Here is a 61737-nt window from a genome sequence, read left to right as displayed (position 1 = left end):
CGTTTAGAAACTGTGGCTTGTTTGCCTGCTAGCTATGTTCCTTTGGAATCACCGTTCTTTTTACACTTTTTCTTTTCAATCATTCAAAGTTATGGTTTCCAATCTTATTTCTTTTTCACCATCAAAAGAGCAAGTATGAATATGTGGAGCTATTCAACTAAGTATACAGAAATAGTCGATTGCTCGTAAATAATGCGCAATGAGTGCACCGTAAACTGTATGAGAGTTTTAAATCAATCTTCTTCTCTACCAATCTTTTATGATCTTGATACATTTTATTTCACCTTTGTTAGATTATACGACACAGTGAAGTATCGTGTCAGTAGCTTTGCAGAATTTTATTCATAAGAAATTCCAGTGTTTGATGCATGATGCATCAGAATCGATTTGACTTACGTTAGCATGTGATTTAGATGCTGAGATGCAGCCAGTAGATCACATGGATATTCTGGATATGATATATCATACAACTAAACAAGTGACATAATATATGCGATTTTATATTTCCGTCCTACGGACTGAAAGTACGAAATCAAATTTTTTATAATGCACGAAACTTGAAAGCATAATGCATAAACAGAATCAAAGTTGAAAAATTGTACAAAATCAGAAATCTCCAACTTCGTTAGATTGATGATTAGAGAAAAATTTCATACTGAATCGTTAGTTTGATATATTGAAGGTGATAATTGCGTCGTGAAGAAATTGAATTAGAGTGTTAGAAGTAATTAGCTCACATACATGTAATTCCTACCACGTTGATTCATTGCTGAGTTCGTAAATCATCCGTTTTAATGAGTATTAGAGCTATGTAAAGTATAGGCATAAAATTTATTTATTTTGACTTGAGGTAACGAGTGGTTTGCTCTGAAGATGATTGAATATGTAATTCACCATTAGTTAATTGATTTCTAGCTTGAAGTTTGACGAATTGGAATGAATATAATGCTGCAGTTACTGCCCTGAGGAAATTCACCGGTGGTTTAACAATTAATTGATTATGACGTTGACCGGACGAGAACTTGCCATTAAATGAATTTTGAGGCCGGTTAATTGTGACAAGTACTGCGTGCACGAGCTAAAAAGGATTTATGGCAACTAAAAATTGAAATGTAGGAATTTGGAGTTGAAGCGATAAGGTTGGATCTTATGTTCTGTCCTCTACATGTTGTTGGAAAATAGACGTGGGAGAGTCGGTAATAATTAACGGTTAAAACGAGTAACGCATGAACTACAAGTTGGGACGTAAAAAATATCAAGCCCATTCGTAAAAACTGTTTGCGATATTAAATTTACAAATTTTCACATTTATTAAGGATATTAATTTTCTAATTTCTCATTTTTACCTGAACTGACCTATAATTTGGATTGAATATCGAGATAAAGTTTGAACGGAGGAAAGCTTTGAGGTGTGAAATAGATCTCAAAGTTATAGTTTTAATTTACTTTGTATCTGGTTATCGGTACCATCAGTTCTGTATCCTATATCTACTTGATCTATTCATTTGATCTAATTTCTCTACAGTTTACAGTGAGAAAAATTTCATTTGTTATAGTAACTATAAAAGATCAGTAAAACAGGTATCGTTAAAAAAACTGTTTAAATATTGTTGGAATTACGAAGAACGAGGTACACGTAACCATTTTGCGCTATTGTCAATCCTTTTTTGGTAACTGCAACGCAAAATCAGTTTGTGAAGTTTACTTTACTTTTTCAGTTAAATGAGGCTTTAACATCAATTTATTGTTGCACAAGCATTAAATTTTCGCAACAGTTACAAGAAAATATAGTAACGGTGATCGTAATGAGAAAGAATGGTAACGGATACTAGACTTTCTGGTAACAGCTAGAAAACTAACTTTCATTTTCTACCCAGAACTATATTTTTCGATTGTGGTAAAAAATGAAAATAGTATATCGGAACTCAACGTACACTATATGGGAATACATATTCTACCTATAGTCTGTTAGTCTGTCTATTTCGAAAACGGAGTTGGATTTTGGCGTATTTTGGTTGATTTATAAATGGTGATTTATCATGAGATGCTTTAAACTCTTTGGTTCCGGACAGTTGGCACATACAGCGCATCTTGGAGTACAGGTAGAGTGAGATATGCGTTAAATTCTGAATTTTTTCTGCGGTTACAAGGGTAATTAATTTCTACAACATAGCTCTGATTATGAGTTAGTGTTTCAGTACAAGAGTGCTCCTCGAAATGATTTCCGCACACTTAAAACGATCAGTGGATGTTGTGACCGACTCTTAAAAAATGCAATTATCTTACATCATGTACAGTAACGAGTCGTTCAACTTAATGTAAAATGACAGACGGAGCGAATCACGGACTTATGGACGGAGCGCAAAGTGGTATTGTAGGCATGGGGGCTATCCCAAAAGACGGAAGGGGAATCGGAACGTCAGCCATATTGATAGGAGCCATTTGCGCGCGACTTTCAAACCAGTTCATTATTGAATAAATGCCAAAGGATGTAGATGCAGTGAAACGCATCACGGACTTGGTATTCATACGTACTGCTTATGCCGCTTGTACGCTTAAGAGCAACGCAAAGAGCAAAAGCAAGGCCGTGATATTGACTAAGTGGTATAGTAGTGAATGTAATATGTTAATATAAATCTATGTACTTTGTAAGTATATGTATTTATATAGAAATCTATTGCAACAGATAGTTCTTAAAATTTTATAGGTCACGATGTCCGATACATTTGTATCTCAATGCAATACTTACTCCAATTATAAACTTTTTATCTCAATTTTTAGCCCTGGACACCACATGCCTCGCTGTCTGGTAATAGGTTGCATTAATACATCCAACAGAAAAAGCAGGGCCCGGTTAAAGCTTGGAAAACACAATAAAATTACATTCAACTGTGTCCTACGGGGATACAGAATTGTGATCCCAGAAAAAATGATTGATAAAATATTAAATGTACTGTATAAAACACAATTGGGATTTGTGAAAATGAAAGCAGTTGCGAAATCGTTCTTCTGGTGGCTTGGAATTGATAAGGACTGGCTCATGGTCATAATTTTTACTAATAATCGATGTCGGATCTGAATGGCCGTGAATTTTTGAAATAGAACGAATTGATTGTGAAAGCTCAATAAAAGTGTTTCGACAAGTTTTGCACAATTCGACTTGCCAAAATGTTCGATTACTGATAACGGGTGACAATACACAGGCACCGAATTCAAACTGTTCGTCAAAAAGCTAGGAATAAAACGCATTTTCTCTTCTGTCAAGCACCCGGAAACTAACGGGGCAGCGGAAAATCTAATGAGAACATTAAAAAAATTTTACAAAAAATTAATAAGGCAGAGTCTAAATATTCAAAAAGCTATTGATACATTTTTGTTTGACGATAGAACTTCAAAGCATCGTACGACAGGAGAGACTCTTGCTAATTAATATTACGGATAGAGATAAGAACCCGATTCACACCCTTACTTCCGAGCACGGAGCAGCGAGTAACGGGTAAACAGAACAGTCAAATTTTAAACAGAAGGGGGAAGCGAATGTCCGAATTCAAAGTGGGAGAATGAGTATGAGTATTTCTCCGTTCACTGAAGCAGAAAAAATGGCTGTTGCTTCATTACATCTTAGAGAATTGAAATGACCAAGATCTTGCCTTGGTTTTCAATGCAACGGATAAATCTAATTCGAGTAATGTTATTACTACGGCTCATTTTGTCAAGTAATTGTATCGTTTCTGTATCAAGTTCTGAATTATTCCGCAAGCGATGATCTAAGGATTCTCGATTGTCTGTGATAAAAAATTGACCGTAAATTGGGTTTTCGTTACCAACTGGATTTAATGATGTATTTATTCGATAATATATCTGCCCCTGTATTTTAAAATAATACCAGCCAGATCGCTGTTCTCGCGAATTTACTGAATCAGCATTTAAAGTCGTAAGAGATAAGGATTTTTTGGAATATCTAATATGTTTGAAAAAATCATGGGACTTGGGATGTTCACTACTGAATAATTTTTTCAATTCACGAGGAGGACTTGGTAAATTTTTTAAATATACAACTCCATGAGCACAGAGTAGTTTCCAAGTGATAGTTTGTCGGATACTTTATCTCCTTTGAAATGTTTAGCACCACAAATAGTGCATAAAAATTTCACTAGCCCTGCGTAATATTGATTATTATTATTACAATTCATCTTGTTTCTCGCTCCAATTCCATAGTTCACATTCTAATTTCTCACAGGTTTATCTTGTGATGTAATTAATTTTTTTAAATTTGTATTTGAAACAGGCTTGACACTATCCGTTTGAATATTTATCATGTTTTCTAAGGACTCTATACATCTATAATTCTTTTGTATAACTACAGACCTTGCTTTTACTTATTGAGATTCTGTTTTTTTTTCCGTTTCAGCGAATGGAATTTTTTCTCTGTTATTTGCTTACTTTCTTTTTATTCATATTTGAACTCGTAGTAGTACCTTCTGATGAACCTATTTTTATATGCTCTGTACTACTTAAAAATGATTCTTTTTCTACCTGGATTTTCAACAATGTGTGAGTAATCTATTTTTTTATGCATTTTTAATTATTACCACCTTCAAAACCCTCTCTCGATGAAGCGCGCTCGAGGTCGGATGCCTAGTATGGCTGGTTTTTGTGCTCGCTTACTCGTTGTCAGTGTTTTACCAGATGACATGAGATTTACCGGATACCTCACGCCCTTGCTGCTTGATGATTGTTCAATGGGTGTTAAATGTTAATCAATACATTATCACAACATATGTGCTAATACACAATTCAAGATGTGCTTATGTGTTCATGGCAATCATTAACTCAGTTTTTTTCACTTTCACTTCAACATACGATCATTACCTCTGTTGAGAAAGCTGCTATAAGGTTGGGATGCCTAGTACGGCTAATTTTTGAGCTCGTTTGGATAAAGCGTTACTGCCATTACTTTAGCGTGCATTCCTAGAATGTTAAAACATAATTCACTACCTGATAGTTCCGCTCGTATGTATCGTAATATACATACACAATAATTTACATGATAAATCTCGACGGCCAGGTAATACCGTTGTTAGTGGATATTGAATGTACAACAACAATTCCACCGAAATGTAACTACGGACCGCTGGTCCTGGAGGTAAAAATCCACAAGGTATAGAACCTGGAAGCCAAAACTATGGAGCGCGAGTATTGTAGGTCAAGATCAACCAGGTAGAGGACCTGGAGCGCAGGAACCACGAAAAATTACTCGTGAAGGTTAAAAGTCACCAGGTCAAGGACCTGGACAGCCAAAACTACGGAGTGCTTGTCCTGGAGGTCGATTTTCACCAGGTAGCGGACTTGGAGCGCAGAAACTACGGAGCGCTTGCGCTGGAGGTCAAGTTTCACTAGGTAGCGGACCTGGAGCGCAGGAACTACGGAGCACTTGTTCTGGAGGTCGAGTTTCATCAGGTAGCGGATCTGAAATGCAGGAACTACGGAGCACTTGTCCTGGAGGTCAAGTTTCACCAGGTAGTGGACCTGAAGCGCAGAAGCTACGGAACACTTGTCCTGGAGGTCGAGATCCACCAGGTGGAGGACCTAAAAAGCGAGAGCTACGGAAAATTATTCCTGAAGTTCAAAACTCACCAGATCAAAGACCTGGGTAGCCAGAACTACGGAGCGCTTGTCCTGGAGGTCGAGTTTTATCAAGTAGCGGACCTGGTGCGTAGGAACTACGGAGCGCTTGTTCTGGAGGTCGAGTTTCACCAGGCAGCGGATCTGGAGTGCAGAAATTACGGAGTGCTTGTCCTGGTAGTCAAGTTTCACCAGGTAGCGGACCTGGAGCGCAGAAACTACGGAGCACTTGTTCTGGAGGTCGAGATCCACCAGGTGGAGGACCTGAACAGCCAGAACTACGGAAAATTATTCCTGAAGTTCAAAACTCACCAGATCAAAGACCTGGGCAGCCAGAACTACGGAGCGCTTGCCTGGAGGTCAAGTTTCATTAGGTAGCGGACCTGGAGCGCAGAAACTACGGAGCGCTTGCCCTGGAGGACAAGTTTCACTAGGTAGCGGACCTGGAGCGCAGGAACTACGGAGCACTTGTTCTGGAGGTCGATTTTCACCAGGTAGTGGACCTGGAGCGCAGAAACTACGGAGCGCTTGCCCTGGAGGTCAAGTTTCACTAGGTAGCGGACCTGGAACGCAGGAACTGCGGAGCACTTGTCCTGGAGGTCGAGATCCACTAGGTGGAGGACCTGAACAGCCAGAACTACGGAAAATTATTTCTGAAGGTCAAAACTTACCAGATCAAATACCTGGACAGCCAGAACTACGGAGCGCTTGTCCTGGAGGTCAAGTTTTATCAAGTAGCGGACCTGCAGCGTAGGATCCAGGAGGTAGAAAACCCGGTACTCGAAATCTGCGGAACGCGATTCTCATACGTCGTCTCTACTGCGCGGGTGTTTCTGGACTGAGGAATTCGGCTAGCTGATTTTCATCGTCGACGATTACTACAGATCGATGACTTCAAAAGAAAAAAAATTTCGGGTGACGTCACTTTCTGAATATCCGAACATCCGAACATCGAAAATTTGGTTTCGAACTTCAATCCCAAGTATATATAATGTATGATGATGATTTGTAGTCGGATAAGTTTAATGTCAGTCTCACCCCAGTGTGGCAGCACTGGGATTCCTGAGAGATGTGCACGCTAACGGTCAAATTTCATTCATGTTTTTATAGCGAATTAACAGGAATGTACTTGGCAGTATGATGTGATTAGAATCTTATTTTTCAATAAAATATTTATTAGTAATCCATCATTTTAATTCGAGGATTTTGCTCATTAATTTATTCATTATTCGTTATTCAATCATAACTGTGTGTAACACAAATCACTAATGTAGCATCATTTTGTTAGAAGGTAATTATTAATCATTGATTGTAATTAGTAATCATTCCTTGTTCCAACGATTCAGCAACAACATCTGATGAATGATTTGATTTATGATAAATTGATTCCAAGTCAAACCTGACATTATAGTTAATAAATTTTGTCAAACGATTGACTTCAATCATCTCCCGTACCTGGTCTAATTTTCCTACAACTTCACTTATTCACCAGATTAACTAATTTTTTAATGACGTGCCCAATATCGAAATTACAGTGATTGATGTTCAATAAATATTTGCAGAATAATTTCTGCACACGAGCAAATTAATTCTTTGTAGGTTTGTTCTGTCCACCAAAATCGTTATACAGGGCTCAACTGAAAGCTCTAAAAATCCTTAAACGTATGAAACTTGCTTAAATTCACCGTAAGAGGGGAGAGATGGGATAATATTTCTGCCGGGTAGGCCAAAAGTTGCCATTTGCGATAAAAGATGGTGCGTCGGCATCACGCGCTTTCACGTTTCTTTTTAATAAACTTGGTGCGATCGGCGACCGCCGATCTTGATGAAAGTCAATTTGCGGCCGACGTACAAGTGCGTTTTTTCGTGTCAAAATAAACTTATAAATTTCCTCGAAATTTTCTCGTCGACGCCGATCTTAGAAAAATGAAACCTTTTTTCATAGGTTCTTTACAGATGTTCTAAATTTGTTCCAGAATTTTTATTAACATAAATATCAACTAGTCTTATTATATTTATATCAAGTAGTCCTCACCTAAACTCTGTGTAATCTTTCTACATGAGTGTAACAACTATTGTATCTTATTAGAAATGACTAAATCAGTCTATTTTGATTTTTATATCCAGCAACACTACACTCTTATTAATCTATACTGAGACGCTTCGGCTAGATTCTGTGTTTCTTTTTCATTTAATATTACCGAATTCAGGGTTCTTATAAGGTAAAAGATGATGTACCTAATTAATCGTCGATTTTCTTTCGTGTTGAAAGTGATTTGGTATTTATTATTTATCTGCCTGCGATTTTCTGAAACCTGAATCGTACTTCTTTCTTGTCCAATAATCCTCTATTCAATTACGAATCTAATCTATTTTGGAAATATCGCTTCGTGCACACTTGATTGCAGGGGTGGCTGAAAGGGGACACATGGGGAGACCTAGGTACAACCTAAACTGCTCGGAAATAAATACTTTTTACAGAATAGAACAGGCTTGAGAACTATCGTATTACAAGCGATGCTTATCTGCAAAACGAGTATAAAGAAACAGCCTGAATAATCGAAGTACAAACAGATCTGCTCTTTGAATTTAAAGAAACAGTCAGAATAACCGAAGTACAAACTGATTTGCTCTATGAAGTGATTGCACATGTATACCTTTTTGCTGCACCTGTGCATTGTTACGTGCATCGTGTATCGCCCGGCGTCAAGCATGCATGATCCCTGCTTGTTTATCACTACGCGTATCTACGTCAGCTCTCCGTGCATAAAATAGTCCCTTATATAATGTATAATACTACCTTGATAAATTATAATCTTTTGAACTTAATAAATATCTATCAACCCTTTCGCTTATTTTAATACCCCATTTTGTAAGGGTATATTCTGACACGATGCAGTATTAAAATGTGTTTGTTTTCGCGGTGAATGTTAAAACGTGCTAGCATGGAGTAGAAGGAGACAAAACTGTAGGAATAAAAACGGGACCAGAGTATAGGTGGCGCTATTAACAGTGCGGAACCGCTTACTTCCAGTTGACTATAGTCACGTAGTCATTACATTCTACAGTCATTACGTACTCTATCTATCTCGGGGCAACATAACCGCACTAAAGAAGGCTGCATTGTACTTTGGTTCTTCAGTCATATGAAGTGTTGATGAAATGAATGAAACTTTTGGTCAGTAAAATAAACAATGGGTAGAACGTGCGTAATTGCCCGATGCTATTTTAATACTCTTAATAACAAAAAAGGAAAAGCTAGGCCGCTGCGAAAACAGTCTAGTCTCATTTAATATAAAAATATAAAGTGAAGCCTGTTGCACACTTCAATAAAGTATTTTTTTTCCCAAGTATATTTTATATAAGTATATTTTTATTTAGCAAGGTTGAAGTTAGTAACGTTATCGTAACGAAACATTGGGGAAGAAATCACTATTTTTTTTTAATTCAAATGATTTTTAAGGAACTAAGATTTTAGAATATGATTGTGTTTTGTTTTATTATAGTTGACTAAATTTCATTTCCTAGGAATTTCAAAAATCGTGAAAAAACGGTTTTTCCTCGGTATGAATCGTTACGATAACGTTACTAACTTAAGTATGATTTTATTTTCGATAGTAAATTAAATTAATTTTTCTGATAAACACAAGTTTATGTTCATTGGTTCTCATTTTCACAGAGCATTACCAAAAAAAAATCCACATTGCAGCTAGCTCCTAATTTACATTGACAGCTGTAGCATTTTACATAAATTATAATAAGTTTTACGATATTCATGTGTTAAGCTGTATATTTTGTAGGAAGGAACTTTTTTTTTACAATCATCGGAAAAATGGGTAAAAGAGAAGTTCATATATTTGTCAAATTATAAGATCGTACGTAATAGAGTTGCATACTATACACCAATTGCGTTCTAAACTACTTTCTTTCATACATTTTATGAGTTCTCTATTGCAAATTTAATCCATTCGAATGTTTCAGCTGGCCGAATACAACGGTTTCACACTGCTAACAGCGCCACCTTTCTTCCTGAAAAATGGTACCACTTTCTGTTAGCTTAATGTGGGGGAGATTTGTCTCCTTCTACTCCACGCGTGATAATTTTCGCGGTAAAAACCACAACATGCTAGTTCACGTAAAGAAATTTGTAATGTGCCATTTTTCGTAAGAGGTGTCGAAATAGTCTATCATAATGCACAAATAAAAAAAAAAAAAAAAACACAACAAACTACTCTTTCAACTCCAAGAAACCGCGGCAATCCGAAGATGCTCAAAAGAGGTATACTCGAGCACAAACTGCAGAAAAGATCTACAAATTGTAGCAAAATGCCAATAACAGAATTTTCCACGAAGTGAGCAACAGGTATCAAAACATGGCCATCTACTGTTTAACATAGGAGAACATGTTCAGTTATTTTCGTAAACTGCTGAATAATGATGATCAATGAATCACTGTTTTCAAGTGAATGTTATAAATATATATTTAATCTGTTTCAACTACGGAATATTTTTCCTCGTGAAAACAAATCTTGATTAAATTTTGTAGGTTAATAAATCTAAATACTGTTTCAAAAAGTTACAGGTACCCAGTAAACAGCTTAAATTTAAATATTACGTCGTTGAATCAAATCCTGAAATACAATGTAGTTCTGCTTTTACATCGAACTGTTAATTTAGCTGTCAAAGGGACTTATGATGTATTTGAAAATTTAGTTTTTCAGCTTTTGAGGAATTCCCGGAATTTTTCACACCCCCTGGAATTCCCTGACAGTTCCAGTTTCTTACGTTGTCCAAGTCGCTTAAACATCTTGTATCGGTTGACCGCACGGAAATTATTTGACTTTGAAATTTTGGTTCTTACAGAAAGGATGCAACAGGTCCAAATGTTATTCTTCTATCTTCTCAAGTAAGGGTATTTGAAAATTTACAAGCTGTGCAGTTTTTACATTTTCATAGTATGCAAATTGAATTGGATCACACATATTCGAGGAGATTTTCAAACGTTCTATTTTCAATTTTGTCAGATTTATATCAGGGCTGAATTATTCGACTTAACTCCCTTATTCAAATATATGCTTATCAATTGTGAAGCCATGCAATAAAGTTATGCATACGCCAAACACGTGCGTAACTGATTATAAGAGAATGGATGATCGGAGAATGAACATTTTACATGGAAACGCTAGCCTTAAGTTCAAAGTAACGTATAGAAACACTAGTATATGCACGCTGCGTTGCTTTTCTGTAACTTAAATTGCCTGTACGGCAGGCGAAGAGGAATTTGAACACACTGCACATCATTGCAGATATAAAAAAATCGTCAAGTATGGAGTAGCCATTGGATTGGGCAGAAAATGAAATAGAAACTCATCGCAGATTTTCCACGGTGAAATACGAAAATAAAGCCAAGTTCCATGTCATAATATTGATAGAAAGAGCGCTGGCATGAAACTCTCAGCAGAACTCTTCTACAAGAAAAGGATAACTTTAATAACTTTAATCGGTGTTTATTAGATCGTCAGAATAAAATTTAAGTTTTGACTAGATCTCCGTGTTTTGAAGTTTAGAGAATTACCTTCACTCATTTTCAGATGGACGTCTGTGTGTGTGCGCGCACGTGATTAATTTTTTTGTACGACGATATCTCGAGAACGAGTTACCGGATTTTAATGATTTTGGTCTTAATCGACATAACTTTTCGGAACTGAGAACTTGTTAGATTTTGACCTTGATCTGTTTTGTACTTTTTCAATTATTCAAATAATCAAATTCCAAGAAATCACACAAAAATGATATCATGAGAATGGATGAGTAGACTTGAATGACAATTCGTACCGTGAGGTTTTTTGGGTCGTTAATCACGAATCTGAACTCAGATTGCAAATACAAAATGGTCATCCAATATGTTTGAAAAAAATCTAAAAAGATTCCGACTTTTGTAGAAATTACTAGGTGGAGAATTTTTGGGTCACCGACACCGATTCGAAGGTCAGACTTCAAAAATTTGCAATGATGAATCCATTATAATGGTTCAAAAAAAAAAAAAAACTTCATATTTTTATGTAATCTGGTATCCGAGGGCTTCAAAATCGTTAATCACTAATCTGAATTTGTAGTTCGAAATTCGAATTTGATATAATTCTTTTTGATTCTCTATGAACTTGGATCCTGCAGTGTGAGAACGGCAAGTTCGAGGGCTGACTCATGGCCAGTCTCGAGCCTATTGTTTTATTTCGTAGGTACTTGACGTACTAATTTGTCCATTAATCTCTTTAATTACTGGATTCATATATAAAACTCGACTTCAAGCTAGTTTCGCTCGAAGTTCTTAATAATTAGTACGCGTCATTGTTTGAGAATTGGTGTTTACGTAGATCAGATAAAAGGGTTGCCAAAACGTACAATTAAAAGAACGAAATGCGTTCACGAAGCACGTAGATTTTGGAACGATATTTTGCCATTGCTACACGTAACAGCGAGGTTCGACTTCACGATGTATACGCGTTGAAAGACCGTAGCGCTTAGCATTCTTTCCTGATTTCGCGACGGAGATTGACGATATGTTTTTCGTATCTTTTCATTGTTAATTTTAGTACTTGATGGCCTGTTTTATATTTCAAATCTTTTTTTATTTGGATTTAATTACTTTTTGCAAGTCTTCGACATTAATCCTTTCATACGGCTACGTACACTACGCCATGTCAAGTATATATGATGAGTTATCGTTGCCACAAGTGCTGTAAGAATTGGATTTCACCATCAAAAGTGATGTTGGAAAAAATTTGGTTGCGCCCTTTTACCCGAAATGAAATTAGAAAAAATTATAAACCTCGAATCGCATAATTTTTCAAATACCTTTATTGATGTGTTTATGGAATGGTTTGCGCCCCCCTTCACCCTCCTCGTATAATGCGTTTGAATTTGCGACTTACGAAGCTCCAACGTTAAAATTGCAGATACACTCTTATGGCAGCATAGTTGTCTTCGGTTGAAAAAACAGTGATTATGCCTGTCTGGTTCTTAGCCCTCGATATAGGTTTATGTTTCATTATTTTATGTAGAGGGTCAATATTTAATTAATCGAATTATCGATTGTGTGTCTCCATCGTGGTGTAATCCTTCGGACATATCCAAAGTGGTAAGAATATTTTTACCTTTGCATTTTAGCGCAACGTCTTCTAATTTATATGGTACCATTGGTCTTCGTGTAATAATTTTAATAAGGGACCTAAGCACAATTTTAATTTCTTATCGGGATTCTCTGTGATCACAATTCTATTGATGCAAGCTTTTTTGTCCATAACATCTACTTTTTCATTGGCACCTCTAACCTCTAAGCTTTGAAGTTCAGCTTTGAATGGTTTTGTGAGCGCATATGGCACTCTGGATGGGGGATGGACTATTTCTCCAACCTGTTCTTTAACCATTATGATTCATCTATCCGAATATTGTCCGTATCCTTGGAAAATTTCTTTATTTATCGACAAAAATTGTCTTTGATTCAAGTTATTTGAGTTGATACTTTGCACTTGCATTGTATTAGTTAATCTCTTTGTAGGATTAAGTCTACGTACCAGATACAGTCTTTGACAACCAGGCGTTCCTAGCAAAATTTGACAATTCCATTCTACTATCAGAAAGTTTGAATAGGTCTCGTTATCTGCAGTTCTGCAGTATAAATTTACAATACCTTTTGGCTTACTTTTCGAAGAGTTAAAACCTTTGAATTGCCCATTTGTTGGCCTCGTCTGGAATTGCTGGTCCACTTTTTTGAAAAAACTTTGTGGCATAATATCAAGTTCTGATCTCGGATCCAGTTTCATTTTTATACGTTTGTCCTCTACCTGCATTAATTTAAACCATTTAGATTCGAAATAAGCATTATTTTTCTTATCTTTATCACCTATTAATACTTTACTATGTTTTTCAGGGTAAACATAACCACGAATTGTTTAACGTTATCAATGGTATTACAGTACAGTACGGATGAATCGGAATCATTTCCGTTATGTTCCTCTACATTTGACACAACTTTTTTTGCTTTTACACGATAAGCAATAGCAAAATGATTCATATTATTACATTTTGAACGTCTTTTACCAAACCCTGGGCATTATCTAATGGCATGTTGTGTCTGGCATCGGGTGCACTCGAATGTTTTTGGCTTCTGTTGGGAATTCTTGAAGTTTTGGGGCTTTCCTTCACGTTTTCTGACTGCATCTGTCTGTTGACTGGATTTGGATCCTGCTGCTGCGTGGTCATCAAAGGTCTCCGTCTGCTTAGCTTGGTGTCTACTCTGCTCTGCCATTAGACAGTAATTTTCCGCCTTGATAAGTGTCAGGTTGTCGATGCGTAGCAAGCTGTCTTGTAGTGACTTGTCTTTTACGCCGTTGACAACTTTATCTCGTGAAGCCTTTTCTTCATGTGTTTCTGTGGCTGCATTTGATTCATTAAAATTACAATTTTTACTCAATTTTCTATAGGCTGTTGAAAAATGATCGAAGGATTCGCCTTCAGCTTGTTTCCTTCCCCAGAACAAACTCCTCTCAAAACTGACCCTGGGTTTTACATATTCATTAAGTTTTTTTCATAACTGATGCATGCACCTTGGGTTCTTCGTCACTCATTGGAATTGTGATTAGGACACTGCATGCTTCTTCGACCATGATGTTGCGAAGTAAGGAGAGTTTGATTTTATCGCTAGCTTCGTCGTGTCCAATTGTGGCCAGATAGTCATCAAATGTTTCTTACCATGACTGAAACTTTGTAGCTGCATTCTGACTCTAAAGGTCAAGGTCTGGAGGAAGTTTAACAGAATATACGAGTATTGTATCCATTTTTGTGGCGTTTAACCTTACAAATTTCACTATATACTTTTTCGGTACTGTGTTTACTCGCTCTCAAAACTATCGCGTTCACTAACTGCACAACTGCGCCAAGTTTCATTATTTTATGTGGAGGGTTGATATTTAATTAATTGAATTGTCGATTAATTTCGATAACAAATAACGACACAGTTTTACTCGTACGTATTTTTATTGCATTGCCTTCTAGACAAGACTAGGGGTACAGCCAGGTACTACGAACCTGACAATAAGACCTACATGTGACTAACATCGCACAGTTTAAGATATTAATAATATACCGATGCCAGGAGTTTCCTGTTAAATTTCCCGCTGAGCGATAGCATTTAAGCATCTGAAGCTACGTTTCAGGTTTGTACCAAAAATTTTTACACTATAATCGCACTGCCTAACATTTTCATAAATAAATTTTTGTGTCAAATATTTCATGCTTTCGGATCATAAGTATGCACCGCTGGATTTTTTAAACAATCAATAGGACCCGATAGGGGTCAAGATTTCCGTAAGACGAATCCACCTGCTGAATTTCAATGACTTACGTCTGTGCGTTAGACTGAAATTGTAATTGACACCATTCTTATAATATAATCAATAATTTTATCGTTAACCGTCAGATTTTGTTCAAAACTAACAGAGGTTGAAATTTCAATTCGAATCCACTCGTAAACCGGTTCAACTGTAATCGTGGTTCTTAGGTCAACCTTTTGTGACGAAGAAGAAGGAGAAAAGAAAGAAGAATCCCTTTCCTTCATCTTTTACACTTGACTTAAAAGCGGGTAGTTCCATTTCGTTCGAATTTCAGGTCTAGAAGACACTTTAAGTTATTGGTTACATGAATTCTGAATAAATTTTATGAAAAACTAGTAAATGGCTCTAGGAATATACGATGTATCGTTTGCATACGTAAAGTATGGTAACGACTTCATGCAAGCAATTGAGTCTAATGCTCGCTGGCCTACGCGTACATACTTTCGGACGATTCATTACCACGAATCTTGATTTTATTCTATCGGCACGAATTGGTAAAAATAATACCCTCATTTAAAGAGATTATAGTGCAGCCTCATGTAACGCTGTTACAAAGTGTGATAAGGCTGCGAGAGTTACACATTTTCGGCTGTATTCTGCGACCGTTAACGTATTTTTTGACCTCAATCCTAATGAATACGATGTCACAATTTCAGCATTATGATATTTGCATTCGTGGTAGAAAGTCATGCGTATGAGAAATTTCTTCGTTCGACAGTTTTTGTGCGCAAAAAGAAGCAACTTGTGGTATAATTTAGGCAAAAGATTTGATGCCACATTCGTCAAAGAAAATATATGATTCCTCCAAATTGCGATGGGAGGATAATTCTTCGAGTCGGAGAATGCGAAAGTTGTATAAAAATGTCTCTTATTTGGTATAATTTTTAAAAAAACATTTGACGAAAAATCTGGGTACATTTAATCGTGTTTATTGTTCGTTTAAGACAGCTTATCGAAGATAACGTAAACTTTTTCAATGATGAGTGCAAAAAATGCAGCGATGAGTTTGTGATATTATAACATGTATCAAAAAATATCAGTGACATTGGAATTTCGAGATGGGGCAACTTTGTGATAGGTTTCAAATGTTCTTGTCAATTGAAATGGATAAAAGGATTGGGTGTGAAAAAAACGTCCCTATCAGTTACGAATTTTTTCATATTCAATGCTTTTCATTCTCGTGTGAAACAGTTTTCGTTACGACTCCTTGAGGGAGATGACCGATTGAAACGGGTCAATAAGTGGAGATTCAGACACGAAAACTGATTGCGTATTCGACAACTGATAAGTTTTAGGTTCCAGAGAGCTAATCCAGAAAAATGGTTCTTTTTTCGAACGGCATTACTCACAATCCATCAGATTACATAGTACTTGAGAAAACTTCGCAGATGTTATCTATGCACTAGCTTGTGCGAAATCTATTCGAAGGAGGAAAAAAAATAAAGAAATCGTTTCGCCTGTAAATAAATGTTTTTATTTTTGTTTTTGCCTATATTCTGATTTATGACGTGGGAGGTCAAAAACATATGTCAATAAGGGGACGGTGAAGAATTTGAGTCTGTTGTCAACATAAAAGAAAAAATATGAAATCAATGGACAGGCTTACAAAGAAAAAAAAAAAATTACGAGTACGGTAATAAATATGACATGGACTACAAATGGAAAAAATAACTATAAATAAAATATAAATGAAATATAAATAACATATAAATAAAACGTGAATGAAAAATAAATAAAATATAAGGGGAATATAAATAAAATGTAGATGAAATATAACTAAAATATGAATACCATATAAAAACTCTTTGAATCCTGTCCATTGTTCTAACGATTAAAATTACACATTTTTTCCAAACATTCACAAATAAATTAAGATAATATACGCCGGAATTCACACTGGGATATAAAATTGTCTATAGTGATGATGTAAAAAGTTGGTCAGTCATAAATGTATTAAAAATCACTTATCCCTTGACTTAATACTCGGCAGCAGCTTCGTCGTGTAATTGTCCATGTGATTTTGCGAATCTTTTGATAAAATTTGGAATCCACGGTCTTCTTGAGTTTTCTTAACGGCGATTCCGTAATGCGAAGAAGTTTGTAAAAATTGTTGATTCCTTGGATCTCGTAACTTAGCTTTGTTTTTTATTTTTGACTGACACGTTAAGATTCGTACGGATTACGTTTACTGGCGAGGTAGATGTGTTAAGTGAATTTTAATTATAGTTTACAATGATTGAACAATCACTACGGGGAATTATAAACCGATTGGTTGGGCATCTTCCCGTAGACTCTTTCAAATGCTAAGCCGTTTCTCCCGCCTGACGCCTGAATCGAGATGGCTGTGCTAAGCAAAATTTCGCGGGAACTTTTGAATTTATAATATCGTCACACGCCTAATGCTTTAGAACCATAAAAACTTCCATTCAAATACATTCTTGTAGACTTGAATTGTGATCGAAATTTATAGTCGCGATGCTTAAATTAAAAATATTCTTCCTATAAAACAATTGCAATTTTGAGAGTAATACTATTTGGTGCATCTGCATGTAAACAGATTATTAGTTGCTGGAGTTTAACCCTTTCAGAACCTTTGTCCATTTCAGTGGACACACATTTGGAAAATTTGTAACCAAAGTTTCACTCATCACATTTTTCTCTTCAGGTATAGGACTGTCAATAGTTCCAAGACCTATTTGAAAGAAAATTTATACTGAAGACTGTCCGTTCACTTGAATATGTTTTCTATTCGAAAAAGTGCAGATGAAGTGGTTTAAAAAAGACTCGTGTAATTTTAGTCCTCATATCTAATTTTATGGGCTATTTGACACTAAATTTTTTTCTGGAACGAAATGTTCTATTTCTATAATAGTCCTGAATGCCATGAAAAATCGGATAAGCTTGGCACCTATTATTGCAAAGTTGTTTACTCAAAAAAAAAAAAAAAAAATTACTTGTCCACTGTAATGGACATCCGTTGCACGTGCTAACGTCAAAAATTGCTTTTTCATTTTCCACCCTGCGTAATTGGAACAATTTCTTTTTCATGAATTCTTCTAACACTTATTTCAAATTTTTTATATTGTGAAGAATAAAATACTATAATTTTATTGTGACAAAAAAAAAAGAAGTATTGCATATGTTTATCTGTACATTAGGGTGTTTCAGAAAAAATTAATTTATAATTTTCCACCATGGCATCCTCCAAAACGTTTATTCAGATTAAAATAGAAATTCTGTGAAAAGATGAGCGTTCTGCGTTATGTGGAATATCGCGCTCATTTGATTTTTCACTATTTTCACATTTTTTGAATCTACGAAAAAACACGCTGTAGCACTTCCATTATTATTTCTTTCCTGACATTTATATTCAACCCAAAGATCACGATCCATAACATAACAATATATCAACCGGTAATCTGATTGTCCTTATCCTATCAAATAAGAACTATTTTATAAGATTGAATTAATAATGGAAAAGTTGTCAGATACACTAATTAAACGTCAAACGAAGACTTAATATTACTAATGTGGCTCTTATTTGTAACGTAATTTGATATTACGATTGATGTAAGTAATAAGAAAAAGATTATTGACGATACTTCACAGATTAAAAAAAAAAAAAGGGAACAAAAAACGAAAAATCAACTAAGAGCAATACTTTTTACGGGGTGCCGTCATGGCACAGATTTGCACTACTATGGTGGCAAATCACAAATTATTTTTCTCTGAAACACTCTAACGTACGTGTATGAAAAATATATATATTTGTTTAATATGTACAACATATTTGCAAAAAAAGGAATGTATTCAAAGAATATAATTGAAAGGAGTAAGCTCTCGTGTTAGAAATGTTATTCCCACAAACTGTCAAATATTTTTCCTATTTCAATATTTTTTGTGAATGACTAATATGTTTTGGGATTATCTAATACTTTAATTAAGGTCTCTAGCTTGATAAATTATATTATTCAATACGGACGGTAATAAGAATATCAAAGGGCATAACCGAGTAGGCATTCCAAAAGTGCTCTTTGTCGAAACGGATTCTGCAAGTGACCGCCTATTTTGTATTAATAAATAGCTAATCCATGGCAAATTTCAGCCTTCTAACTAAATTTTTTCTCGAAGTTATCGCAAAAAACGTGACTTTCGGTTTTTTTTGCGATAACTCTGTTGTTTCTCCCCAAAAAAAATTGAAAAAAGTCATAAATGGAGCAGATCCTTGTGCAGATATTGAAGATTTTTTAAAGATTTTTTGATATCAACCTCGATCCGATGAAAAAATTTTAAGATTTGGATCACCGGTTTTAGACGGATTTTTAAAAGTTAGCACCTTCTTTTTTTCAGAGTATGAACATCTGCTTTTATGTGATTTTCCGTAATGTGTTCAGATTTTTTCAAATGGTGCGTCGTTCTCAAAAAAAAAAAATCAAAAACTGACCTGTCAAAAGTCCCCTTTCACCAAATGATTCGCGGACGTCGCTTCGTTCCGAAACAAGTGATATACATGTCGAAGCCAATGGAGACTCGTTCATCCCATCGTTCGTGACACCGTCCATCTCATTTCCGGAATCAACGAAATCACAGTGTCCATGATCAAGACCGATTTGTCTGGAGGCTCGGCTTCGACTGCCGTTTCTCTCCGCTGCCATAATCGGTACCCGTCTTGTTTATCAACAAGTTTCCCTTAATCCCGTGACTGCGACTACGTTTGGTGCTTATCCCGTAACACCCAATTCTGTGTATAGCCCTGCTCACAATAAATCAACTCTCAACGGATAAATCAAACTCGTTTATTATCGATCACAAACAATATAGCGCTGCGTAACGTCAAAGAAGCAGGTACAGCTTTTACTTCGACATACATATTTTTGCTCGTATTTTGATCACCGCCTCTTTTGAGAATTTTTTTGAGGCCATGGCTCAATCGTTAATATGGGAAAAATATATCAAACTTTTTTCGTTCGTTGATTTTTCAATTGTTTTATTTGGATTATCAATTATTTCAGCTTAAATTACGATACGAATATAACATATTACTTGCTTTTGATCAATCACGCCGCAGAAAGTGCCAGCTCCGTGTATGTCGTAATACTCATAACGATGCTTTTCAATCCTCATCGCTACATTCATTTATACTCACTACTGCATTATCGTTGATGAACAGTTTCGATAGAATTCCTACTAGCCGTATCATTTTTTAGCAGTATCGTGCGTCCGAAAGAAAACAAATTATTGTTGTGACGTGAGCGCAACAACCGACCGTAATTTAAGGTTAACAGTGGTGTAGTCACAGCAATAGAGCAGCATGCTAGAATACTCGATTGCATGTGGTTCATACCAAATAAAGCGTTCAGAAATGCGTCTTACTATTTATATGACGCGATTAAACTAGTGCTTTGATGATATTCTTACATGCATCTCTAGGTATCACTTTTGATATAGGTTTAGGAAAAATTGAAAAAACTAATATAACTTTCAATTAGTTTAAAGATACAGAATTGAAATATGTTTAAAAATTTTTTACACCGCTAGATTTAATTCAGTTCGGGCGGGGTGAATCGGAGAAAACATGTAAGGTACGTGATTTTCGTCCAATTTATTGATTCATAAAGTTCAACAATATTTATTCAAATAATAATAGTTAGGTAACCATTAATGAATTTGATACAATTTCACAAATGGATTGACCCAAAAAATCTGTTGCGGTTTTTTACTTGACGCGTATGTGACCAATCATTCATAGTTTTAACTAGTTCTTATGTCAGTATTTACGTCTAGACAAAATTACGATGTAAGTGTTGGAGGTTATAGATAGTTGTGTTGACGTGGACTGCCCTCTGTATTTGATATTATGAGTACAGTGATTTTTTAAACGTACAACTTGACTGATTCTCGTGTGATATTTACTCGTGTAGCGTATAACATTGTAATATAGATGAAATTTCACGTTATACTTTTTTACAATGTAAAATTTTAATCAAAGAAATGTCGAATACTGTTTGAAATGCGTCAAATAAGTAATAAAGAGAAAGAGAACACTATTTCCTGTCTTGCCTTGCGCTGTGTGCATACCTATAACAGGAAGAACCTACTCGCTTCGTCTTGCATGTCACATACCGTGTATGTACAATGTGTGCGTAGTCTCTGAATTGCCGAGAGTCCTCAATCAGAGGAACCCATTCTGTTAATTCATACAAAGCCTTGGAATTCCGAGCTGTACTATCCTGTTAGATCTATACATTTCACGTTCACTGACGCATCTGCTAAAATATCTGACCTGGTAACCATTTTTGAGAAGATCGTCTACAGTCTTAGTAACATTCGAATGCCATGACGTGTTCCACTTTAGTCACAATCGCTTGAAATTGGAAATTGGTGAATTAAACGGTATAATCACTACATGAATAACCATGCGCGCACACAATTTGTCGGATAATATTCTCTGACATGGTTCTCCTCAGATCGATTGCACTCTTGAAAGTCGATGATCGACTAATTCAATTTTCAGACCAACTGCGGTCACAAATAACCGATCCATTCATCATGAATACTCATCGTTGGATCTTCTTGGGGAACCGTCCACACAGTAGACATCACAGACAACGGCCATTTCTCTAACCGGTAACGACGAGCCGGAACACTTATAGGTCAAGGTCATTCTGTGGAGTCGATCGTTCGCTGGTCTCTAACTCGGTTGACCTACTAACAGATTCGACCGGCTGTCAGTCCCACTGAAAACGGTGTGGTCATTCGTGTTTTTCTATTGTACGCATATCCGCACCTGCGCCGGTGATTGCGTGCATGAGTGAACTTTGCCGATGCAAAAAACAGTTATCGGTCCAACCCGTCCATCGATCCATCGATTCAATATTGTTACCTATAGACTGCAGTTTACCCTGATTTCCCCCAATGGATTGGGCACATTTGGTGATATGGTGCTGACCATCGTGTCGTATTTCGACTCGGTGCGGACTGAAGAGTACTTTATTACCCTCCACTGACTACAGGTACGGATAATAAAAATTATAATTTGCTCGCATATATATGCCGAGGAATTGCTGGACATTGATGTAATAACTAGCACTCATAAACTTTCTCAACCGTATCAATTGCAGCGGAGGAGGAGGAGGAGCAGACCGACAGACAAGCGGAATTATCATAACGGATTTGAATGTACTTGATACGAATAATGAATAAAACCTAGTCGATTGTTTCAAGGATCTATTTCTCTCGACCCTTTAAAATAGCTAAATACCGCAATGACTAAGGGCCTGACCGAGCCACGTAAGGGGTCGTATCATTCAACCATAAACCGTTTTTGCGGGTAATCAGTTGTATTTTTCGAGCGAATACTTTCGCACCAACTTACCCACGGTGTGTTTGACTGGTGTTAATTATTTTATTTTGTACTGTTTTCACGATTCACGCTCGCGATAAGTGAGCCCAAATCTCGTCACCGCATCTTCTTGAACAATGGACATTTTTATGAAGACGTTACAAGAGAGTCGACCACAGTTCCTTTATTTATATCGAGCTGCATCGGGACTAGAATTATTTTAATTATACATCATATGCGCGGAGAACAGGTCAGGCTAAAAAATACAGTGGAAATTACTGTACAATATTATGTTTGACATTTTGTAATTCATGAAACGTTGTAACCGAGTTGCATGAAGCGGGATACACGCGAAGCTTCAGCATCTCTGTCAAAAGCTATTGTTATAATACCAGCGCCTTTATTCTAAAAACTTGGAAATTCAATTTTAGTTAATCGAAGCTTCTCTTCGTCTTCAATGAAATAGAATTATTCGCTTGGTTAGAATTGTCCTCAGGATACGGTGGCGTGACATCATTCCAAGCAATCTCCGATTCACTCTTCGTCGTATAGTTTGATGAGGTCATTGATCAGTCGAAGTTATCCTGCAACTTAACAGGAGAGGATGACGACGTTAGAGAACCAGTTTTCCACCACTACTCGGCAGGATACTACAAGGTTGCAGTGCTGGGATATTTGACGCGCTTAATATATTTTCTTAGTCCATAACATCGTCGCCTTCTCACGAAGCAATATATAATTTCGTAATAGTCTGTGGATAGAATTTTTTTCTATAAATTTATGGTTTTTGCTGTACACTTGGTACTTTATCATACATAACATACGGATCGATATAATTGCAGCCTATTCACAATGTAGAATAAGTTGTATTTATGTTAGGTATGGGCGGTGTAAAGAAGAAATTCAAGGTCAAGTTGACATTCTTTCCATGTCCTTTTTAGAGCTCATGTCACGGTTGTGGACAAATGGGATTCTTCAAATTATGACGCTTCCTTGAAATCTATTGAAGTATTTTGTATACTCCAAATAGGTTATATTTGACCCTACACTGGTGTTCCGTTAGGGATTACAATGAATTATGTACTATGATTAGGGAAGACTCAGGCTATTAACATTGTTATATTGTTAGAGGACTGACTCTAGAATGATTACGATGTAATGCCAGTTACGAAATACACAGTTAATTGCATTTCCAGCCATCAATCTATATAATTGGATAGACAGGTAAGAAGGAAAGTGGAAACGCTTGCCATGTTACACGGCTTTGGTGGGAGTGTAGGTGAACGATGAGTGTCCTTTTTGTTTTCGATACTAATACACGTGAATAGTGGATAACACGATAAGTATATAAAAACACGGGTAGCAATGCAGGAACGAGTCTGTTACAACGCTAATTACCTACAACTTGGACATTGCTGGATCAGGAGGTTTCCAAAATGTGTGCACTTGGGTTCACGCTCATTTCCTTCCATCTCCTCTTACGTTTTAAAGATATCTCTTGAGTTTGGGAGATCTTGAGTCAGGCAACGCCCGAGACACGAATTAACGACGAGTTTGAGATACCTAGGACCTCTTTTCGGGGTTCTCTATTTGGAGGGACAATTATGCGCGTGTGTATGAGCACCCGAGGAACACCGGTGCGCCGGAACAAGTGGAGAACAAACTTGTAGATCCAGCGCTGATGGTGGCTGGCCGGGTAACCCAGATCGGACGTACCGAAGCGTCCAATCCAGTCAATTCCCTGACGCCACTCGCCAGTGCCGCGTCGTCCGCCGAGCATAATCAGCCGATTTTCCAAGCCTTTCGAATCTCAACCGACGACAAAACGTGATCATACGGATTTTTATCAGCTAGCAATAATAACTTAGTTATTATTACTGTTACCGGACTCGCGTGTCATCGAGAAAACCTCACTGACCGGTTGACGGTGCGAGGCATGCACGGTGGAAAAGTGTTCCGTTGCTGCTGAGAGTTCTTCATAAAAACATCATTGGTAAGTACAACATCACGTTAATTCCAAGAAATATGTTTGATTAGCTGAATGATCGGTCTCGCGATTGTCTGATCGGTGTTTAGTCAAAGATCAATTATGTCCACCATGGTTACGTTCGCGGTGTGGTTTCTTTTTATCAACATGTTTGGGCATACTATGCAAGGTGGGTAATTCAGTAGCCAGGTCAGCTTTACCATTTTTTTTTCTTTCAACCAATTACTATCCGCATAATATTGCATAGGTACGTGAAAACTATTTGAAGCACCTATTCTAGTCGGGATTATAACGACCTAGAAATACCCAGAAGTTAACAAATGTATCTAATACAGTTCGGTTATTCGGCGGAACAGAAATGAGAATACTCATAATTAATGGTAATTTCGAAAGAATCAAGTGAGAGGTGGTTTGGGCGAGTGCCCCAGAAATAATGCGACCGGTGTTACCGACGTCAAATCGCTGGAGGGCTTGCGGATTCTAGCCTTAACCTCGCCATTGCTTATTTATTAATCGAATTCCGTTTACCACAGGCAATTCAAATTCTGTACGCATTTCTTTTCGTAGCATTCTGAAAAAAAAAAAATAAGTAAATAAAAACATCTGGCACGAATAACGGCAGTATAAAATGTTTCGTTAATTCAGCGATCACGGTTTGTATAAAGATCGTAAAAATGATCAAAGGGTTAAATATATATTTTGAAGCTGCAGTCTCATTGCTCTAGCGTTTTACGGTTCAATGGACTCATACACCGTGGCTGGAACATAAAGAGCACGGTAAAAGTAGTAAACGATTGTCGGGTTGAGCTGCATCAAAATAAAAATGATACATGCAATTGGAAAGCTGATCTATTCACTTGCTAATTATACACGTGAACTTTGAGACTTTCGGTTACCTTTATTGCTGCCACGTTCAGACGCGAATAATTTTCCACGTCTCTTCTTGCGGCATCATGAACCCTATAATAATCCCCCACTTGACGCGAAAGAAGCTTACTCGCGTTTTTAACCGTCCCCGTCAAATAGTTTGACCGTCAGTTCTTTCCGGTCTTGTGGTTTCCGCTCATTCTTACCAGTACGAAGCTTCCAGTTTATATCATAAGCTATTCCTCGCTAGAATCAAAACGTGTCGCGGAAGTTAACGACCCACGAGGAAGCATCGCCTATACAACATACCAGCCACCATACACTTACTGGTGAAGTCGCTCTTTTGTTTTTTCGGGTTTCTGGGTCGAGCCAGACCGGTTCGCAAGTCCCCCAATTCGATCAGACCTGTTGTTTTTCATTTGGTTTGTTATTTTTCAACCGATTTCAGACAGAGCTCCCTGATACAGAGAACGGTTCCATCAGTTTGGCATTAAATTGCCTGGAGGTGAGCAAGGAATTCCCCACAGCACGAGGTTGAGAGGTAAGCAAGAAGCCACTAGTATTCAATCGACAAAAATTTCTCTCGTATCTCTGCAAAATATCTCGTTTATCACGATGTGTATATTTTACTTTTTACCCCATTCAAGATACTGCAGAAGATCTGCCGATCGTAGTTATGCTACAACGCAATTTGGAGGAAAATTAGCTGTTAGTTAATTCGTCAAGGGCGAAATAAAGGGAGGCATGGCATTTCGACTAAGCGTGAGTGTTGTGCTGACAGTGGTAGCCCTTCTTGTGAGCGGCCAAGATGCGACCTTGCGCGATTCGAAGGCTTCAATAGAGAGCAGTGTGAAAATTCCAAAGAGCATTAGTTACCAGGATAAACTGGAACAAAACGTAATTCACAATGATCAGTATTTTGCTAATCACAGAGCTGAGGAGACGCCGTCGCCAGAAGATTCTCTTGATGGTGCTTCAGATCACAACGAGTCAGATTTTCATTCCTTACCGTGGAAGCCTTCGAAGTTTGACAGAGATGTATCGGATCTTATTCTTACCGATGTCAAGTCACTGCATGAAAGTGAGGCCACGAGGCTGGGAGCTGAACGTCAGAAGGAGAAGAGCAACATTATGGAAAAAAGTGAATTGGGTGGAGCAGAAACGATCGGTTTATCTGATGATCTTCGGAATTCCCTCCGACGGACGGACAGTTATTTAGGCAAAGAAGAGACAACGGTTCAGGATAAAAGTGACAAAAATAATCAGCGCTGCAATAAGACGCTATCAATAGCTTGCCTAGAGGCGGACTTTGGACACTTGATTGAGAAGATGTCCAACTTTGAAGTTTACAACGTCACAGATTTCATTCAGATCGTAAGAAATCCGAGGTCCGTCGAGACGAGTGATGTCCGTGGCAATGAAAACTCGGTCGTCGACAAGGTTTCACGGTATGCCAGGCAGCATGTGTTGAAATTCAAAATGCCGTCCGACGTGTCGTTAGCAAGAGCTTCGCGAACATTTTTTGGTGGTAAGTGTAACACTATAGCAATGGTTGTGGCCGTTGCAAACTTTTGTCAGCCTTAGCCACGCAATATATGTGCAACCTACTCTGTTCCGTGTCTCTGTATATTATTTGTGCATTTGCAACGACCATCCTTGCATGGTGTATAATTAAGTCGTATAAGGCCGGAAACGGAGGTGGTATAATTAAGATTCATGTAAAAACTTAAGATTCCTGGTTTTGGATGTAACGCGAATGAATCTGATTCATCTTTAACTGGCTCACATATTGGACATCAGGTGTGCACTTGTTAAATAATGAATATTATTATCAAAAAGTAACACATGCCCGCATTCATTCGCACATAACTAAGTAATGTTGTATTGAATCTTGATGGACTTGATGACAAAGCATTGTGTAGCGTTATCAGAAGTTGGTAATATTATCACAATTGGCAAATAGCTTGGATCCGTACGCCTTAGACTATGGTTACAGGGTTTGAGGTTAAATGGAAATTATGCATTCACACAACATTTTTGACACAATCACATGGACATCTCAAAAACCTCATCAATTTTTGGCGGAATCATTAAAATTTACCCCATGGCTGCACCGCTATAGCTTATCATACGCAAAACCCGGAAAAACTCATACAACGTTGATCCAAGTACAGGGACAAAGGGAGTGATGGTATGGCGAAACGAATGAATATCGACCTACCTCACGCGGCGCATGGCTTATGGACTAACAGCGGCTATAATTGGCTGGTGTTTCTGCTTTCAGCTTTTTTTCAGGAAAAGAGTTCGTTTTTAACAGGGTTCGGGCTTGGTTTTTTAGCATTTGGCCTCAAAAAGCTCATGATGCCGCTATTCATTGGGATGCAGATCGTTAAGAGCGTTCTCATCGCAATGTTTTTACCCAGCATCATTGGAGCGATCGGGAAGTTCGTCGGCAAAGGCAAGTTCACAACTTTTACACTTATATACTATTAAGTATAATTTGCTAATATTACCTTATTTCGAATGTCTTTTCCATAATTACAAAAATGTTTTAGTGCGGTTATAATTGTTGATACTACATTTTTTTGTCGTTGCAATATTAAATGCGTTTGTTTAGTTTTTCTACATTTCATCAGTTAGATCCTCAGCATCAATTTATTATTAGGTACACTACCATCAAATTATCGCGAAAGTGAGAGGAAATATCGTATGACTGATTAGAATCAAAAAGAATAGTGACACACATTAGGTTTCTGGTTACAGCAACAAACTTCATTCTTATTTTGTACCCGGTACCTTATTTTTTATCAATAGAAACCGTACATAAATTTTAATCAGAAATTTCTCTTGTATAACCAAATATAGTGTATGCAGTTACGAATGATTTGAGCACTCGAGCTCCCAGAGGTTACAAAAGTTTTTAACCTTTTTTTCGGGAGCGTGACATTCAGCTGCAACCCGTTGTACCAGTAAAAGTTTAGAATTCGATCAGTATCGACGAAGTACTGGGATTTAAAATTCTTCTAACGGTAAAAATATGCTCTCACTTGAATAGTGTCACTGAGACTTAACGAGTTGCTATTCAATTGATTATTCAACAGGTTCTAGAGAATTTACATAAATGCGAAATTCAAAATACACCTTGGAAATTGATTGATCTCAAGCCTTTCTAATCTCTTGCATTATTACAATTATAATAGCATCATAACATTTCATGCAAATAAATGTTGCATCGATTCGTTAGAACGTATGTGAAATAAACTTCCATCCATCGAATGGTCGATCCAATCAAGCGATTGTTTTCCAGAAATCTAAAATATCTCTGCTCTGTTCTAGGCGTGTCAACCTTCTCGCAGGTATCACAGACACCCACAAATCAACCAGAAGAGAGCTTCGAGTTCAAGGATAATGCGGACATCTACAATGCTGACTACATGAACAATCAGCCGATAGGGACATTGCCAGCATCGGCGATGTACAGTCATCCGAGTGTGCTGCAGAGCGAGACCCAGTACATGGGTATTCCCGGAGCAAATCAGAGAATATCGTATGGCAACGCTTTGTCGGATAATTACTACTCAAGGAATTCAATGCAGGGGACTACCAAGCGGCAAGATTACAAGGTAATTTGAGTTACTATCATCACGACGATTCTACAGGTTAGATTTGACCATTATCTCGTTATAGCTCAATTTTGTCAAACGAAGGCTGTAATTTTGTCTGGTCATGGACTGTATTCTTCACAGAGCACGCCTGTGTTGAGACTTCAATTTTACTCGTAACAGATAGTTAATATATACATAGCTAGTAAAAACCGTCCAAATTATTATAGTTTTTTTTTTTTTTTTTGTTTCGTTTCGCGTATCGTACGTTTTGGAAGAAAATTATAACGATGGAGATTGTATGCTCTAGTTATGGGCGACGTTCTGTACTCGTTTCAACGAGCATATTGGTTCATTGTAAGTTCTACTCGGCGACTGTGTGGTATTTTTTTGCACCGACTGACTACTCTCAATCGGTCGGCGGCCACTTCACTCGCGATATTGAACGGCCAACTAACTCGCGATAATTGCTGTAAGTGGCACGAAAGTGTCGCTGATTGAAATTTCAGGTGAAACGTAACGCCGCAGCGTTCACCTTTAGAATCATTTGACCACAAAATTCATCATTTCCGTTTAAATTTCAATCGACTAGCGACGCGGTGGGTGAATATTTTAACTTCAATTTCCGCGGATCTCGGGGATCAAAGTCATGGACATCGAGATTATGCCGGTCCGAGGCTAATTAGCGATGCTCGAAAAGTTCAAGACCGAGCATCGCGGCACGTCGTTGTATTGAAGTGGGACACTTTCCCTAATAAAAGTGGGCAGCGGTTCAATCACTCGAATGGCCCGACGTACTCCGCAATTCAATCGCAGACACATCCTCGAGAATTTACCGGTCGAGCCCCCACTGGTTCTTTAATATCAATTCAGTTACTTCTTTACGTATTCACAGTCACCGTCACTCGAGTCGTATCCGGGTGTCCACGACGGATGTTTTCGTACCGTAATATGCTTCTGAAACGAAAATTCCTTCCGCGTTAAAGTTTTTCTTCATCACAGTCACCCCGGCAGATACGTTCATGGTCAAATGTTTCTTGAAAGGTTAACGAAGATTTGATACATCTTGCCAGGATGTTTGAGCTGGTGATTTTCACTCGCTTGGTATTTAGGTCGTCTTGGGTCCATGTATAAAACTTCGGTCGATGCGCACCCCTTCACTGTGGGCGCTGCCTGACGATACTTGGAATCTGGAGGAAAAAAAAAAACACGTGTCAACGGACTGGGAACCGGTTTTGTCTGTAAGGCCTGCTGCATCTCTCAAGTGTAGGGCCAAGTATTTTCTGGCAAACCTAATTTCACGGCAGGACGCGGGTTACTGTAGGACCCGAGATCGTTCCGCTCACGACGCGACGCTTGAAGCGAGTCATGTAATTTTTAGACTCTGTTAAAATGTGCAATAAACATCGCCTTACTCGCCTGATGTTTAATCGTACGCCATGCTCGGCAAATGGATGCTAGGACACGCTCGTTGGTGAGCAATTTTGAGGCACGCGTGCATTAACTATGACCGTCTTTGGCATTTAGACCCGTTTTCAACATGTGGTGAATTCTGAACATTTCGGTAGTTTTGATGATATTGGGTTTACAAAAGTAAACAGTTTTCGTTATCTAGATAAATCCGATGTTAGTGGTTCATGCATTATTAACACAGACTTGTAAGACTTCAAGAATACATCATTTTCACTTTACAACAGTATATATACATATTAGGATGGTCCAAAAAATGGACTGTATTTTTTTTCCAAAGTCACACGCTTAATAGTTGAAGGAAGAGAAAATGAGACGTATGTTATAAATTGAGCCCTCAATGTTAATATTTAGTGATTCCTAAACGCAATTTTCCATTTCATTAATACCCGAAAATAATTTTTGTTGTTTCTGAATCTTGTAGCTCAGTGACGAGGCATTGTACACAAACGTCCGATGCATATTTTTGTATGGAATTCAATGTTTTATAAAAAAGGTCATCAATAAATTTTTGGCAACTCGACTCTTTCAAAAGTTATTTAAGGATAAAGTTGCAATCTTGTAAAAATTCGCTTTTTTCGAGATTAACAGCGAAAATACGAGACTTATTACTAAATGTTGTGGGTTTTTTCTTGTAAAGCATTCCAACCACTATGAAATCATGCGATTCAATTAATTTCAAACTTCAGAAAATTTATTTTGTAATTATTACAAGGAACAATATGTAATACATATAATTCTACTTTAAAAGCAGCTTTTTTTTAGCAAAGAATAAATTTGCTTTGGTTGAAAATGAATTGAATGACATGATTTTATAGCGGATGAAATTATCTACGAAAGGTTCACATTATTTTGTGATAAATCTAGTATTTTCGCTGTTAATCTCGAAAAAAGCGAATTTTTACGTGATTTCAACTTTAACCTTGAATAACTTTTGAACGAGTCGAGTTTTCAAAAAATTATTGATAACCTTTTTTGTAGAACATTGAATTTCATACAAAAACATGTATCGGCAATTTGTGTAAATTATCTCGTTACTGACATGAGATACATTGAAGTACTTGTCTATGACAGTCACTGTCGGATCGGGACGATCGTCAAATTTGACATGTTTAATATTAGTGAGTGGGAAGAATTAAAGAGCAAAAAAATTTTGTCGAATGTGGCAAGTTGATTTGCGCATTATGTATACATGTTTCTGCGAATAACTATACATACATTTACTGAAAAGAAAGATTTACCTTTCACTTTTCGGTGTGTCATAGTGTATTTCTTTGATATGTACGAATTCGTAAAGTCTTCACGTATTTGTATCAGAAATCATCACCTCTTCAACGCATGTCCGGTTTCTGCAAAGCTGAAGCGTTTATAACTAAATGCGAGCTTCAAACATTGGAATCAAGGATTTTTTGGGATGGTTAAAGCCTCCACTGAATAACGGAAGATATCTTCAACTCGTAACCGAATTTCCAGCCCAATGTCAGAGTAAAAAAGACGTCATATTTCTTGAATTCTGTCTTGTTACTCGATTGCTGAGCTAGCCCGAGGATTTGACTAATTTTACTAAAAACAATTGATTAATCCTCTTGACCTTCATGGGCCGGTTTAAGAAATTTTTGCTCAGGTGCGTTTCGAGATCAAACCCTTATTAAATAAAATGTTTTTATCTTTGCTTCTGTAATTTAAAGAACTCGAAAGTTACTGAACCGATCCAACTTAAAATATAATCAGTTCTGAGTTAAGAAGCACTTCGTTGATTGAGACCAAAATCGTAAAAATCGGTTAATTCATTGTCGAGATTATCATCAGAAAAAAATTGATCACGAACGCACCTAGAAATCGATCTGAAAACGATCGGAGCTGATGTTTAGACCTCAAATCGTGGAGATATCATGAAAATTGAACTTTTTATTTCTGGGATAATCATAATAACTTGCACTTTTTGCAAGAGCAGAAAATTAAAAAAATGATTCATTGTAAGAACAACTGTGCGTTTCGATATGAAGTTATAATTCTGTGACATTAATTTAACTGTTGACTCAAGTGAGTTATAAATTATTTTTATTTGAAATTTGTTTGCAGGTTTTCCACGAGATTCCCACAAGTTCTCTTCTACTGACAAACTACGATCCATTTTATTCACCGCTTCTGTCAAGACTGGATGCTGTCTTCAGTAGATTGGGGCATTCTACCGAACCGTGCAGGGAGTACGCGATTTGTGCGATGTACAGAAGTCCGGCACGATACGCGCCGTACTCAAACCTCGTTTCAGCCCAGCTCTCGAAGGAATTGAACGAGCTGCGGAAACCGACATCAGACAACCCGGATGTCTTGAGGTTCTTCAAATACATGAAAGCGGCAAAAGACGGCCAGGATGGAATTGAGTGCGAAGAAGTTTACACGGAATGCGCAAGCCGAGGAAGTTCTTCGGGGCAAAATCAAGCGATGCTTGCCACGTATCAGGATATAAACAAGCTAGTCCAAGCTCGAAAAATATAACCGACTCGCAGTCATGCGTAACACATAGGATGTAGATGATGTATGTAGAAAGCAGGAAAAATATGTGGAACAGGTGTGTTTCATTGAATTTAATTTTATCCGCGTTCCTTGGTCACACTTTGAGCAGTGCGGTTTACTCAATGGATTTACGGATCTCTCATAATCAGAGAAGTCTGAAACTACAAGGAGAATTTCGTGTTAGCTAGACGTGTTCGTGACTCACACCATCTTCCATTTCGTCTCTTTTTATTAGCACGTCGTAGAGCTGCTTATATGTCACCGAAAGAAAATCTGTTGTAGCTTTTACTTACGACTGGATTATCGATTGCTCCAGTGAGCAAACTGAAAACGCTACTTTCCTTGAGATTATCGTCAAGCTACAGAGACCCCGCTAATTGGAGGCGAAAAATTTGTGAACTCTAAAAGTGGAAACGAAAATCCACATTGCCAAATTCTTTGGTTACACAATCAGTAGGAATCTAGCAAAAACTATAAATCAAATTGCAGTTTCCATACCATTCGATTATGTGGACTATTTTCAAATTTGCTCAAGAAATTATCAGTCAAAAACGAATATATAAGGGCCATAAAAAATGTGGATATGGCTCTAGTCAAGATTCCAGGAAGAGTATTGCTTCTAAGAGCTCGATTATATTCTTTCAAATAGTATGATTTTCTCGTGCAAAACAGAGAAGAAAGTATCGTCAAAAGAATTTTTTTGATATTCTTCTGATCTTAGCACATTCAAAACATCTTCAAAACATTCAAAAGATTTTTGATGAGGGTTACTGGAAAATGTATCAACGTAAATTGTTTTAAACGCTGTGTTCAATTATACAAGCAACAGTTTTGTAGATGATATTCTTTACCGTGGCCGCCAGCTATTAGTAAAATATGAAAATCCGCGTATTCTGTCAGTTTTCGATGCTTTACCTGTTATAAATTAGAAGAAGAAATTGAAGATGATTATATATAGCCAGAGAAGGGTATAAGATCGATCAGACACGGGATATCACTCACGTATTTTCTTTAAATAGTATGTACATTGAGTTAAAGGTGAGTGAGGTTGGCGATTTCTGATAAGAGTGAAGTTTACCGTATGCGCCAATGTAATTACACGAATCAGATATCGCTCATCCACATGCGTGACACATGTATTTTGTCCAACACCTGTGAAGGAAAGCTTGATTTGAGAAGTAAAAAAATGTAATATAATAATTTTAAAAAAAGTAGATCAAGGGCAATCAAGAGGTCCAAAGGTGTAGGCCCGGTTTCATGAAACCTAACCTAAACGCGCAAGCTTTAGGTTGAACTCAGCCCAATGACGTCACTGGTGATGCGTAAAGTCCATGCGCAAAATGTTGTTATCGGGAACTTCGGATGCGCCAGTGTGTAAGATTGAGAATTTCAGTCAATTACATGCGCCAGCGTCGTTTTACAGTTCTGTTTAAAAATTGAGCACCCCACACACGCTTCACAGACTTCGAAAATACTAGCTTTCCAAGAATGTGCTGGAAGAAAGATATTTCCATTTATTTTCTCGCGGATGTACAAAGGCCAGTGATCTAAGAATGTATTGTATTGAACATTTTCCAATCATGTCCCACACCTGTTCCAATTTGGTAGCTTATAGGTGTCGCCTTGCCACGGTCCATAATCAGCCAAAATAACGGTGTTCAAGAAAAAGAAAGCGTTGGACGGTGACGGAATAACCCTCGATTGCTTGTGCCCAGTTTGGAATAACATTGTCAGAAACGAAGATTATATTTTATCTTTGCGATCAATGGCTACTTGACTTTCGTTGAAAGTGATTTACCAAATCAGGGTAATCATAGCAATCAATATACGTAATTATGTAGAAAAAGATAGACTACATCACGTGTTCAAAAATCACACGAATGACGTGTCATGAAAATGTTTTAGATTAATTTGTCCATATTTATTTTATTTATTTGTAACATAATACGCATAACTATATTTATATCTATCTTAAGACACATTACAAACCATAGATCGATGATAGTTTCCAGAGTGTGAAGTGAAATTCTGTATTAATATTTAATACGTATACTGCGAGCGGATGTACTATATTTTGTTTGATAGCAAAATATGTAATATATATATATGTATATGAAGTGTACGAATAAAAAAAAATCTTTTTTCACTAAAATCATCTTACATATTTGGTTCAGTTTATTTTCGTATAACTGTTTACCGTATAATCTCACGAGAGTTATTCTACGAAGATATCGCATCCGTTATATAAACAATGCTGTTACTGCTCTGCCCCGTTTTGCAAGTGGGCGCTTCAGGTCCGGTAGAAAGTAGCTGCCAATTGCCGTCGCCTACCACACAACGCAGTTAAGTTAGTTACAGCATATTTAGTCATCGATTTCAAATACGTGAATCTGCGAGAAGATCCGGCGCCAATACTGATGCAGTGATGAAAACAGGTTACAAAACGTATTACAGAACATCTACTCAGAAACCCAAACTATTGTTAAGACACGAGTTCCGCAGAACGTACTGAACTGGAGGTGGAAAAATGTTTACAATTCGTCTAACGTATTGTCCGAAAGTAAAATAAGTTTTTTAATCACAATTTTTCTCCCACACTGTTTAAACATATGCACGTATAACAATTACATACGTAATATATATAGTTGATACTTGGAAGATCACGACTGCCACCACAAACTCGAAAGTTGAATGCTAACATATACAGATATAGTCTGCCGGGTGCAGCAAGGTCATGAACCTTTCTTTTCCGACCGCACTTACGTGCGAGTGTGAGTCTCACTGAGTCACTGTACTTTCGAATTACCACTTCTAAGGTGATTCAGGGCTTCGTGAAGAACTGAAATTTGTAAATCAACCAAGCAGCTGAAAATCCGGGTGCGAGGATTAATGGCTCGAAACACCTCTGGTTATATCCTCGATGGTTCATTTAATTGCACTTAGGTTAGGCTGGATGCTGGTAGCAAAAGAAATGCGGAAGAAGTTGCGATTGGGCCACATGATGCATCTTGACGTCGGATACACATCTTCGAAGCCAGTGGGCGTGGAGTTCCGATCCTGCATCCGGTGTGATCACTTTCACTTTCGATTTTGCGCTTTTTGTTTCATAATACCCCACGTGGCTGCCTACCAGGACCTGGAGTCTCATATATATCCTCGGAATACGTGAAGGACAGTCAATTCGCTCTTGTAGGTGTCTTCCGAAGGGTCTCAAGTTTTTGGATCGAACAATGAGTGCGATCTAAGCGTTTTTACGGAAAGTGTCAAAGTTTCAAGTAAATTCCTGGGTGTAACGTATTCATTTGGAGGGTGCTCCGTCGCTTGGTAAGTGGTTTCGCTTGTCAGTGCATGTTACCACAACGTGTTATTTTTCCTTTACACTATTTAATGGAACTAAATACATAACTACAGATATTTATCATTGTATGTCGTACGGTACGTGCAGAAAGTTGATCTGCATATCTACGTTCTATGACGATTCTTGAACATGGTACAATTGTTTGACTTGTTTGGGCAGTTACTTTAGATGGAAGTATAGGTACGTCAAAATACACGATGGAATCTGAAAATCGGCGTGTGGCATTTAAGGTCTAAATAAACAGATCAATAAAACGGTTGTTGAAGTATCGTTTCACATAGTGTTACAAGTAGCAAGAAATTAGTAAATATTGACATTTCCATTTATCATCCAAACATTACTGGCCGTAATATTCGTTGCCTTACCTAGTATGTCAAAAATTCGTGGGTCTGGGTTGAACTCGAAACGGGTTTAGTTCAACATAATCATGTCATTTCACGATACCAGTAAACTTGATAAAGAAGACCGGCATTAAAATTCTGAGCTGGTGTTGGACCGTTCATATAACGGAACTCTGTAGTCGTACCGGGATCCTCGACAGTCGCTGGTGGACCGTACTGAACTATAATACACAATCCGTCAGACTAATGTTGAGATCCTATTCCACGGATATGAATCACTACGTTTGTGAAAATTCCTCTGGGATGTTGTGCGTATAGTGGTGTTAGTGCCAGAGTCATATTTGGTAAGTCGTCCCTGTACTTACCGTTTAACTTTCCAAGTGTCATACTATTTAAGAAACGTGAATAAACATTTTCCGGAACTTTCGATGGCACATTTGTATTCGCATATTCGGAACTGTATAATTTTTGTTCTTTCTTATTTCGGATATTTTACGATGCTAGTCACATTCAGATATTCCGATAGCTCTTTCGAATCCTGAGGCATAATCAAGTCATGTGCATTCATGTGATGTTTATTGCTATTAATTTCTCCTTTATTTTCTGGCAATATTCTCGCTTTTTAATGAAATCAGTTGAATAGATTGAGCGAGACACCAATGGAAGTGGGATTTATACAACAGTTAATAGACACTTTTTTCACTGATGAGATATGAACTTTGTACTCTATACGGATGCTTACATAGCATCACAAGAAATATTGTTTTTAGCCGATTGTGCAATCAAATTTGCTCGTGATGCGTTAAGATCTTTTTCAAGACTAGATAACCTTTGAAAATTTCGCTTACAGACGAAAGCCTAATCACAATAATAAACATGGAAAATCAATAAGTGTTATGTATTATCCCTGCACAAAGTAGGGCAAGAATAACGTTTGAGAGATTAAAGGTAACCTAAAATACCTGTCTAACAAATCACATTTTTGAACAATATCTCACGTGAAACACTCTTAAATCGGATATTTCCATCTCGGTGGTGAGAACATGACAAGAAACATGTAAAGGTACATACATAAGTTCGTAATAGTAAAATGTGCATTTGATAATATACCGCGTTTAATCGAGTTGAAACTATTTGCGTTAGTGCGTGCCGTATTGAATACCTGCAATGGACGAGAAACAATGTCTAAACTTGAATGGCGGAGATACAGCGTGGTTCAAACAGTTTTTAATGATAGTGTACGTTCATTTACAGTTGAAACATTACCTTCTAAGATGATGAAGCCACGATTATTACTGTTGGTAAGCTGTGCCGTGGCGGTTTCCTACGGACAGTCGAGCGGGAGGATCAGCTTTGGAGATTCAGATTCCCAGCCTCGACAGAGTCAGGATGGTAAGTTGACCTCATCGTATGTAGACTGTAGTAGGTTTTATCTTACCGACCGAGGATCTAAGGATTCTATCGGTACCTCATCGTACACATTGAATGAAGATTGTTAACAACAGCCAGCTTAACGTGATCTATTGAAACTGAGTTCAGATATATTGTAATGTAGCAAGTCAGTAAATAAAGAGGAGAGCGTTACTTCGTGCCTGCGACTACTTTTCATCGGCTTTAAAACAATATTTATGATCAGGCTGTCTTGAATTATTTGCAAGTAATGTAACGTATCATTTGGCAATATAGTAGCTCAAATATCCGGCCAGCTAATGCACTTTACGTTATATTTCACAACAAGTAGTAGATTATATAAATTGTAAAATGGTCTGGATAAATTACAATCGTTTGGTTTAATCCCGTTTGATGACAATTTGGATTCCTTTAGGACCGCAGTTCCAGCAGTTTCAAACTCAGGGCCCTACAGGTCCTCCCGTATTTCCGCAAGGTCGTCCAAATGGAACGCGACAGGGCAAGGATCTCTTGGACTGGATAGGCCTGGGCGCAGGGCCGAACGTGGATCCATTTCTGGCTAGGACCAACACTGCTTGTCTGAATGGTGATCTCGCCGAATGTTTCAAGTCCAGAGCGCTGAATTCTTTGTCAGAGTTCTTTGACCAGCAAGAATATAGCCTGAACGGCAACGTCAGGGTCGTTAGGATGTCGAGGGACGTTGTACGCGAGGTTAGCCGTCAACCGTACGAGTTCTCCAGTGCTCCCAGGTATAATAAATCCTTTATCAGCTAGGGATGGTATAGTTCACATAGAATTGGATGTACTTGAGTAATCAGCAATTCGGAATGTAGCATGTGAACTGCAATTAAGTTTCATCTCAGCATTGCTAACTTTAGCATTTGCTCTTTGGTAGTCTTTGGTAGTTTAAGCTTGACAAGAATTTCAAGCTAGAGCAATGTATCGGGCCCGTAATTCACGTGAACTTATGCGTGCCGTCTTTATCAAACCTATCTTCCTGCGTTTTACAGGAGCGAAGAGAGTGAGTGGGATCAACTGGTGAAATTTGCTGCCAGAAAGGCCGAGAAGTTCGTGAAGACCGTTGCGTTCGAGGTTGAAATACCAAGTGAAGCTGTTGGAGAGAACGAGGTATATGCACCCAGGTTCTTGGACGAGATTGCTGATGAGATTGACACAATTGAAAACAAGAAGGACACTCATTTCTGTAAGTACTCTATGGATGCCAAACCCCACTTCTGGTAGCTACTTAAATCATTTTACGACAGGATGTTTGACTGATAACGGAACATAAAAAATTGGTATTCTAATTTCTTCCAGCTCGAATCCGGCTAAAGAAGTTGTTGATTCCCATGCTGATCATCTTAAAGTTGTTCAAATTAAAGTTACTGCTCTTCTTACCTTTGATTCTGGGCTTGGCCTCGTTCAAGAAGTTCTTGGGCTTCATAGCGATTGTTATACCAGGCCTAATAGGATTTTTCAAGCTCTGCAAACCTCAGGTGCAAAACTATCAGCCTCCAGTGTATAGCCAAAGTGGCGTGGGATTTCCGTATTACAAAGAGAATGCCAATAACTACAATCACAATGATTATCATGAAAACGATTACCATGGCCATCAGGGAGGACCGCCAGTATCATTCGGTCAAGATCTTGCTTATCAAGGTTATAACGGAGAGTATGGTAAATAGACCGTGTCCCGAGGTCAACTCGAAGAATATTCATGAGAAAGTTATATTCAGTGCCAAGGACCCGAGTTGTAGTACGTGATTAGGCAAACTTTAGAGATTATTGTGCAAACGTAAGTGTTATTGCCTCGACTTGGTACTGTGACTCAGTTTACGTAAGAAAAATGTAGAAACGTTGACCGGTAAAGCCATACCTCACTCGACCAAGTCATTGGCTTCTCATGTTTTTTGTTAGCATTCATCTTCATTTTCAATTTAATTTATATTTTACTCCGTTTAATATTAATTTAAAAGTAATGTCAAGACTGCCGATGCCTACACAAGTACATAAGTAGGTATTAATAAGCCTTAATTTCTGAAATTGATTAGGATAATCCACGGGATGCTAGTCATCTCTCTGTATTTATGTGTATATTAATTATCAATAAATATCTGTATATAATATTTCTTACGCAAATAGGGAAAAAGTTCTTCTTATCGTTGCTGCACTTACAATTAACAGGTCCTCCTTCTACCGTTAAATTTATTTTTTCGTTTCAGTCTTAGTCTGACTCGTTTCGTTACGTTATTTTCTAATTGTTCATAAACTTAAGGAGTTTGGAAAATATTATCGAGTATGGTTGACTCGAGCTCGTAAGTTAATTGACTATCGCTTGGTCTTAGTTATTTGGATGCCTAATTTTTATGGACGTATAAAATACACGTAGTTCTCATCACTACCTCAGTAAAAATTGCGCCTTTGCACTAATCACTGCCATAAAATCATCGCATTCGAAACGTGATGTATCCTCTGTAAGCTCATCTGGGCCGTCTTTATAGCTCATACCTAATTTTGATCAAGAGTGTTCACCCTATCATTTATTGGAACGCTAAATTAAAAACTTGTGAATCACATATTTATATGTACCCAAAATGACATTTACACCTGACAAGTACATAGATGTTTAGAAACTGTGTTTTTTTCATGCAATTCGATCAATGATGATTCATTCAATTGCTCAGATCCAGTTGGAAGGTAACCGAGTGTTCAGATATCAAATCACGTTGAAAATCGTTGTGTTTTGACGTTCAAGTTTTTGTAACCGATTTGAGTCCAGAGACTTTGCAATACCATTTCGCTGTCAAATATTCATTTTAGAGGAATTGTCGAATGAAGTAGTAACAACAATTGAGAGGATGCGGACTCTTAGGAAAGACAATCCGATTATAGGTATAAATCAGCGAAGTACGATTCAATCGTATTATGCGATAAATGATAATTTCCAACACTAGCTGACGATTTCCATTAGGAGAAAGAAGAAGAGAAAAAAGTATGCGTAATGAATCTAACCGGTCAGCGGGATGCTGTGTACGATTTCTTACCGGAGTCCCGAGAAATGAACCAAACAAACCTGTTGACCAGGTGCCCTCGTTTGTGAAAACAGGAAACGTCACGATGTTGTTTCATTTGATTCCGATTAAAGAGATTCCATTACCGCCTATGTAGCGCTTTCGCAGAGAGAAATTCGTTATATTTCGCTCTCCTAATAACGAATCAGCATTTCGCGTAATTCTTCAGTAATTGTTATGTAAAAGTAAGAAAAATTGGCGTTTCTCACTGTGCGCCTGTACTGCCAGCATCTTTGTACCACCTACCGTAACTACCTACCAATGAGAATTTAGGCAGGCCACAACTGCGCATAGCTCCATCGGCTGAAATGCTCATTTCATATTATAATGTAACGGTGCCAAGCTATACAACAATCAGACGAGCATGAAATCGTGGCACATTCCTTGCGGTGGGCTCGTATCGACCTTGTGCGATGATCGAGGTCACACACATAGAACACGATGCATTGATCGCCCACGATATCTTGTGCGTGCATAGATATATACAGTTTGCCAGCAGATCAAACGGTAGAAAATTACTCTAGCTAGAAACGCAATGGAAAGTAGGTACCTGGAGAAGCAGCGCCTTTACGTACACCTGGAGATACGAAACTGTCGTGCTTTATTTTATATGTGGCTACGAGTTGACCTGTTGATAGTGGATGTCGCGTTGGGGCTGCTATGTAATTCACAACTTCTGTAATTGTCGCAATTCATATTCCAGAGGAAAGTCGTCTCAATCTGTAGCACGCATTCGTCGTTATGGTTGAACTTATCCACACGTGAAACGATCTTTACCAATATGGTGCATAATTGCTTGGCGCGAAAACGCGACCGTGACCGTCATGATCAATTTCATGAATGGTCCGGATCAAGTGCCACTCCACCAGTCACTACTATATCTCATGCTCTGTCTCGATTTCACATACTTACTCCCAGATCGTAACTATAATTTAAGGCTTCGAAACCTGTTAAAGCAGTATAGCCTTGACCGAATGCCCTCTACCTGCATTGTCGCATATCGTGCCTTTACCAGACTAGGAAGTGGCGGGCCCTCCCCTCTTCCTCTTATGAGACGTATCCGCGGAATGCAGTACCCATGTACAAATTATACGATTTGACATTTATCGTTCTGTTACGAAATCATCAAACCTGAAAATCTGTTTTTTATTTCAATGCAGTGAGCACCGACAATACTCAGAGTTCCCGTAGAGTCACGGAAGGTATCGAGAACTATTGATAAGAATCACAGTAAAACAATGTCAGTGTCTATCGCATTCTGGAGTGGAAAATCATGTGTTTTGTGATCAGTAATTCATACAGAATATTTGGATCGGGATTTTAATTTTTTTTATTTTACTTGGCGAACATCTTTTATGCTAATCAAGGCCATAAACAATTTGTTTCAGCAACTACAATGCCACATTATATTGCCCGATTCATTGCTCTATTAAATAGTATGACGATTTCTGATCTGTTTGATCATTCCGTGATCCAATGTGTCAATCCTCATATCATATCAAGTTGAATGATATTTCTTCAGATGAAACCAATAATTCACACGAAGTAAGTTCGTTTTGTGGAGTAAATACTTTATAATAATACAGTTATCAAGACTACTTATTGAGTTAAGAAAAGCACAAGAGATCATCCCATGTCCCGAACACTTTCGCATCCAAGCGGATCTCACGAGTTGTGGTTGACTCTGTTATTTGTTATTTTGAAAACAAGTCGTAATTAAGAAATATCTCACCGAAATTTGTTAATATAACTCCTTTAACTAGGGCAGAAGACCTAAATGGTTTCCAACTATCAGATCAACATTGTCTTAGCTTTGTTCGTTGCTATGAACTCTTAGTATTAATGCGACAATGAGGATCATACCAATGCGTTCACTATAGTGATTCCGCATAGATTCGTAAGTGAATTAGTGAATTCTAGGCCTGACATGTAGTGGAAATCTAATTTCTTTGCAAGATAGAAAGAAATATTGTATTTTACGTTCATGTGCTCAATGTAAAAATTTTGTATATTGTATATGAACTTAACAAAAAACAAAACAATGAAGTTAGAACGTCGTCTTGAAACGATGTCGAATTCGAGGTAGTTTGTGAATCCGTTCACAGAATGTGTGGATCAAAAGAGCTGAATGGCAACGGGACTCGTGATCGCCACTGTTGACTTTCGCCAATTAACAAATAGCAGCCGAAAGTGTTTCCAGATTCGCTAAGCCCCAGATAAATGATTCAGCATTCGTTAGCCCCGGGATGTTATGATTAGCAGCGTTGCAAGTTGAGTAACGATGATTTTTTATGCAATGTGGTATCCAATTAATTTTAAAAACAAACCAGATGATATCTCGTATTGCAGTAGTGTTCAATGATTTTGCGAATTTGCAATACAATAAACATAATTTTAGCTTTCCGATGAAGCGTGGAAGATATCGATGTAAGTTCCGCACGTGACTTATGGTTGATGTATAAACAACTCATGTTGCTCATACCTGCTTGTGAGATACTTATTATTGAATTGTTTACCTAGGCTATGATGTTTTGAAGCGGCATATTTAACGTGGATAGAAGAGTGCACAGAAAAAATTTCGTTCCACGTACGGGATTCGTATGAGGTTTGCTTTGAACTGAAAAATTTATGTGGATCGATGAATTGACGGACAAATACATCCCATATCTTGTTCACCGAGACTTCAGTTTACAGGGTTTCATTTTTCGTAATGTATTCAAGTTTACATAAATATATGCGACTGATTTCTTCTGCCGATTTTGTGGAGAAAAAAATCTTTGAGAAAATGGTTGATTAAACGCCCGAGTAGAACTAGCGAAGTAACACGAATGTGGGATGGTTCTTCGTACCGTTGTATATTTACGGAGTTTTTGTATTCGGCACTGCATACTCACGTATTATCGATACATCGATTCCAACATCACATCGGAATTCGGAATAAGTTGGGAGCCTGCTTGAGGTGAAAATAACGGCAATTGGAAATGTCTTTTGCTGTTTGATAGACGCTTCAACGTAGAACCAACAAAATTGCTGAAGGTGTGTCCGGCGAGAGATCGTGCACCATAGTTAACAAATTATAGGCCACATGCGTTAGTAGGACATTAAGTGCAATATACTGAAGGTCAAGCGCGACGCGATGAACTGTCTCGGTGACTTCAACGTTTCGGGTCGAGTGGCAAGAAGCTATGCCATCTTTGGAAAACTTTCACGACAGCTTCAATTAATCAACTACATTATAAAGCTTGCCTTAAAATTTCGTCTCTCCATAATTAGAAATGTAGAAGTTATACCAAAAGAAAAAGGTGACGCGAATTACAATACTGAAATTTTTCTCGTATCTTGTTTATCGTATTGATGTTTCGACAAGACTGACTTAATCCATCCATATTATAACTAGGTGAATCTGTTCCTCTATCATGAGAATTGGGCTTATATATCATACAATCTCATGGTTACACAACGAGATGATGCCTGTATCATAGGATACGCTTCAACACGGAATTTTAGTATTATGAATTTTCCGGCAAACTTTGATTAGATTCCTGACCACAAAATTAATCACAACAAAGGTTTAGTGAAATAGTTATGTGCAATAAATTTTTCACGAATAAAGGAAAATTCTTAAGAATTTTTATAAAAGCTCAGAAATCGCTTGACTTTAATTTCTATTTTCGATTCTAAGTATCACTTTTCGCAGACTTTGCATGTGATTGGATTAGGGCAATGGCTCGCAAGATTTACAAATTTTTGTCATATGGGGTAAAATTTCCAACAAAAGTAATCAGAACCGTGAGAATCCTGACAGCGAATTAAATTCACGGAAAAATGTAGACGGTTTAAAATGAGACTGAGGCTCACAACGAAACCTCTTTCCAAATTCTCGGAAATTTTCTATCGGGGCTAAAACGGAAAAAGAGTATGATCAATTAAGTTGCATGGTATATTTTCATTGAGTTCAATCTACGAGAATTCAGTACAAAGTTATACAACGTAACATGCTTAAAGTTTATCACAAGAAATAAAAAATTGCAACACGCACCGATAACATGATGACTGTTTGAAATGTCAAGGTCTTTGGTATTTCAAAATTGGAAAGAATGACAGAAAAAAAAATAGATGAATTATGAACATGTGAAACTAGTGCGGGCTTCTGGAGTTCTAGAGTCAGAACCTGACCTTCGGCAACAAAGATGCGTCGAGCAAAATTCCCAGCATGTGCCCTCGACGGGAAGCACCTACTGGGCGAGGGCAACGTTATACGTCCCAAGATATACGGGAGTAGAGAATAGTGCGATGTTGGTGCGTTGATAGGATTGCGTGCTCCACATCTGTGACACGGTTTTCCCGCTAGGCCGGGCTCGCGTCAGGGTCCATAATGTTTGTCCACTACAACGTATATCATAATAGCGCGGGAACCAGTTTGTGCACGAGAACCACTTTGGTTTCCTTCCCTTACCTTAAGATGAGCCCAATCCCATCTTCTCCGCTTCTGGAACCCAGCATCAAGCTGGAGGAGGGAAACTCCTCATGTGGTGGTATCTATCAAACACGATCTACCTATATAAAGTCGCCTCGCCTATACGCGGCTCAGAGCTCTTGCACATACCACGCACTTCGGCTCGCAGGGGCTGATTTCAAAATTAAAAAAGTGTCATCACTGCAAGCGTCGTCATTAATCGAGAAGGTCCAGCGTTTCATAAGACGTGTCGTGCAGTCATAGAGGTTAGTACCACTTTGAGTGACACCTTCATTATCAATTCATTTGTGCGGACCATTTTTGTGACGAAGTGAAGTCAAAATGAACATGTTGTTCAAGTGCCAACTTCCATTGGCAAGTGACAAGCGGTGAATATCGTTGCGCGATTCTTATGGTTAATAGGGTATACTAATCAATTTCGACGTAACGTATATGTCTTCAAATATCAAAAGTTCACTCACCTCAAATGTGAAAAAGGGCTGAACAGACCCATTTTATATGCTGTTCAGAACAAAAACATTTCAACACTGACGCAGAATCTGACGCAGAAATGAAGAACTTCCACGAATTTACTATTGTGATTTCGTAGAACCCGTGCGATTTCTTTATTTCTGCGTGAAATGATAATACGTTTGAATGTTTTTGTTAGGAATTATGTATAGCACGGGACTGCCAAGCCCTCTTTCATGTTTGAGATGCGTGGACTTCAATATTTGAAGATATATACGTTAACGTCGAAATCGACCAGGGCAGCCTCTTAAGCATTCATATTCCACTGTCAAGTTCATGTGATAATCGGTAATTGTCACTGAGCAAACTCGTAAACTTAATGAAATTTAAACGATCCCTGCCATTTGGTTATTCTATCATTCAAAGCGAACAGTCATTTGAATCTTGTACGCTACGTCTTCTTTGATTACAGATATACAATAAGGTGCAATAGATAATGTTAACGGATTGTGGATTAAGTAGCTTCGGAAGGTGTCATTTCATTAAGCTGCGCTACTCAAAAAAGTGAAGACCTGTTATCCTATATTGAAAATATATTACACACTCAAGATTTTTCCCTCTAACTGCATCAATAGGTTTCAGTCGTTATCAGCAATATGTATTAATATATTTGCGTTAACTCAGTTCATTCCGATTGTTAGGATTGTCACGCATGATCAATGGAGTGTGAAAATAGAGGTTAGCACTCACCGAATATGCAACTGAAAAATAAATTATAACCGCAATTCATTTTTGCAGTAGAGTAAAAATGAAGGCAGCTTTAATGTTTCTGGCTATGGTGGCCATGGCATTGGCCAATCCGGTGGAAAAGGTAGAGAAGGTCGAGATTCACCAGCAGCAGTCGGTGACCATGACCGACAGGGCTAAGTATGAAGAAGAGCTTCTCCGTAAGTTGAACGCCAAGTGCTCTCAGAACGAAGTGAGCAGCTGCGTGATGCTGAAGTTGGTTACCTACATGAACAAGCTATTGAAAAAGGCCTCTATCGAATTGACTGACGATATTGAAATTCGAAAGACGAGCCAGGTAACGGAGGAGGCTATGTTTACCGCTGCCAGAAGCAACGATGAAGATTCGGAAGTCTTGGATCTCATAACAAATAAAATTTACTCGTTTGTCAAGTCGAGGAGTATCAAATGGCGAATACTTCCAGAAGATGACGTGGTTGTTTCCGCTTCCGAGGATGAAACAGGTTCATTGAATCTTGGATTATCCATCGAACACTCCGACAAAGCTGTCCAAGATGGTAAGTTACATCTGCTGTGATTACTTTAAAATCTCTGAACCGGAACATTAGATTCTTGCACCATTTTGAAATAAAATTCCACGTCTTTGGAATGCTTGAGGGCCTATTACCGTTGTATCTAATTCGCTTTATTTCTCATGTATATGAATTGAATATAATCGACTTGTATGTACTGGGCAGCTTGGTCGTTTATAGCGTGAAATAAATCATTCCAAATTTGTGCTTACTCTTTAACTGTAAGCTCGTTGACTGAATACAAAATCTTGTTTACCCGTATTTGTCTCTTGGTAATAAGTCATTCCAAATTTGTACTTGCTCTTTAACTGTAAGCTCGTTGACCGAATACAAAATCTTATTAACCCGTACTTTTTTTTGATGAATGGATGCCACATTATCTACAAGAAAAATATGCTTTACGCAAAACGACGTCTCTGCTGTTCATGTGAATTAATTATATCTCTTTTTGGTCACAAGGTCGTGGGAAAAAAAACAACATGGGGCCTCTACTCGCTGCCGCAGCCCTCAAGATCGGTTTGATTGGTGGTCTGGCTTTTAAGGGTCTCGCCCTGCTCGTTGGCAAGGCCTTACTTCTGTCAAAGATCGCCCTGCTTCTTGCCAGTATAATCGGGTTGAAGAAACTCTTCTCCCAGCAGAAGCACGTTACCTATGAGGTAGTCGCACATCCGCACCACTCCTCGAGCCACTCCTACAGTTCTGACCATGGCCATGGGGATAGCTACTCTAGCGGATGGGGCAGGAACCTGGATGTCTCCCCTGTGGCCATTTCTTCGAAAGGAGTGAGCGACGCTCAAGACTTGGCTTACAGCGCCCACAAAAATTAAGAAAATCGTCTATAACCTCCACTTACCGCAGAAGTGTTACAGTGGGTCTGTGGCAAATTTCAAGAGCTCATACCAACAAGAATGTTCACAAGCTAATGCCTGGATGAGTCCTTGCATAATATTAACTGCAAAAATTGAAATCCCATACTGATAGAGATTTTGACTAGACTATTCGTGATTGATAATTGGCCACGTTTACTTATAAGAATTATGAATTGGGATCGCTTCAAATGGTTTCAAACCACTACGACTCGCATCATTGACGATTTATTTGTACCATTCTTACGACTGTTTTAACCATACCTTCATTTTCCAATAGTTGATGCATCATCTTGATGTACCTAATTTCACCCCAGCTAAATGAAACTCGTAACGTTTAAATCACACAACGTTTCTAAGAATCCGGCTCTTCTACTCTTTTCATGTTTCATCCATCCATATAGCAGGGGTTTTCATTTGCTATTTTAGTTGCATCCAACGCAACTTCCTGAGCTAGTATAACGTGTTTGAGATTCTTGATTCTGTGGTAAAATCAGTTCATAATTGTCTTATGTTATAGTTTTATTTATATTATTTATTGATTTTATTATATTTATTGACTAGAGTCACGTCATCAGTACGTGAGATTTGATATGACTATCGAAAGACAAAATTAACGGAATTATTTGACCCTGACAGACTGATAGACAAGGCACCTTGGTCATTCAAGATTACCACCCACACACGACAAACAATATGACAAGCTAGAAACTACCAGGTGAAATTGAGAAGTACAGGTTGAGAACCTAAAACAAGCAACGCGTTTACCGCAGACTACACATGGCGACGGCTGTCTATTACTTCGTTGCTGGTGAATATTAGACTTCTGGTGAATACTGTGATAACTACTTAAACTTGATACTGTGACGTCGACCGAAAGGGATATAGCTACATGCTGTTAAATTGGGTAAGCACGGGTACCAATTGAACCAGACAAAACTGACGGACCTACGATAAGACGAACGGGACATTAAACATATTTATGTAGGATCTCCGTACAATAGGATGCAGCACAACGAAAAATTGTTGAGTTCTAACGATACCAGCGCAAGACCCACATTCATGCTGTTATTATCTAATTTATTTTCATTCTACATGTCATATAAATGAATCCTAACTATGTAAGATTATTGTTATATTATGAATAAATATTTTTTTTCAAGTGTCCTGAATCTCCTTTTTACCCCGCGGTGAGTACTGATCGATGAAGATGAACAAGTTGGCGAAACGGTTGAAAATTTAAAGCTATGATTGCAAATTCTTCCCTCCTGCGATTTTTTTATAACTGAGGACTAGCGGTTCGTAATGAGGACTGCCAATCACAAGGCTAAATGATTTTCGTTTTCCGATGTCACTCCAGCCTGAAAGACAAAACATTTTCGGGGTAATAAAATAATTACATATTACAGGCAGGGCGCTAGTTCAATTCTTCAAATCAGTCTCTACTTCTCCTTTTCTGATGACTTTCGAGCTTGTACTCTTTTGGACCATCGTCAAACAGTCCATTGGGGTCTTGGCCCTGGAGCGTGTCGGGTTCATGTGCTAAAAATTCGTACTTTGGGACGTCCTGGCTTTCCTGAAAAATCTGCGTTTCATCGTTTAGCAGATTGTAGATGCCAACTAATTTTTGATCAAGCATTTCTGGATGGCCTTTGAAAACTTCTGGCTCATAATGATGATCGAAGTATTGGTGGTGATCTGGGATAACGGCGTGATGATCGTAAACCGTCTCATATGCTACTTTTTCATGACCGCCAAAGAGCTTCTTCAAACCCAAGATAACCGCTATTAGTATTGCGGTTTTTGACACAATGAACGCTTTAAGCGTCAGTAATCCAACGAATGATACCACCCCAATAATAAACATTGTCGTTTTCAATCCAATCAATAGTAGAGGTAACATTTGACCATCTTCCTTCTCGCCTTATAAAAGAAATCAATTATCGAGATTGCAGATTACCGTATCGATTAGTACACAAAATTTGTTAAGAACGTAGCGTTTATTTGAAATGTGAAAGCAATGACCGTGAAGAATAAATAATAATTTGAAGTAATGCAAAATTGGTGATGAGAATCGCGTTTTCATATGAAGCAAAGATCGTATGATTATTTCGACGTAGTACTCACCTCTGGAGCCTTGTGGGTCGAGTTTTAAGCCGACGTTAAATACACCAGCATCTCGGAACAGCTTGAGGCTTACGAGACCAAGGTCTAGGTTTAGCGATTTTGTGTTCACAACGTCTTCAAATATATCTAAAAAGCTTGCATCTCCTCGCGTTCGTTTTTCCGTGTGGCTACGAATCGTACCTATACTTACAAAGTCATTGAACCGTAACACTCTAGACTTTTTAATGTTCTCAAGTAGCTTAACAGACAATCTTTCGACACTGTTAAGGTCGAAGATATTACTGAGAGTATCGTGTGATCGCGTAGGAGTGCAGTAGGTGACTCTGGCCATGCTAACAATAAGTATCGGTATGAAAACAGTGACGTACCGCAAGATGAACATGACTATTGAGTCCTTATTTATCCTAAAAATAAAAACGAAAACGGCTCTTCGTTTGTGTTTCAAAATTTGATATCGCAGTTTACATGAGACATTTTGTCTGGTGTCGCTGACTCGCGGAAACTGAGTCACCAGTAGCTTTAGAGATCAGTTTATATATGAAGTTTCATGCTTAACCAGCCATCCGCGTAGTGTCTAAGTGTACTTTTAACACGCTATCTCGTTAGCAGCGGACCTTATTGTAAATGTTATTACGCACGTACATGATTAAAATCTTATTATGAATGCAGTTTGACGCCGTTATTATTGCACAAAATAGATCGAGGTTAGTAAGATGTTTCTTCTCAAGAAAAATCTTCAACTACCTCACCATTTCCCACTTCAATCAAGTTCCGGATTTTTCATTTCACGCCAAACGTAGCTCCTGTAATGTACAATAGTAGTTTTTTTACTGAATTGGTTGCGAAAAACTAATCACAGTAACTTCCAAAAAAGAAGAGCTTCAGCTTCGCTATCCAATAAGGGTGATATCGAATAAAAATTTTGTTTTCAGGTGGCACGTTTTTGCGGGAAAAATAGTTGTATGTTAAGAGCGTGTAATGGTCGACCATTTATTTCATTAGAGTAACTAGAACAGTTTTCCTACAATACTCGTTCCGTTCCATAGTATCGCCAAAATATGTTCCAGTAATTGACTGGGCAGAGTTTTGAGGATGTTACAACCGGTCATTAATTCTATTTGTCACAGTAAGTTACCAGCAACCATAATTACGCGTATCAGATTTATAGGCATCGCCTTATATAAAAATCTTTTTTGTCTAATATCTTTAGTTGCTTCTGGTACGTATCCCTGATGAGTACGATTCACAGAAACAAGATGTAAAAGTTTTTCAATCTCATAATGTTACGAATCTCTTTGATTTACCTTCTCATTCTTGCGTGGGCCGCATGTGGCGAGTGTAAGGAATTGCACCACGAGAGCTTTCAATTCAACTCAGATGAAAACGCTTCAGGTAAACGTAAGTTCATTGGTAATTTCTGCCTCCACGGCCGGCATGTCTCTGAAAAATTGTTGACATTATAATGCACATTGCAGGAACGTTGATGATCAGCAAACTCGTCCTGCTGCCTCTCTTAGCGGGCATAGGTGTCAAGTTCCTGATCCTGCTGCCGATCATTTTATCAAAAATTGCAATATTGGGAATACTCAGTTTCGTTTCTTCGAATCTCAGTCTTTTTGTCTCGGCTATATTTGGACTCAGAAGTTACTTCTTTGAAAACAAATCAGATGACGAAGATTACGACGATTATTATCGACAAAAAAATCAACACGACCCTTACGCTAGTCATAAGGATATACGCGACGGTCATTATAATTATGATCATGACGACAATTACGATTCACACAACAAACATAAGCATCGTTACAGAGACTACGAATCTTTCCATTCCGGATACAATCCACATTATTCGGGACACAGTGACCGATACGATCATAAATCGAAAAAGTGGCGGTTTAGACCATTCAGCCTACTTGGACGAATCAAAGATGCGATAAAAGACCATTTCCACAAATCTGGGCCAGATCGTAAGGAAAAATACCGTCTTTACAATTATGATGACTTCAACCATGTTCACAAGTATCATTCGCATGACTACAGTGGAAACTATCCAGGGTCCGGATCCAAAATGCGGGAAGCAAAGTACCCGAAACCTGTTTATTCAATTCACCATCCGGAACATCGACCATCCGTGGAAAATGCATACTTTGAAAGCTACCGAGTGCCAGAGGATGGGTTGCAAAAAGGTGAAATCAAAAGCAGTCGTGTAGTACAGAGTGAGAGTATTCGGAAGAATCCTCTGAGCATCACAGAAGGCTCGGTAAAAGACCCGCCAAAAATTTCGACGGTGATCGGTGACGTTGGAAAATTGATGCACGATAGTTCGAGTCTGACCGAGACCACAACCGAATACCAGGTCTACGAAAATGACCCTATACTCGAGGAACCTTTCATCGTATTGGGCGTTCATCCTCAAACCAGGGCTTCCGATTCACCAGTCGCTTTCTATGCCACGGACTAAAAGATTACCGATTTCACACTGTACCGCGAGCGAATACAACCGAGTGAAAACGTGTGAGCTGTGGACTGCTACTGCAGACCTATCATTGTAGCCTTATGTGCCATCGTCTCGATACCTTTCTAATGCACAAATATTGATGATTCATATTTTATGCCACTTGGTGTCAGTTGATTACCGTTAAAATTGTATAGCTTTGAAATAAATGTTACTCATTGTTTCCAAGCGAGACTTCCTATCGTTTTTATAATCACATGCAAATCTAATATAAAGTTATTGCCTCATTTTTCATGATGTTTATTTGAAGATGCTAACTCTTTTTCCTGTAACGATCAAACTTTCGCGTTTACGAATATCTAATCTTTTTCAGGTTGTGACGTACTTTATAATAAACCTACGAAATAAGAAATCTGTCAGTTCCTAATGATTATACGCGAGTAGATTTACTTGGCGAAACGCATGAGTTGACCTAGTAGGCTCGAAGCTTGAAACAAAGTGAGAAGCCAAAATCTGGTACGTTCAGCTTTGATCTCATTTACACTGGGAGGATTCCGTGAGCGTTAACGATAGCAACGACGCCTCGCTTGCAGTTATGCAACTAAAGTTACACCTGGTGTACTTATTGCAGATGTCTTGCAGGTGTCACTTCGGTTGCCTATCTGCCGGCGAGGCGTCGTTCGCATCGTTAACCTTCAAGGAATCCTCCCGACATATACTGTTACACTAGGCGTACAATTTTCTCCTCCTCAGCAGTGAAGTGGATAATAGTCCCTGGAGACATACGTGTACAATTTTTTCCGTTGAATGGTTCAGAATTAAAGATCAGCTTACGTTGTAACCGCTCTAGTTAACGGGAATAGTTCCCACCACGCAACGTGATTGATCCATTTGTAAATGAACCGATGTGAATTTGTTAAGCAATATTCGAAGAAGGGAAGGAAAGAGAAGAAAAAGGTAAGTGGAAATAGGGTAGGGTTAGCACGATCAAACTTACAGAAAGCAAGACAATTTTAAAAGTGTACCAAATCTCTTTATGACGAAACGGCTCTAAACTTGGCAGAAAAACTTGTTCTAGTGACACGGATTATGGAGTCCGGTGAAAAATGAGTTCCAATCGAGTGAACGGCTGTTTGCTCTTTAACGATCTTAAAAACTCTTCAGCTTTCGCTTGAGAGTGGGTATATACATATGGCTACAATGCTAACGGACAAGATGAAAAGTTTCGTGAAGAATTGTGTTCCGAACCACTGTCGCTTCACCAAACGTTGCATATTGACGGCGGACATGAGCCGTACGTACGAGGATAATTTTCTACAGTCTGTAGTTGATTTCGATTCTCGAGATTTCGGAGGGAAAGGGTGACTGGGTGAGGAAGCAAGTCGGCGAGTAAATGAGACCCCTCTAAAAGTGGAGCAGAAGAGAAAGGTCTCTCCGGAGATGATCTACATTTGGTTCTTCTGTCTTCATCTACGCTTTTCTCTCTCGATCGGCTCCTCTCACTCCTGCGATTTTCTGAATTGAAAATGTAATGACCGTTTCCTTCATTTTTGTATTGACCACTGAAACGTGTACGTGAATGCCACACTAATTAGTATAATTATCTGACGTAAAGTTATAGGAAGCGAAAAAGGGTGAAACTTCAACGCTGCCCAAATCGAACAATTTGCCGCATCCTGCAAGTAACAAGGTGTATGGATCAGCTGGAATGAGAAATTTCTCCACCTGGTGAGTATACAGCGTAAGCTTTGAGATAATGCTATTGCCGCCACAATTAAGCTTGGCGCGGAGGGTGTAACTTGACGACGTCGCGATATTCTCGGGTAATTATGGAAGAAAAACGGACTAAGAGAATGTACGTAACGTCGCGAGTGGCACATTCACCGTGGTTATGCTCCACTAAAACAGATTGTCTCGCAAAGTCCGGTAAATTGCGAAAGTATAACGTGATTGTCCAGTGGTTGGATGGTATGGGAAAGGTTGACTAGGTAACATAGCAAGGCATTGGCCTCCTCTCGACAATGGTGAACTGTAACGCTCTGAAACCTTTAAAATAAGAATTGAACGAAACTGCGGTGAAAAACGTCAGGTACTCGGTACATTGGAGCTTGGATTGTCTGTTTTTTGCGGTGCAATCCCCTCGGATGATGTATATAAACAGAATCCAGCTCATTTGCCCATCATTCAGGCCTCTACTGTAGGTTCTAAAACATCGAAGGTATCGAAACCTCGGATAGTGAGTGATCCCAGGGTCCCGTTCGCGAAACACGGGAAACCCAAAGGTTTAGTAAGTGTAGCGTTTTGCGGAGCGCTGGTAGCTCTGGGTTAGCAGTGATTTGTGAGCTCACTGAACGAAAAATAAAAAAAAAATGGCAAGTTACCGAGAATTTATCGCCCCGATGCTTGTCCTCGTCTTCATCGGGTCTACGACGGCCGATGAACTTTGGGTGGAGCGTTCGGGTGGAGTGTTAGGAGGTTTCACCAACTTGTGCGCAAAGGAGGATCCAAAAAACGTATCCGTGTCGTGCCACGGGGTTCGAATTGTGCGAAAAGTGGTTCAACAGTTCCTCGAAAAGTCAGCGGCGGTTCCAAATCTTGAGCTATCCGAGGGTGTTCAATTGATTGAGACCTCAGCTCCAATGTTATCTCGGAGGGCGAGAAACATGAAGAACTCTGGAGTAGTTGAGGAGATCGTCAACTTTTTGGAAGGACGTGAGCTGAGGGTGAAACTGCCAAGTCTTCTTCCGGACAATCTGGAAACGGCTCTGAAGGAGTCGCTACCAAACGCTAATCAAGGTATTGATCTTCGCAGGCTTCTGATTTATATAAGCTCTGAAAAAATCGATCAGGGAATTATAATGTTTCAATTGATTTCAGGTCGGAAAAAAGGCGATGGTTTTGGCGGCGGTAAAGGAGGTGGCGGAGGCGTCATGATGATGGCACTGATGATGGGTAAGACGTTCCCATAAATCATACTTTGTAATTAACAGAAATTGTTAGGTGACATACCAAAGTTTTCAAATATATTCTTTAGTAATTATTCATTTTATTTATTATTTATTATTATTCAATTAATATTCCTTAGTAATTATCTCGTTTTGAGAATAATAGATTCAAATAGAGTTCTGTGAAAGCATTGCATCAAATTATAGCTACATCCGAAGAAGTTCAGATTAGAATGCTGATTATTTATTATTAAACAACGAAAATAACACACGATCAATCAAATAGGTAGTTATAACAACCCAAATATCAGGACGAAAAAAGAATTCAAATCGTCTTACAGTGATGTACAATAAGTAATCAAGGAATAGAGTATCGTTGAAGTAAATGGTACTGATTTTCAAGTTGTATTCACAAGTTAGCTTTTAGTATCAGTTTCAATAGTATTCTTGGTCAATAAGACTTTTTTGAAATATATATCAACAGATATGAACTCCTGTAGTATGGGACATTGTTCGATTTAATCTCACTTCTTCAATGTAAAATTGATAGCTAATTGCTAGACCAACTTTGCAAAACGGATCGGCAAGATTAAAGTAACTTGCCAGAAACATTGACTGGAGATTCTTTTTGACTACCAAGACTTGTGTTATAACACTGACTTATCTGACCAATCTGATTAATCTACGTGTATGCTTAATGGGACCTCTGTAAATATACGTAGGTTTATTTTCCAAGATATCTCATCTTTCCTCTTTCCTTGTTTAATGCATTGTAAGCGCTAGTTGCCCCCCCCCCCCCCCCCCCCTTCTTATGTAATTCTTACGTAAAACTTTTTTTCTCAAAATAACGCTACAAATGCAAAATAACGTGAATAACTAACTGCTTGAGTTCTGGAGACGAAGTAAAATATTATTTAAAGAAAGATTGCGGTGATGATGCTATGATCGAGATTTAAACAATTCCATTCGTTCCCGGTACATTTGAGATTAAAAGACTTTAATGTAAGACATGTGTTTCAAAACATATCTTTCTCCGTCTGAAAATCTTTTACGTAATTAATGGACTGCCCCTTAATTGTGGTGCAAATGAGTGGCGAAAGGCTCTGGATATTATTCAACTTTTTAGAAGATACAATGACATGAGTCTTTATAAAGTTGAAAACTGAGAAGAGTCTTAATCGAGAATGACTATCACGGTTGTTTTCATTATTTTGGTATGCCAGTATCACCCTGTTGGTACCACGTTATTCTTGCTCGATTATACTTAGCGACCCGAAACTTGGGGCTTTTCTTACCGGGTGCCTTGCGACACCTGAAAATTAAATAGATTTGCAATGATGTTTCGTCTTCTCGAAATTGTTTTTAGGAAGAGGTAAATAGCGGTAAGAATGTAATTACTATGCGAGTTATACATATATTGGTTATTGGTGAGATACGAAAACTATTGCACTTTTGACTTTTAATTTTTTGAAAAATTTGTGACGACGAAACTTTGTGCATACTTACCGAAGGTTGATATATTTAAAAAATGACATGTCGGCAGATTTTTATATTAGCAGAACAAGGTGAATAACCAAAGAAAGAATGGTAGGGGCTATAAACCGAGCTGTTTTTTGGAATTAAGGAACGGTTGCCCCACGAGATTAGCTAAGCCTGCAGTTAGTCCAGGGCTGGGTAAAATGCTATCACAAATGCATTTAAAATAGCATATGAGAAATGCTCTGAAAAATTCTATTTAAATTGACAAATCTAAAATAGGGTATTTAAAATTAGTTACAAAATGTAAAATGTTTCATTATATACCGTAAATAGTTAAACTTTTTCTAATAATTGAGATACGCCGTGCATAGGCTTATGGTTTTGTTTTGTACGAGAATCATATTTTTGATACGTATCTTCACTTCTTGATATTGTATTCTGTTGGTGTGCCCTCTACTGGGCACATTATAATTCCACCGTATAAAAATAATCGTGCAAATGGTTAAACGATGATAGACAAGTATCGTAATGTGGGTAGTCTTAGTTGTTCAAAAAATATTGCTAACATTGAAATCACAAAACGATCTCATTTCACTGAAATGTGAGACTACAGATAAAGATATTTCGTATTTACGCATACAATATATGCAAGATCACTGCTTTATTCGAGCGAAAGAATAATGCATTACTAAATAGATCTTTTTAAGCAAAAAATTAAGTCAAAACCTGATAATTCTGACACTACTTATTCCTATCTGAGCGAATACCGAAATAAATTATTGGTTACGGAATTTTTTCAAACGTTCAAAACTCATTTGAATAGAGGCATCTGACAAAACAGTTAAATGCGTACATTTTTCCTTCAATTTTTCTATTCAGAATAGAAAACAGAAAATGCAAAATACTATTTGCATTTTGATTGCGTATTTAAAATTAAACCATTTCGAATATTACCCAGACCTGGAAACTACAATATATGTATATCTATGTATACATATATTTCGAGTCGTATTCAAGTGTATAATAATTCTACTTGGGTCAACGCGTGCCGGTTGTTACGAGTAATTTCTTGTTAACAGGAAAGATGATGGGTGCCTTGGGGCTAGGAGCTTTGGGTCTATTGGCGATGAAGGCGTTAATGGTTTCCGGTCTTGCCTTGATGTTGTCCCTGATCGTGGCAGCGAAGAAGCTGGCCGGAGGTCATGACGACGGTGGCGGTCACCACGTGATCTACGCTCAGGAGAGCCACGGTCATGGCCACAGACGATCGCTGGACGATACCGATTTTGGCGATCTACCATACCGGGGATACTCGATCGATTACGCGGTTAAAAACTCCTAGTAGTAGCTAACCCCAATCCTTGACAGAGACCTAACGATACCTACACGGACGCAGGACGCTTTCTCGCCCGAATAGCCGACTGACTCATCCTTTGACAGAAATAATTGCAGAGTGAGCGAGGACTGAGCAGTAAGCACGGATCTCTCGGCTCAATGCAAATAACGGAGGAAACACTCGGACCAGAGACCCTGGTGAAAACAAAGTATGTGAAAGTTTTCTACTTACATATAGTGAACGAAAAACAAGAAAAGTGTAAAAAAGCTATTGTGACAAATACGCGTATGAGACTACCGACAGGTTCCTCCTGTTCCGGTGACAAACGGACGGACGTCGACGAAGCGACGAACTGTCGTGATCAACGAGACACGGGTTACGACTTTGATACACGTGACAGTGAAGGAAGGCTGGTAGAAAGTGACTTTTGGAATATACTATCATGGTCAGCTGGTCCCCAGTTGCTTCAGGCTACAATCGTAACCCCTTCAAAATTTTGACGTATCGAAAAATGACGTGACATACTTCATCGCCGCGACAATTACCACGAACGGAATGCTATCTCTGCTTGAAGAGAAGACGATAATGATTATTAAATGAAAATCTACCCTCAATGATGATACCCACGGTACCAAAGACACTCCGCCTCCCATTTTCCCAACTTTCGACATGCTCAGAACGGTGATACCCTTACCAACTACGCAGACGTATATGATATATACCTAAATATTTATTAATCAACAGACTAATAGTTGTAAGCGTATGTATCTCTATACTGCAGAGATTTTCTGCCTGGATATTTATTTTTTGTATGCTGATGTAATAGACACATCATTCGATATAAATGAATAAAAAAATTTCAAAAATAAGATAAGCCGACTTTTTCTTTGTCTTTCCTTTTACCTTCCAAGATTACCAAGAGTAGATATTACACGAGAAATCATGTAATCGAGTTCGCAAATACGCAGCCACTCAAGTTCAGAGTAGGTTGAGCTGACTCGCGAAAAACTCATCACAATTTACTGAATATTAATTCATCGGGGATCTCCAATCAATTAACGAGAAATTGTCGGAATCGTTACGAATTGAATCGAGGCTACTTGGTCAGCGTAGCTTATGTTTGTTGATACCGCCTGAGGGAGCCCGATATTATATACAACCTGCAGCGTACGGCGTTAACTGAGTAAAACATTAACGAACGAAGAAAAAAAAAAAAAAAAAAAAGAAACACGTTGAAAATAAAAATACGAGTAAAAAAAGTGGAAAAGAAAGAAAAGAAGAAGAAAGAAAATAGCGAGAGAAGAAAGTATGTCGCTTGTAAGACTCTTAAATCGCGTACCGTGGCTTTGGGGAGGAAAAGAGAGAAGCCTGTGCCTCTCCTCTCGCACATGTACGTACCTCTTTCCATTCCGACTGTGTACCTGTTTACGTAGAGCCTATCTCTTTTAGAGGCGGGTCGATAGGATCTTGTATTACCAGGTTCAGTGGGCGCTAAGAGAGCGGCATCGAGAAGAGGGAGAGAGAGAGAGAGAGAGAGAGCGGAAGGGGTGGGGGGAGTACAGGGAGGGGGCAGATCGGATCACCGGTGAAACGACCGACTGACCCACATACCACGGCATTCCTTTTTTCCGATTGGAATATCATAAAACGAGATGCGCCGCTCTCAAACGGATGCAGACGGTTTTGCGTTGCTCTGCGCGAATGCAGCATTCTTGAACAAGCCTTTGGCGTCATGTTCCAGCTCGGGGTGGTTGGGTCCACCCCTTTGCAGACGAAGATAATCCTTAATTCGCACAAATATCAATTCTCGACTCGAATTTAGCGATGTGTCGACCTTGCTGTTGAAATTTCTTTACGCTTAGAAAGCGCAGATATGATGGTGATTTGCTATAAATTCTTATTGAAAACTCGTTATGACGTGGTTTGAAAAAGTCCTGGATCATGTGAGACAAAATTTCTATATTTACCCGCATTTTTACAGCACATCCGTAATTGTGAATGCAATGTGATTTCTTCGATATTTGTCTCAATTTTGAGCAATAGAATAATTAATCAGCTTATCCATACGAAAAAAAAAAAATGCTTAAAATTTCGTAAAAGATATTTTTCCGTTTAATTAGAATTGAAGTTTGGTCTTAAATACATTCCGAATCGTGTAAGTATACGTTATTTTTCTAAATTTTAAGATTTTATAACAGGCAAGAATCATCCTGGCATGCTTTCTGAAAAATAGTTTTTTTTTTGAACCATACTTTACTCATTATCTTGCAAATACATGTAGACTTAGGTTAAGGTACTCAGGATTTGATTTCACGAAGAAAACCTGATTGACCAGCAAATAAACCTGAACATAAAATATTAGTATAGGAATATAATGCGTGTTGCGACAGTAAAACTATGGCCTTCGCGTTTGAATTATAGTTTGGAGAAAAAAAAGTGGTTAAAATGATCGAAGACTTGTTGGTCTTGGGACAAAGTGAACGGGTCACAATGGACGCTTCTAATGATTCGAGTTTTGTAATTCGAAGTTAATGCACTTTCCTACCTACCAGACATACCTACTGTCTATTACCTTGTTCCCCTAAGTATCATCACGCCTTTTTTGAAACTGGTTGGCCAACTTTCGCTCTACAATATATACATGAATGCGTAACGCATAGTAGTAGTTATTCCGTACAGACAAAATGAATTTCAGTTTCTGTTGAATTCTCTGCGTCGAATTCACCGCGAGTTTCGAACGTTGAATGCTTCACTACCGAGAACGTATTACAGAGAAAGTTTATTGCCAATAACCGTATGATATTTGAATGGACGTAGATTCTACATCAGTAAAACTATTTATACATGCGGTCGTGACCGTGGCTGAGTGTCGTCTAACGTCAGCCAGTGAAAACTGTCAATTGGAATCGCATGCAAATCCTCTAAACAAATCTACCAACGAGCTCCGGTTGAAAGCTCGGACAGAAACACGTGCGTGTGTCCTAATAAAGTCTCCTTCCGAGTTGACACTGGCATCGTGAGAGTGCAAACAATACCTGTTTGTTGAAAAAATTTCGACTTCGTAGATACGTGAGAAGAGTGTGTGAATGAAAGTCAAACAGAAATCATCAATGTACTGCGAAGTAACAAATTGCAGGAGCCGTATCTTCGCGTAGCGTATTTGATTAATGCGATTAGACAGAATGCTTAATGAAAAAAAAAAAAAAAAAAAAAAAAAAAACAAGATCGGCATACTAGCTGATCACATATTTTAATCGAGTTGCAGACGAGCATATGCAAGGCAACCGATTTGTCGAGAGTC

The 61737-nt window shown here is 38.2% G+C and overlaps 5 protein-coding genes across 8 annotated transcripts; 4 read left to right on the top strand and 1 right to left on the bottom strand.

The window, feature by feature from the left end:
- Positions 1–24032: 24032 nt before the first annotated feature.
- Positions 24033–34937, top strand: LOC124178642. 3 transcript variants are annotated; one of them, XM_046562147.1, is made up of 6 exons: positions 24033–24352; positions 25662–25754; positions 25861–26741; positions 27498–27671; positions 28550–28836; positions 32368–34937. In XM_046562147.1, the coding sequence occupies exons 3-6, from the start codon at positions 25958–25960 to the stop codon at positions 32782–32784; spliced, it is 1662 nt and encodes a 553-aa protein (XP_046418103.1). In that variant the 5' UTR covers positions 24033–24352; positions 25662–25754; positions 25861–25957; the 3' UTR covers positions 32785–34937. The 3 variants fall into 3 exon arrangements, with proteins under 3 accessions (XP_046418103.1, XP_046418122.1, XP_046418112.1); XM_046562166.1 differs by having other exon boundaries at positions 24038–24352; positions 27552–27671; XM_046562156.1 differs by lacking the exon at positions 24033–24352 and adding an exon at positions 25335–25542.
- A 1033-nt stretch (positions 34938–35970) lies between these two features.
- On the top strand, positions 35971–40045 carry LOC124178656. Of its 2 annotated transcripts, none has more exons than XM_046562186.1 (5): positions 35971–36126; positions 37756–37893; positions 38327–38660; positions 38922–39115; positions 39229–40045. In XM_046562186.1, exons 2-5 carry the CDS (start codon positions 37776–37778, stop codon positions 39594–39596), a joined length of 1014 nt encoding a protein of 337 aa, XP_046418142.1. In that variant the 5' UTR covers positions 35971–36126; positions 37756–37775; the 3' UTR covers positions 39597–40045. The 2 variants fall into 2 exon arrangements, with proteins under 2 accessions (XP_046418142.1, XP_046418133.1); XM_046562177.1 differs by lacking the exon at positions 35971–36126 and adding an exon at positions 36679–36845.
- Positions 40046–45574: 5529 nt separating this feature from the next.
- LOC124182727 lies at positions 45575–49257 on the top strand. The gene is made up of 3 exons (XM_046570330.1): positions 45575–45704; positions 46708–47213; positions 47688–49257. The coding sequence occupies exons 2-3, from the start codon at positions 46718–46720 to the stop codon at positions 48053–48055; spliced, it is 864 nt and encodes a 287-aa protein (XP_046426286.1). The 5' UTR covers positions 45575–45704; positions 46708–46717; the 3' UTR covers positions 48056–49257.
- Positions 49258–49339: 82 nt separating this feature from the next.
- On the bottom strand, positions 49340–50552 carry LOC124187855. The gene is made up of 3 exons (XM_046580042.1): positions 50222–50552; positions 49541–50017; positions 49340–49455 (listed from the first exon to the last, which is right to left on the bottom strand). Exons 1-3 carry the CDS (start codon positions 50550–50552, stop codon positions 49340–49342), a joined length of 924 nt encoding a protein of 307 aa, XP_046435998.1.
- Positions 50553–54843: 4291 nt separating this feature from the next.
- Positions 54844–59289, top strand: LOC124182604. The gene is made up of 3 exons (XM_046570098.1): positions 54844–55472; positions 55554–55628; positions 58180–59289. The coding sequence occupies exons 1-3, from the start codon at positions 55046–55048 to the stop codon at positions 58440–58442; spliced, it is 765 nt and encodes a 254-aa protein (XP_046426054.1). The 5' UTR covers positions 54844–55045; the 3' UTR covers positions 58443–59289.
- Positions 59290–61737: the final 2448 nt, after the last annotated feature.

The sequence above is a fragment of the Neodiprion fabricii genome, chromosome 1 (genome assembly GCF_021155785.1).
Source record: "Neodiprion fabricii isolate iyNeoFabr1 chromosome 1, iyNeoFabr1.1, whole genome shotgun sequence".
In the NCBI taxonomy this organism is placed as follows: domain Eukaryota; kingdom Metazoa; phylum Arthropoda; class Insecta; order Hymenoptera; family Diprionidae; genus Neodiprion; species Neodiprion fabricii.
The sequence above is the reverse complement of the archived record's forward strand: the minus strand, read 5'-3'. Positions and strand labels throughout refer to the sequence as shown.

Bases quoted from the DNA above. Each gene is read 5' to 3' on its own strand.
- LOC124178642 (XM_046562147.1), top strand. From the start codon at position 25,958: ATGGCATTTCGACTAAGCGTGAGTGTTGTGCTGACAGTGGTAGCCCTT. The intron at 26,742-27,497 runs GTAAGTGTAACA...TTCTGCTTTCAG, and splicing joins TTCGCGAACATTTTTTGGTG to CTTTTTTTCAGGAAAAGAGT. The intron at 27,672-28,549 runs GCAAGTTCACAA...GCTCTGTTCTAG, and splicing joins CGGGAAGTTCGTCGGCAAAG to GCGTGTCAACCTTCTCGCAG.
- LOC124178656 (XM_046562186.1), top strand. From the start codon at position 37,776: ATGATGAAGCCACGATTATTACTGTTGGTAAGCTGTGCCGTGGCGGTT. The intron at 37,894-38,326 runs GTAAGTTGACCT...GGATTCCTTTAG, and splicing joins GCCTCGACAGAGTCAGGATG to GACCGCAGTTCCAGCAGTTT. The intron at 39,116-39,228 runs GTAAGTACTCTA...AATTTCTTCCAG, and splicing joins CAAGAAGGACACTCATTTCT to CTCGAATCCGGCTAAAGAAG.
- LOC124182727 (XM_046570330.1), top strand. From the start codon at position 46,718: ATGAAGGCAGCTTTAATGTTTCTGGCTATGGTGGCCATGGCATTGGCC. The intron at 47,214-47,687 runs GTAAGTTACATC...TTTGGTCACAAG, and splicing joins CGACAAAGCTGTCCAAGATG to GTCGTGGGAAAAAAAACAAC.
- LOC124187855 (XM_046580042.1), bottom strand. From the start codon at position 50,552: ATGGCCAGAGTCACCTACTGCACTCCTACGCGATCACACGATACTCTC. The intron at 50,018-50,221 runs GTGAGTACTACG...TTCTTTTATAAG, and splicing joins CGACCCACAAGGCTCCAGAG to GCGAGAAGGAAGATGGTCAA. The intron at 49,456-49,540 runs GTAGAGACTGAT...TTTGTCTTTCAG, and splicing joins AAGTCATCAGAAAAGGAGAA to GCTGGAGTGACATCGGAAAA.
- LOC124182604 (XM_046570098.1), top strand. From the start codon at position 55,046: ATGGCAAGTTACCGAGAATTTATCGCCCCGATGCTTGTCCTCGTCTTC. The intron at 55,473-55,553 runs GTATTGATCTTC...AATTGATTTCAG, and splicing joins GCTACCAAACGCTAATCAAG to GTCGGAAAAAAGGCGATGGT. The intron at 55,629-58,179 runs GTAAGACGTTCC...TCTTGTTAACAG, and splicing joins GATGATGGCACTGATGATGG to GAAAGATGATGGGTGCCTTG.